Source organism: Chenopodium quinoa, unplaced genomic scaffold (genome assembly GCF_001683475.1).
Source record: "Chenopodium quinoa cultivar QQ74 unplaced genomic scaffold, ASM168347v1, whole genome shotgun sequence".
NCBI lineage: Eukaryota > Viridiplantae > Streptophyta > Magnoliopsida > Caryophyllales > Amaranthaceae > Chenopodium > Chenopodium quinoa.
The window spans coordinates 15,432,090-15,504,178 of record NW_018742204.1 but is presented as its reverse complement, the minus strand read 5'-3'; the positions used below and the strand labels follow the sequence as shown (position 1 = coordinate 15,504,178).

The 72,089-nt window shown below is 38.0% G+C and overlaps 1 protein-coding gene across 1 annotated transcript; it reads left to right on the top strand.

Moving 5' to 3' along the window:
* The first annotated feature begins 47,266 nt into the window (after window positions 1–47,266).
* Window positions 47,267–49,685, top strand: LOC110719673 (L-type lectin-domain containing receptor kinase S.4-like). Its single transcript, XM_021898656.1, has one exon. It carries the CDS (start codon window positions 47,548–47,550, stop codon window positions 49,573–49,575), a length of 2,028 nt encoding a protein of 675 aa, XP_021754348.1. The 5' UTR covers window positions 47,267–47,547; the 3' UTR covers window positions 49,576–49,685.
* The last annotated feature ends 22,404 nt before the right edge of the window (window positions 49,686–72,089 follow it).

The following is a 72,089-nucleotide window of genomic DNA, read 5'->3' as shown; positions in this document are numbered from 1 at the left end:
TTCGCAAGATCTAGGAACACATAGCCATATTCGAAGTTGCCTTCGCTCTAGACATGAAAGGTTTAATTTCTGAGGGTTTGGTCCTAAATCTCTCTTTCAATTATTTAATTTAATTGTTTGTTTATTATTTTCCTTGAAGTTACTAACGTGTGTATTTTGTTATTAGAAAGAGGTACGAGGCATCAAAGTAAGTACTTTAATTGTTTTATTGATATTATGATGTAGAAAGCATGTTTACATTGTTATTATGATATTCCTAGTATCATGTTTAGGGAAAAAGTTATAATATCAAATATGCTTATTAAGATTCCTGCGATGTTTCCTATGTTCTTCCTAATATTTATGATTGCTATTATCATGTTAGGGTTAAAGATTTGATTTTTATTGCTTAGTGACATGCTAGGGTTTGTTATTAATCTTGTTAGTATCATGCCTAGGATCTTGCTATTATTATTATGCTTTAATATTAACATGAACATGATTATGATTATAATTTATGATGATTATGAATATTATTATTATAATTTTATGATGATGATTTTATGATGATTATTTTATTTATGATGATTATTATTATGATTATTATTCTTTATGATGATTATTATTATTATGATTATAATTTTATTGTCATGATCATTATTTTTATAATTGTGTTGCTTGATTTTATTGTTATTGCTTGATCACACCTTTATGCATGTTTAAAGAGAATTTGTACTTGTAATCACGCTTAATAAGATATTTAATAATCTTGTTTAGATTAATGTGATTATAATTTCAAGTGATCGCCAATAATAGATTTATTTGGGCATTATATTCAACCAACATAGATAAACAGGTTTAGGGTTAATTCTATTGATTGTATGTTAATTGAAAAGCGCACATGAATACGATCAGAATAAAGTAGAGGCCTATTATTAGGGCAGGTTCAATCTCTTTTAGGTTGGATTTGTACCTTCACCCCCGAACACTTATTTGGCTCTAGACCTTATGGAGTTGACGATCTCTTGGATCGTTAAGGGGTGTAACCTTCACCCTATGAACGGTTTACAAGTTCCTAAAAACTTGTTGGCGACTCTTTTGCTCTATCTTCTTCCCTTTCGGACGCCACCGTACTTTAGTGTATGATCACAGTGGGGTTCAAACTAGGGGTTTAACGCTTGAAATTTATTCCCTACAATAGGCCTCTACTTTATTCTGATCGTATTCATGTGCGCTTTCTGACTAACATGCAGTCAATAGGATTAACCCTAAATCTGTTTATCTATGTTGGTTGAATTTAATGCACAAATAAAACTATTATTGGCGATCAGTTGAATTATAATCACATTCACCCTAAATAAGATTATTAATTATCTTATTAAGCGTGATTACAAGTACCAATTCCTTTTAAACATGCATAAAAGGCGTGATCAAGCAATAAAAATAAAATATAATCAAGCAACATAATAATAATCACAATAATTATAACAATAATCATAATCATGTTAAAGCATAATAATAGCAAGATCCTAGGCATGATACTAACAAGATTAATAACAAACCCTAGCATGTCACTAAGCAATAAAAATCAAAGCTTTAACCCTAACATGATACTAACATGAATATTAGGAAAGAAAATAGGAAGCATCGCAGGAATCATAATTATCATATTTGATATTATAACCTTTTCCCTAAACATAATACTAGGAATCATTGTTGTCATTCAAAACATCAAGCATCCTAACATGATACTAGGAATCATAATAACAACCTAAACATGATTTCTATATCATAATATCAATAAAATCAATTAAAACACTTACTTGGATGCCTCGTATCTCTTTCTAATAACAAAATACACACGTTAGTAACTTCAAGGAAAATAATAAACAAAACAATTAAATTAAATAATTGAAATAAAGATTTGGGACCAAACCCTCAGAAATTAAAACCTTTCACGTCTAGGGCGAAGGCAACTTCGAACAATGCTAGGTGTATCTAGGTCTTGTAAATGCGGAATTTTGTAAGAAAAAGAGTAGGTTTAGAAAAGAGAGGGAGAATAAAGAATTTCTTGATGAGAGTTTGTGAATTGGTGAATGAAAACGGAGTTTTTAGAAGGCTATTTATAGAGAAAATTAGCCAAAAAGATAAAAAAATCAAAACAGAGTTCTGACGCGTAAAACGAGGTTAGCGCCAAACTCTGACATTAGTGCCAGGCGCTAACGCTAGCGCCAGGCGTCAAGCTTAGCGTCAGGCGCTAATGTTGGCGTTTGGCGCTGACTAAAATATTGACGCGTTTTCTAAAATCAGATAGAAATTGTCGTATAGGAGGATAAAATCGTATTTTCCTCAAAAACATTCTTTTGTTCTGATTAAAACTCTAAAAAGTCAACAAAAGTCAATTTATCAATGCTAATTGAACTAGGAATGAAAAGAACCTTCTAGAAGAACCTAGAAGACTAAAACCATTCCTAATTGCATTAGGAATGATAAATCCATATAAGGCCCTCCTCTAGATCATTGGGCCGCATATAAGGCTCAAACCGGGCCCAGTTTAGTAATTTGTCCATAACTTCCTCAATATTCATCGGAATTGGGCTTATAATATATCGTTGGAAAACTCTTTTCAAGCCCTATCCAACTATACTACTATTGGACCCATATCATGGACCAACCAAACTGGGTTGGCTATTTTCTTAAAATAGGTTTTCAAAAACAGAGAGAAGAGAAAAGAAATTGAAACTATCCGCAACACTAAACTTTCCACACTTTCACTTCATTTGATTATGATTCGACGTTAAAGGTACTCATCACTGGGTTTGGTTTTGGGAGACACAAATGGGTGTCTACACTCTTCTTTTACAAAGACCTCCGGATCATGAACTTGTCCCAAAGTTCATAGACAATATGTCTCCACCATACAACTGCCATTTACAATACCTTGGGAACAATAAAGGGAATTGATAAATGAAACCATGAATCATATAGATGGACTAGATTTTTAGAGAGGATTTCACCTACGTCAGAAACGGACAAAGCTCGAAGACGCAATCTTTAGAAGTTGTCAACAAATCAAGATGTAGCATCCTAGGTCTTGTTTTGTTTCTTTCCTTTGTTTTTTTTATTTTTTTATTTTTATTTTTATGATAAATTAAAAGATTCATGTTGTCGAATCTACTTATTTTGTACTCTCATTAATTAATGAATAAAAAATATATTTTCAAGTACGTCTATCTTGTTCTCTTTTCAATCTTTTTATTGTTATTGGCTCACATAAAATAAAAGGCATACATACAAACATGCAATATGAAAAAGGCATACATACTCAACACTTCATGAATCTTGATAAGCTTTGGCTTACTAGATCTATCGAACGAAAAGAGGCCCATCTTTGGCCCAGAAAGAAAGGATATGATGATTTCACCAACACAGGAGGCAACTTGAAACTCCACAAAGATCCCATGTTCTTAATCTTAGAGGAAATCCATCTTCTTGGCAGCCCTTTTGAGCCTCGTCAGTTAAGCCTTAGTTATTCAACCTACATTATTCCATACCTTGGGATGGGAATGGTGCAAAGAGATATAAATAGAAAATTGGGGGAACGAAACATAAGAGGGTCGGGGGACACAAAGTTAGTCTAAGCCCAAAAAGGAATGATCCAATGCAAAAGAAAGAAAACAATCGTTCTAAACCCGAAACAAAGCTCGTCAGAAAAAAAGGAGAAAGAGAGACGACAAGGAAAAGGCACCTAATGTAGGAAGTTGCCACATAAAGCAGAAAAGGTTTTAATCTGAGAAGTACCAAAAGTAAGAGATTTTGGGAGTATACTTGAGCCTGTCCATTCTTCATAACCCCAAGCTTAGCCACGTTACAACTGATTAGGGGATTTTTATCCACCAATCAGCATCTGACACGTGGGCCAGCCAGGTTTCGCCACGTGTCCTTCATGTAGGCCAATAGGAGCCTGCCACGTGTCATCAAGAGGTTCGTCCTCCTTGGACCAATTGCAATGTGACACGTGTCCACCCATGCCAAATGGGAAAACCGGCCAACAAGGCCCAATCATTGTGGGAGGCCCAGTCAGCCTTAGGTTTAACCTAAACCTAGTACTGGCACGCATCCCAAGGCATATAAATATGCCCATTAATCCTCATTAAGGGGGATTACGCACATTTAACACTCTCACCTAGAGAGACCCAATTACCTTTATTTCCGCATTAATTACTCCTTAATCAAGTACTAACTTGACCGTCGGAGGCGGATCTCCAATCGTCCGGAGCATCCGTTTGTTTTGCAGGTACAGGCGTCCGGTTCCAGTCTCCGAATTGTAACTCTCCCGCAGGACATCAGAAAACCCCGAAACATTTTGGCGCCGTCTGTGGGGAGAGTACTTCTGAGATGGCATCCACGTCTGTACCGACTCCTAACGAGAGGCGTCCCCTAGACGACCCTCAAGTTCAGTCGGACCATGATACTGAGGAAGAATTTGAAGTTGAAGCTCACACAGCTTCAGACGGGACCCTAAGGGCCCGACGCACCCGTCATACCGAAAGGAGGGAACGGGAACATCTTCAAACTGGACTCAGTGATCTAGCCGGCGCACTGCCTGTTCAGCAGCAGCCGGCTGATGGGTCTGCTCCCATTACAAGATACGAACTCATGACCTTCATGAGGGGCTTCAAGGGAGAGATTCAAGAGTTGCTCAACAAGAAGCCGCCTGCTCTGGCCAAGGAGCAGTCGGCTAAGAAACCTTCCTCTTCAGGGAGGAGGAAGCCTGTTCGAGGGCGAGAGGCGACCCCTCATCCTAACTCTAGGAAGTGGGAGCCGCCTGTCCTTGATTTCACAAAGTACCGCTTTCCTACTCCAGGAAAGAGGAAACCTGTTCGTCATATTCAGGCGGACGGGTCGAAGAAAACATACACAGATGCTCGGCTATTGCTAGAGAAGAAGAAGAATGACCGATTGTCAGAGTCGGCCTCTACTTCAGACTTTCAAGACAGTCTACGTAATACCTCGATGAAGTATACTCAGTCGCATCATGAGAGTCAGTCAGGCGGCACCTCCCGTCAGTCCGACTTTCATAGTGACCAGGCGGTACCAAACTTACCATTTGTACCGCAACAACAATATTTTTTGCAGCCACCTCTGTTTGGTGGGCATGCAGCAAAGAATGTCCAACCTATGGACTGACAGCTACGGTTGCTTAGACTTGGGGAACAACCGTCGGCCTTCTCCAAGGAAATTGCTGAAGCCGCTCAGCCGGCCAAAGTGAAAAATGTATTAGTAGGCGCCTATGACGGCACTACTAACCCAGAAGACCATTTGATGGCATTCACCAACCTGATGTACCTTCAAGGGTTGGATGATCCCACTTGGTGCAAGTGTTTTCCAGCGACTCTCAAAGGAATCGCACAACAATGGTTCGGCAACCTGCCGACTGGTTGTGTGAATAACTTCAGGACGCTTGCTTACTTATTCACCTCCAACTTTGCCATGAACATACCTGCGAAGAAGACGACCCTTGACTTAGGAACGATTCAGCAGGGCGAGAAAGAGGGGCTTACATCAGGCGGTTTAACCTGATGAGAATACAGATTCAAGGGTTACCGGATGAGGTAGCCTATACTGACTTTTTCAGAGGCCTCAAAGACGGGTCGACATTCAAATTTGATTTGGTTCGAAAAAGGGTGGCGACTCTTCAAGAGGCCTTGATTGAAGCGGAAGCCTATATATAGGCAACTGATCTTTGTAGTACGGGAAAACAGTCGGATGGGAAAAGGTTCGACAAAAGAGAAGGACGACAGAAACAGTCGTCGAACAAAGATGAGAAGAAGAGAAAAGAGGTTTGGGCGGCTGATTCCTCTAAACAGGCGGCCCAGAAGAAGAGGAAAGAATTCAAACCATACTCCCCAAAGTATGCGTTTAACAAGGATAGCCAAGCTATCCTAAAGGAAATCAAGGGACGGATCTCAATTCAGAAGCCGGCCCCCATGAAGGGTTCTGCAAGCAACCGGAACCAACAAAAATTCTGTGATTATCATGAAGATGTTGGTCATCACACCAACGAATGCATCAGTCTCATGCGGTATCTGGACCGCCTGGCTAAGCAAGGCGATCTTGACTCTTATGTTAAGAAATCTACGGGGAACACTTCCTCGAAAAAGCAGTCGACCAAAAAGAGTCAACAGGCCGACATCTCTGATATAGATGATGCAGTCGTCTACACCATTGCAGGCGGCTTCTCAGGAGGCGGCCCCACTATTAGGGGCAAAAAAGACAATATCAGGCGGCTAGACGTAAATTCCGTTCACCAAGAACGACCCTCCAAATATTCATTTCCTGAGATTGTCATCACTGAAGAAGATCTAGGAGGGGTAAGGGGGCCGCATGACGACCCTATCGTTATTGAATGTAAAGTGGCCAACCAGAGAGTTGGACGAATCCCTATAGATACAGGAAGCTCCTCAGATCTTATCAGTAGCATATGTCTGTCAAAACTTAAATATCAGACTGATTGCATACATCCGGCATCCCACCCTTTAGTAGGGTTTGGAGGAGGAGTCGTCCACCCAGTGGGACGAGTGGATTTACCCATCCGCCTGGGTGAAAAAGGGGAAGGACGACACATGGTAGTCCGGTTCCTGGTAGTAGAAGAACTCTCGGCCTACAACATGATTCTGGGACGACCAACCCTGAATAATTCCAAGGCTGTTATAATCCCATCTCTTATGTTGCTCAAGTTTGAGAGGGATGATGGAACAGTCGGGTCCCTAAGGGGAGATCAGAGGATGGCCCGAGAGTGCTATCTCTCGGATATCAAGCCCACTATTATGGTCGCTGGGTCAAGTGGTGGAAAAACAGACCTTGACAATGTCAAGGAGAGTGCGCCTGTTCAAGAAGCAGGCGACAAGAAGAGAAAGGCAGCCCAGACGGGGGCCGCAAGAAAAGACAGAAAATAGCAATCATTGGCAGAGGGGCGGTCGGATGAATTCCGCCCTCAGCCGGCTGGTGAGCATACGGACCTGATCTTAGAGGACTCATGTCCTGAGCGAACAGTCAAAGTTGGGACGACTGCTCTGAGAGTCCTGGGTGACGACTTTCACAAACTATTGAAAGAATACAAGGACATCTTTGCATTTGAAGTCCACGAAATGCCAGGCATTAGTCCTGACCTGGCGGTACATAAACTGGCTGTGGATCCGAAAAAGAAGCCGGTAAGGCAGAAGAAGCGGAACCATGGCGAAGAAAGAAGTCAGGCGGCAGCCACCGAAGTTAAAAAATTACTTGATGCAGGGTTCATTCGGCAATGTTACTTCCCAGTATGGGTTGCAAATGTGGTGCTTGTTAAAAAGCTGAATGGCACCTGGCGAATGTGTGTAGACTACACAGACTTAAACAAGGCGTGCCCCAAAGATAGTTACCCTCTGCCTAAAATTGATAACCTGGTCGACTCAACAGCCGGCCATGCTTTGATGAGCTTTATGGACGCCTACTCTAGTTTCCATCAAATTCCTTTATGGAAGAAAGATCAGGAGAAGACGACCTTCGTCACTGATCAAGGGTTATACTGTTACACGGTCATGCCGTTTGGTCTTAAGAATGCCCCGGCCACCTTCCAGCGAATGATAAACACTGTGTTTTTTGATCAGATTGGGAGAAACGTCGAGGCATACATTGATGATATGATTGTCAAGTCTAAGCTTCAGATAGATCATCTGTCGGACCTCCGAGAAACTTTCGCCACACTCAGGCGGCCAAAAAGTACTCGTCATAGAGCCATTTGAAGCTCGGGACGCAGTGCAGGGGTACTTGCTCTCGTACCCCTGTAGTAGAGTCGACCCTCGACTCTACTTTAAAGAGTCCTTTATCCAGGATCTCTTTCTTAGCTTTGGGGGGAACAGGCGGCATGCTGCGGCCGCCTACAAGAAGAGGCGGATTCCTGTTCCACCTGTTGAAGCGCTTGTTCAGCTCTGTGTCTGAACTTTCAATGATAAGGAAGGTGCTTCGCCAATCCTTCCACTTGTTTGCTTTACCTCTTGTCATGAGGTAGCCTCTCTGGCTCGTCAATTGATACCAGCCGGTACCGCCTGCCTTAGGGGTCCGGCTGAGGTAGTTCATGTGGGCGAAAGCCTCGAAGTTTGGCTCCACCCCGTGCAGTTCGCACCCGGCCACATAGCCGAGTACGTTGACCCAGGAGTTTGGGGCTAACTGCCATAACCCCAACTCATACCCATCCAAGATCCGCTGAACAGCCGGATGTAGTGGGAAGCGCAGCCCAGCCCTGATGGCCGCCTCATAGCAGCCAAAGCAGGCGCTATCATAACTAGTGCCAGCCGGCCAGACGACTGTGTCTTCTGGATCCGGCACGAAAACTAAAAAGCCGGGGCCCATTGTGTGGTTCGCAATAAAGCTCCCCACTCTCTCTTGCATGGCCGTGATCCGGCCCCGTGGGACAGTGCAGTAGTAAGGGGTATTTTGCTCTCGGTAAGAGGCGGATGGCTCCGCCCAATTGTCCCCCTTCTCAACTGCGTGAGAAAGCCTCGCCTCTTGTAGGCGGCTGTTTTTCTCTTCCGTGTCCAAAGAGGCATGACCAGAAGAACTAGACTCGGATTCGTCCTCTAACGAGTCCTAAGAGGACGACTCCTCCCCTCTCCCAGAGGGGCCCGCCTTCTTTCCTTCAAAAGGAGCAGGAGAGAATGTAGACTTGTCAACTGTAAAATGGGAAGGGGTCACCTTGACCCCTCCCTCAGAACTGTCGGCTGTCAAGCCGCCTTGGTTCACGTCCACATCTGGCGCCTAGTCAGATGTTTCACTAATCGGCACTCTGTGGGAGGAGCCGTCTGAGTTCGAGATCCTAGCAGTTCTTTTTGTTCTGGCCATCATGTTCTGCATAGACACAGAGACAGTCGGACTTTGTATAAAGGGAAAAGATGGGTCCGGAAAAGGGTAGGCGGCACTCCTAGTCCTAGATTCAGCCGTCCCCGGTGACCGGCTGATCACTAACCTAGGTCGTGTCGTGTGCTTCCGTGGTGCCATTTCAAAAAAGAATAAAATAAAGAGAAAATTAAGAGTAAGAGAGCCGACGGTTACCTGAACGAGTGAAGTTGACGGAGTTCTGAAAATCCTGAATAGCCGGCTTGTCAGAGCAGGCGGTAGGCAGAAAGAGTCCGAAATGTCAGAGCAAGTTCAGGGATCCAAATGTTCTCTCTAAAAAGTTCTCTAGTGTGAAAATGACTGAAGTCAACACACCCTTATATAGGCAAAGTGAGAAGGCGAAGGGTCACTTCCCAAATTCAAAATTTGGGCGGGAGAATCTCTCGGCCTTTCGCCGAGTGACACTTGTAGCAGGCCGTCGCCTGTCACGGTACGACACCTGTCACAGGTAACACGTGACCAGTCACGTGCCACCTGTGAGGGGCAAATGATTAGGGGATTTTTATCCACCAATCAGCATCTGACACGTGGGCCAGTCAAGTTTCGCCACGTGTCCTTCATGTAGGCCAATAGGAGCCTGCCACGTGTCATCAAGAGATTCGTCCTCCTTGGACCAATTGCAATGTGACACGTGTCCACCCATGCCAAATGGGAAAACCGGCCAACAAGGCCCAATCATTGTGGGAGGCCCAGTCAGCCTTAGGTTTAACCTAAACCTAGTACTGGCACGCATCCCAAGGCATATAAATATGCCCATTAATCCTCATTAAGGGGGATTACGCACATTTAACACTCTCACCTAGAGAGACCCAATTACCTTTATTTCCGCATTAATTACTCCTTAATCAAGTACTAACTTGACCGTCGGAGGCGGATCTCCAATCGTCCGGAGCATCCGTTTGTTTTGCAGGTACAGGCGTCCGGTTCCAGTCTCCGAATTGTAACTCTCCCGCAGGACATCAGAAAACCCCGAAACAACAACCTTGGAAAGGCCCTCCTTGACGTAGACCATAACCATGTACCAAAATCATCATTCCATGAAAATATGGCCAACCTTAGGCCTTTTGCACATATGGACCTACTATTGAGTAGTCATGCCCATATATAAAATGCATGAAGTGTTGAGTTATGATTACAAAATCATATAAAAAAAATCAAATGATTTGGATGATTTGATAGCCATTGGCTTGATGACACCATTTTCAGTAAAGCAATCGAATCAAATTAAATTCGATGTTTTCAATATTTTTGCCAAAGAAAATTGAGATGACTATCACTCTAAAAAAAACAATCATCTTATTTTCTTTTAATAATAGGGCTATTTATTACCAAGGTAATTCAAGTTCTATATACATTGCTGAAGGGAATATTTCAAGCATTATCCCCAAACTTGAACACCATTGTGATCATACACTAAAGTACGGTGGCGTCCAAAAAGAAAGAAGATAGAGCAAAAGAGTCACCAACAAGTTTTTAGAACTTGTAAACCGTTCACGAGGTGAAGGTTACACCCCTTAACGATCTAGGAGATCGTCAACTCCAATAGGTCTGGAACCATGACTTGTAGTTCGGGGATGAAGGTACAAATCCAACCTAAAAGAGATTGAACCTGCCCTAATAATAGGCCTCTACTTTATTCTGATCGTATCCATGTGCGCTTTCTGACTAACATGCAATCAATAGGATTAACCCCTAAACTTGTTTAATCTATGTTGGTTGAATATTAATGCACAAATAAACTATTATTTGCGATCACTTGAATTATAATCAAATTAACCCTAAACAAGATTATTAATTATCTTATTAAGCGTGATTACAAGTACAAATTCCCTTTAAACATGCATAAAAGGTGTGATCAAGCAATAACATTAAAATATAATCAAGCAACATAATAATAAGTATAACAATTATAAAAATAATCATAATATTCATGTTAAAGCATAATAATAGCAAGATCCTAGGCATGATACTAACAAGATTAATAACAAACCCTAGCATGTCACCAAACATAAAAATCAAATCTTTAACCCTAACATGATACTAACATGAATATTAGGAAAGAAAATAGGAAGCATCATACTTTTAATCATACTTGATATTAAAGTTACCCTAGACATAATACTAGGAATCATTGTTGTCATTCAAAACATCAAGCATCCTAACATGATACTAGGAATCATAATAACAACCTAAGCATGATTTCTATATCATAATAACAATGAAAACCACTAAATCACTTCCTTGGATGCCTTGTACCTATTTCTAATAACAAAATACACGCGTTAGTAACTTCAAGGAAAATAATAAACAATAATTAAATTAAATAATAATTGAAAGAGAGATTTGGGACCAAACCCTCAGAAATTAAAAGCTTTCAAGTCTAGGGCGAAAGCAACTTCGAATAATGCTAGGTGTATCTAGGTCTTGTGAATGCGGAATTTTGTAAAAAGGGTAGGCTTTAGAAAAGAGAAAGAAAAAAGCTTTAGCTTAGAGAGAATTGATGATTGTAGATTGTCGATGAAAACGGAGTTTTTAGGAGGCTATTTATAGAGAAAATCAGCCAAAAAGATAGAAAATCGAACCGGAATTCTGACGCACAAAAACAAGTAGCGCCAGACGCTGACATTAGCGCCAGGCGCTAACGCTAGCGCCAGGCTCTAACGCTAGCGCCAGGCTCTAATGCTAGCGTTTGGTGCTAATTAAATTTCTGACGCGTTTTCTAAAATCAGATAGAAATTAACCGTACAGGAGGATAAAATCGTATTTTCCTCAAAAACATTCTTTTATTCTGATTAAAACTCTAAAAAGTCAACAAAGGTAAATTTATCAATGCTAAAGGAATTAGGAATGAAAAGAACCTTCTAGAAGAATCTAGAAGACTAAAATTATTCCTAATTGCATTAGGAAGGATAAATCCATATTAGGCCCTCTTCTAGATCATTGGGCCGCATATAAGGCTCAAACCGGGCCCAATTTAGTAATTTGGCCATAACTTCCTCAATATTCATTGAAATTGGGCTTATAATATATCGTTGGAAAGCTCTTTTCAAGCCCTATCCAACTATACTACTATTGGACCCATATCATAGACCAACCAAACTGGATTGGCTGTTTTCTTAAAAAAGGCTTTCAAAAACAGAGAGAAGACTAAAGAAATTAAAACTATCCGCAACACTAGACTTTCTACACTTTCACTTCATTCGATTATGATTCGACGTGAAAGGTACTCATCACTGGGTTTGGTTTTGGGGAGACACAAATGGGTGTCTACAATTGCCTAGAAAGAAAAAGAGTTAATACAATTTGATATATCGACAGCCTCGACGTAAACTCTAGATGTCTTTTACAACTCTTTAGAATTGGTTTTCTTGCTTATACGTCCGCCTGCGTGGGATATCTCCATCTTCTCTAAGTGAGGAAAATTGATTGAACATGATCACTACATGAAAAAATGATCGTTATCACTATCACATGTATACCTCACTGCCAAGTCATCACGATGATTCAAATATTAAGTCAATAATCCTTGCTTTTCAAAAAACATTTCTAATTTTCTTTCTTTAATCTTCTATGGGAAAGTTGGATTCCCCTTCCTTTTTATAAAAATCCTTCTTTTTAGTTCATTTATTTTTTAGGGGGTAAGTCGGGATGATCCCTCCCATTTGGCAACTAAAATACTTGAAAAATAGTATAATTTTTTCGGACATCCCCACTTCATTCTATTTACAGATTTGAAAACGCTATTTATGCTGCGAAATCAATGTCATGCAAAGCTTATTATGAACCATCTTAATAACTTTAAAATGAAAAAGGGAAGAATATCACTTCCTATTGTTTGACCAAGATAATTAATTATGTTACTTGATCAGACAATTCATGATAAACATATGCAATATTCCACAAATTAAAAAAAAAAAACCTTGAGGCTTCAAAAAAAAACATGAGAAATATCCCCTAGCATATGTATACATAAACTGCAAAAGCCACCTAAGGTTACACTTGGGGGCTACAAAAATATAGGTCTTACCTCGATTCTCGTTTTGAAATAAGACCATATTTTGGAGAATGATTAGAACGATTTTATGAATTATTCTAACACTCCACCAAACCTAAGTTTGATAAGCATTCATTTTCAAAATACGACACTTTTTAATTGGAAGAACTTCACTTTCAATTATCAAATTATGACAATGATGACAAACACTAAAAAGGGAGAGATGACAAAATTGGATATACAAAAGTTTGCTCACATTTTCATATATTTGTTGAAATAAGTTGCAAATTACAACTTACCTTCATCAATCTTGGACAAAAAAGTCATACTCAATTACGAGCTAGACTTTTCTTTCCATTTTGGGTCCAGTTTTGAAAACAATATGATTATGATTTTTGATACTAGAAAAAGTTGCTTTTCAAAGCAAACTATTGGACCCTTTTCAAATTTTGATTACTAATTCAAAACAACATGTTTTTAATAAAGATAGTATTCAAAATTTCCATTCTAAAATTTTGTTTTCTCAAATAATAAATTTTTAGATTCTCAATACCGTTTGGATAATACGTGTATATACATAAATATTTTCAAAAGGAATGAATCAAGATTCGACTTCTTCTTGACTCGAACTTATTCTCGCTTAGTTCTCCTGCGAATATTGGCTAAGGGATGGTAAACGAACCACCTACAAGACCAAAATCAAAGATTGATTAGAACAAAGAAAATATTTGATGTTCTAAATCAACTTTGAGAATAAAATCACCGCAATGATCTTTACAAACGTTTAAACATTAGGTAAGATTACTAAACCTTAAACACAATTGTTTTTGGTTTGTAAACAAGCAAAGAACTAACTTGCTTTCTTGAACATGACTTTAACTTAAATGCAAAATCCATGTCATTATCCTAAGTATCTAAAAAACAAAAATAGGATACATACATAGGTCCATCCCAATATCATGATTATATGAATGGCCTAAACAATAGCAAGTCATTAGAACTACCCCAAAGTGGGGGCTCCAAGGCTTGTGAAATAGCAAAAATGCGCGTAACCCGACACATGGGGGCTTCAATATAAACAAAAAAATAAAATGAGATATTCATGCCATTCGAGCTACTTTCGAGAATCGCCTAAACTACAAATGGTTTACATAGAACTCAAGCCTTACAATTTTCAAATGCATCACAATGATTTAATAATCAGTTTGTTCCTTTGAAAACTAAGTTTACAATTGAACTTGGCCATGAAACAAGTTACATATTCGAGACATTTTCAAGTTTAAACTTCAAGAACTAATCTTAGTGCATAATTGTTGTTTCAATACCTCAATTTACTCTAGTGATTAGAGAGTATGACTAGTAAAGAGCAAAGAAACAAAATCATGATACATAAAAAATATTTGCTCATACGAAAGTTTAGTACTCAATCATTCATCATGAAAATTGTATCAAGACACATAATTAACATAAGACAAACAATTCATGAGTTAGAATGTAAACAAAAGACTCCTAAATTCTATATTAAGGAGTCTTTATTCTAAATTATTCTCCATTGGAATTTCGCAAGGAGGATAACATCTACTTTCTCAAGCTTCAAAACATTGACAAAATTCGAACTCAAGAGAAAGAATTCAAAAGTAGCAAGAATAGACGAAAAATTTGAACAACATTTCATTTTTCCTCTTACTTGTTCTAATGAATGACCAATATTACTAGACTTGGAAAATTTCTTTGTTAAAATTATAAATGGTCAAAAAACGATTTAAACACACTAGTTTAGTTGTTTCTAAGATCCTAGTCGTTATCATAATAAGAAGAAACACGGGATTTCTAGACCCATTTCAAGCAACATGAAAGGGTCTAATTATTAAAAACAAACAAGCCATCGAAGTCACCCAACATTGGGGGCTACAATATTCGATAACATAAAATGGGGGATCAAAAGCCCAAAGTATAGCCAAACTACTCTAGTTCGATGATGTCTTCAAAAATTTCCTAAACTAACTAGTTTTGCACAAATCTTGAGATCACAGTTTTATAAGTGAATAATAATAACCGTCGGTTATTTTTATCATTGATAAAACCAATTTTGAAACTTATGCATGAAAAAATAAACATGAGTCGCAAAGAACAAATTCATGCTATTATAAAAGTTCAAAATTTCATTTATAATTTTAATGCCTAATTGTTGTTCTAAACACTTCAATTTACATTAAAAATAACAAGTATAGTCTATGTGAGCAAAACAAAAGAGAAATAAAGTTCAAGCACAAAGTCAAAATTAGAAAAAAAAACACATATATGCTTGATATTCTCATATAGGATCAATACTTTACAACTTCGAATGAAATTTGTTGCAATACAAACAAAAAAATTCATGAAAACAAGTCAAATGCCACCTATAGTTGGGGGCTACGATACCTGCAGTTAAACTCAGTAAACGGAGGCTTCTAACACCCACAAGAGCCATCCTATACCAGTTTCAACTAAGCATTCAAGGGATTATATTCTAAAATCTCAAAGAATCAGCTACTCTTAGGCGAATAATAGTAACACCAATACAATTATCGTACCAATCAATTTTGAAGTTTGAACACGGCAAAAAAAAAAAAAAAAAAAAAGAGAAAAAGCTAAGAGTACACTTCGTGCCATTTTCCCAATTTCAAAAATTTCAAACATAATTTATGAAAGTAATATTAGTTCCAATACTATAATTCACTTCATAATAAACAAGTATAACCAAGATGAGCAAGTAAAACAACAGATTCGAAGGGAAAAAGCAAGAACATATTTAAACGAAGAAATGCTCATGCAAGGTTCAATACTTAACTATTTTTCATGAAATTTGTTGCAAAATGCTCCTTAAACATAGCATAATGACATGGAGCGAATAATTTCATGGAAATAAGCCAAATAAAAAAACCACCAAATTCGAAATTTGGGGTTTAATGGTTCGAAAATCGCCCAAAATTCAGCCAAAAGAGAATGAATTTTAGCAAAAACTTACATAGGATTATGGAAAAAATGAATAAGGGAAGAGATCTACTTCCTTTAACTTCGAAAAAACAAGAAAATCCGAGCTCTTTAGAGAAAGAAAGAAGAGAAAATCGTGAAGGAAGGAGAGAGAGAGAACAAAATGAAACATTGCACTCCGCGATTTTCTTTTTGCTGAACTAAGTGTCGCGTGCAACTGAATCAGTTGCGCGTGACAGACCAGCGCAACTCAGAATGATGCGCGCGCCTGGCCAGCGCGACTTACTGAGTTGCGCGCGGATACTGGTCACTAAAATGACCGGTATCCGAATTTTGATCCGTTTGGTCATTTTTTCAACGGTTTTTGCTCGCTATTAGACGTAATGGCGCACAAATTATCAAAATCCTTTTTTAATTACTTTGCATATGTAGTTTATTTTCTTCTTTGATAGTTTTTTGCATCATTTTGCATGCACACCGTGCTTTGTGCCTTCCCCAAGCATACGTTTTGAACGTTTTTCATAAGCGTGCCTTAAGACGTTCCGTGGTGGTGCTTTACGTAAAAGCACCCATAGACAGGTTTGTCATTTTACTGTATAGACGTTATAAGTGTCCAGGTTTTCTTCTTTTTCATGTTCGAAGCAAAAGGAAGGCGTTTTCATGCAGCGTAAAAATGCAAATGGCGTAGCGTACATCGTAAAATTGTACGGCGAAGGTGTTGCGTAAAATTTCACCTCAGCCCAAGCTTTGCGAGATCTACCTCTCGGAACTAAAAGGTAGACTATTATTGTAGGCGTTAGCTCACGAGTCGACAGGCGCGCCAAACCTTCAAGAACAGGCACTTCTTGAATGGAAGCAAATATGGTAGTTAGTGAACTTACTAACTTACTGGATAGTTAGGGTGTCCGTCCACCCCCTTTATAAAGAGAGACGAGACAATGTCGCACCCATGTAGTCACGTGCCCCCAGTCCTGAGACACGTGTACTCATCTTGTGGACAAAACAGCTGAGAGAGTTGCTGAGTTCTTCCCTCTCACTAGATTTGGATATATGCCTCCAGTTCTAAGACATGTATTTCTATCTTGTGGACATCCGGTTCAAATACCAGACCCGACTCTAATGCCGGACCCTTTTCGGTTCGAATATCGAAAACCCCTTTTCATTCTTTTTACTTTGTTAAATTCAGGCTAAAGTTTCAATGACATATCGAGGGACTTTAGACTAACGATGACATGATTGAGAGGAAATCATCCCCTTTTATTCTTTTTAAAAATCGATCTCTTCTCATGACTTGACATCACCCAGAATACATTTACTTGTAAAAGTATTCTACAATTGCAAAGAATCAATCTAGATTCTTTAGCGCATTAAGACTAGAGAAAACTTTCTCTAGCCTTAATAGCTACTTGTTTCAAACACTTAGCAAACCGAGGACTGTTGCGACATCCTTGAAAGATTCTCTAACCTTAGAGAACTTCGCAGAATGAGTCTTGGATTTTTCCTTGACTACTTTGATCATCGTCTATCCTAGACTCGATCAAAGTGGGGGCTAACTGTAGACATCTACTTTTGGCCTCCTGTCCCAACAGGAAGTGCAATGACGATAAATAAAGCCATATTCGTGTTGGATCAAAGTGAAGAATACTTATGGATAACTGGTTAAGCCACAAAACACAAAAGACTAGCCCAAATAAAAGAACAAGGCCAATACAAGGTCCAATTAACTAAACCCGATCATAATTAGGCTTAAGCCCATGCTTAAAACCCAATAATTACGGATTTAGGAGCGCCTAGGTTAAAATTAAAGCTGCCGCAGAAAATGTCGCGCGCATCTCATAAAGTTGCGCTGGGAAGTCGCGCGCAACTTATTCAGTTGCGCGCGAAATTCCGCGCAACTTCTGGAGATGCGCTTGCAAAAGATTCAGAATATCAAAAAATCGGAAAATCAAATCTTACCATAGAGCTGCGCGCAAGACAAATAGTTGCGCGCGTAATCTGCGCGCGACTTATTCACTTGCGCGCGATAGCCGCGCGCAACTCATCCAGTTGCGCGCGACACCTGCTGCGGCAGAATGCTCTTAACCCTAAACCTAATCATTCCCTATAAATAAGACCCTAATCCGAGGCTTAAACACATAGAAAATAACCTAAAATGCTGGCAGAATACTTGTGAACTTGTGCTTCCTAACCCTCTTGTCCTAAACACTCACCCCTTTTGATACTTTGTTACTACGGTGGAGGTTCCCCAACAAGAAGGAATCCATAAGTGTTCTAAACGGAGATCTAGCAAAGAGAAGTGGTAAATTCCCGAGCACTTAGTTAAATCACATTTATTTTCTTGTTTAAAAAAACCTTAATTAATTAATTAATTAGTGATGTTTGATCACCTTTAAAATAATTAATTAATCAATTCCACATAGTATCTTTCGTTAAATAAATATTAGAATTGAATAAAATAATTGTTGGTTGATCACTTAAGCCAAGGCGAATATTGTTTATTTTCTTGTTCTTTTCACGAATTTGATTAAATAAGAATAATGACCTTACGATGTAATTCCTACGTGAATTGATGTGTGTAAATAAAATCAATTAATATAGTTTTAGGTATCACGTTGCATATATTGTTTGGTGATGAAATTGTGCAAAGGAAGAGCTAGTAGAGGCCGCACTAGGGCTAGGATTGCGATTCCCCTCTAAAGGGAGCGTTATCTTGGTACCCTCGCTCCCGAACTCATTTCTGGTTTATGTAGACCAATTTGGGCATGGGTAAACTTATGATTAATGCTAAATATTCCTTGAACTCTACTTGGGAGAAAGGCATGAATGAGGCTTATGGGTTTTCCTAAAACTCATTGGTGACTCCTACTTGTTCCTTACAAAAAAGCGTGTATGATAGAATCATTTCTAATTCAAGGTCTCCCAAACAGTTAGGAATTCAAACCCTAATACACTCTAACAAGTGTAAAGTCCTAGGTTTTTAAAGGGTCATGGGCATTTAAGGAGAGTACCCCTTACGACGGGATCACCCTCCTTACTCCTGTGAGAGAATATACATTCCATTCACCCATTTCCTATTTGTGAATGACCCATGCATTTTACAACAAAAAACAAGTAATAATGCATAAACACGCGATAACTAGTAACTAATCTAGGTGGTTAATCCAATTAGCACGCCTAATTAAAACTAGTGAAAGTTGTTTTAACCGATTATGTAAATAAGCGCAATTAATATCTGAAGCTCCCACTAAATTCCGCATACATATTAAATATTCCAATTAATTAAGCCGTTAAAACCCAATTATTTTCCAAAATAAAATTTTTTCAAATGTCGCTCAAAAACTCGAGGCCTAGGCTCCAAAATTTTAATTAAATAAAACAAAATAATTAAAATAATTAAAACGACAAATTAAGCAAAAATTACGTAGTCCAAAATATCCAAGTGCCTAGCACTAAGACTTGGAGTGCTCACAACTCTCACACAACTCATACGATCTCATTGCACCACATTGCTTTACAAGCAATGTCTACGCATATTACCCTTCATGATGTACCAAGCTATGCACAAAAAATAACCCTCAAGTAAGCTTTAATGCAAGCACCCTAGGCGGCTTACCCACGGCAAGCCACAAGGCTGCCATGGTGCGCCCAGGGCTGCACGAACAATAGCCAACACACACATGTGCACCACTTCGAGGCGCCTAGCAGCCTCGACAGCCCCATGTGGGTTGCATGAGCAACCCGACTAGCCGAGAGCATGCTTTGGGCTCTTAGGCCTCGATTTGGTGCTAATGCCTCGGGAAAAATCCCTAATTTGTGTGACATATTTAATTAATTACTAAATTAATATTAGAATCAATTAATTTTGAGGAAAAATGAAAAATATAACAAGTCCAACTTAAATAAATTCATCCAAGTGCATAAAACCAAAAATTATTCCAAGAACCATTCTTTAATAAAATTGGTTTAACTTGGTGCAACAAAAATAAGAGGACAAGTATTCACTATTAATTTAATTAATTTAAATTAATCTTGTGATTTTTACAAAATAAAAGGGAGTTGGAAAAATGAACATAAGTTCAATAGAGATTCCAACTTTAATACTTGTGAATCCTTGAAAAAAAATTATATCTTCCAATATGAAGATAAACAAATTTCTATCAGAAGTTTCAAACTTTATGATTCCAATCAACTAAAAAATGATTAAATCAACAAAGTTCAACAAAAAATTAATGGAATTTAGTAACTCAAAGTTTCAATCACTTAACATAATTAAAGATTGAATCTTTAGTACTTAGAAGCCTCAAAGAACAACAATTTCACACTTAATGTAATTAATTTGCAATTATTTGAAAAATAAAACCAAGCTTTCAAACACAAATTACCACCAAGTAATCATGCCTAAAGAGGTTTAAAATTACATATAAAATATGTATTGAACCAATTACATAACCACCATAAATATGCAATTAATTTTCAAGGTTAGAAAGACTTAAAATTTTTCGTAAAAACGAAAAACCCCTCGAAAAGTGCATTTCTGGTCTTTTTTGGCTAAAAACTGAGTCCTCAAAAGATAAACCATTTCCAAAACGCCTTTTCCACCCAAAATTCACTATTTTTCGGTCGAAATATGGGTTTGGGAGATGAAGTCAGCTTTAATACGAGGTTAAAATGGATAAAACGAGCTACTAATCTATTAGTAACTTAAAACCAGAAAAATTAAGCCATAAAAACACCTTGAAAAAATTATGATTTTAAAAATAAACGAGCGAGGCTCCGATACCGCTGTTGGGGTTTGGTGAGTCCGACTCACCGTGGAAACAAACCCAAAAACAAGACCGCACTCGCAATAAATAAAACCATAAAAATAATTAACTTAACAACAAGATTAAGATAAAATGATTACCTTTGGAGCGTACTTCGCCCGATTGCTTGGGCTCTTACTTGAAAGCTAGCTTCGAAATTATGAAGCCTCCAACGATGATCCACCCGCAATAACAATCACCGACTAGGTCCAATGTCTTGGGGTTAGCAAGACCCGACCGATAAACACAAGTAATTGAGGTCAAAGACTTTCACAAAATGTGATACCTTTTCCAACTCTTAAGTTCAAAGGTTTTCACTACTAGCTTAGTGATCCCTTTTCTAACTCTTACTCAAGCATCATTTCCAATGCCCTTACTTGGGTATTTATAGGAAATGATGAGAGTATGATTGTCTCTCCCACCAATGTGGGATAGTGAGATTTTCACATTTTATTTTAAAGGTAAAATAAAATTATTTAAGCAAGCTAGTAATAAATCAACAAGTGTCAACTATTCATGAGAGAGCAAGTGAGGACCACTTGGAGAGGGGGGACCAAACTTTCTCCCCACTCTCTCCCTTTCCACGTGCCACATGTCCTCCCCTTCAAGGCTTCCATTTAATCCTCCTTTACACTTGGCCTAGCTACCCGCGCACTCGGCCTAGCTACCCGCACCATGGAGTTGCGGGCTGCTGCTGCTTGCGACTAGCAAGCCGCGCACTCCAAGTGCGGGCTGCTGCTGCTTGCGGCCATCATGCCGCGCATTCCGAGTGCGGGCTGCTGCTACTCTCTGCCCCTAGGTGCCGAGGATGGCCCTTGGCTGCTAGCAATGGTGCGCTAGCACGCACCAGCCGGCCTAGGCTTAACTTGGTGCGCATGCTAGCCACCATGCTATGCATTATGCCCCTAGCACCCGGATTGCTTGGGGCATTCCGATGCTAGAGGTATTTTGGAAATTATGTTGATTTATTACTAATTGCACGTCTCGTCTTTTATTATATTCAACTTGATTCCGACGCTCGGTCTCGACGCTCTAAGCTCAAATTTCTGACGTCGAAATAAATATTACTCGGTCGACTCATTAATTCCTTCCAAATTAATTCGTCTCTTCGGCTTGTTGATTGCTTGGGTATGACCCGAAAGGTTTAGTCAACATTAAGCTGTAATATTAATTATGCATTACTATTACTGATCGGAAGCGACCTCCACCCAGGCATTCCGATCACTTGACCTTAATGAATATATTAGCTTTCTAATAATTTTGAACCCACTATCAGAATAATACACTTGTTCGAAGGACACTATTCCTTTCAAGTGACACTAATTCCTTTCAAGATATCCGCTACTAGAATCTTAGGCAACCACCTTGAAGTGATGTATTATGTTGAACAGAGTATCAAGGAATCAGTGCGCGCGGGAGACATGTTCATATTCACCCCATGTTATGATGAGTACGTTTAACCATGTCTAATTCAATTATTTCCACATTGGAATTATACGTTGACTCCTAATTATTCATTTGTTTATAGATTGTGATTTATGTAGGTTGCATTGGTCCGTCATGGTGATTTGTTCATCCAATAACACAATATATCACCTTGATTCAACTCGATCAACAAAGAAGTTGCTCGTGAGGGCTATACTAAAAACGTAAATATAGCAACCCAGTGTTGATTATCATTACCTAACTCATTTAGTAGTTAGACTAATCAAATTTGAATATACTTTACTATAGTGTTATGAAGAAGCTACATTGTCGTGCTCCTCAGGGTCCTACATGGAAATCACCGATGGCAATGCCACAGGATATTGTGATTATTGTAATAAACATTACGTAAATTATTGCTAATTTTCCATGCATGTTTGATTCATGTGATTTGTTTAATTCCTATGCTAGTGCGCACAACAAGATAATGGATTTGATTGTGGCCTATACGTGATGAGATTCATGCTTGACATAGTGACTAATTGTACGGACACTCTACAGCTTGATGAGGTACGTCCTAAAACTTGGTAAAATGCTCTTTTGATGTGATTTCAAGCCTTAGACACCTAAATCTATGAAACAATGACATGTTATGAGATAAAACTAGTTCATTTGTTAAGAAATGTCAAAAATGGGCAAAGTAGAAGTCATATGGGCCTTATTTAGGCCATTTAGGATGAAAATGCGTCCTAAAACTAATTAGTAAAATGCTCTTTTGATGTGATTTCAAGGGTTAGCCACCTAAAACTATGAAACATTGACATGTTATGAGAAAAAACTAGTTCATTTGTTAAGAAATGTAGAAAATGGGCAAAGTAGAAGTCATATAGGCCTTGTTTAGACCATTTAGGATGAAAATGCATCCTAATACTTATTAAAATGCTTTTTTTTATGAGATTTCAATTAAGGGTTAGCCACCTAAAACTAAGTATAACTATGTTAGTTCTCGTGCCATGCACGGTAATTTTCAATAATCATTATTAAACTATCATTATATTAGTTTTTTTTAAAACAAAATTATCTAAAAATTTAGTTGACAAATTTTGATATAAAAAAAAGTATTACGAAAGATATGTTACATATAAAATGAAGTAGAAAATGACAAAGTTATGTTAAGAATCTTTTTTTTAGAAAAATAGCTATTTAAAAATCTGTGTTAAAAATATATCAAATCTTTTTTTTATTTTAATTTATAATATCATATGTTCCTAAAAAAAATTAATAATATCATATAAGATTAGGGAATTATATTCGGATAACACTTGTTTCTTTAATAAAATTTTATTTAGAAAAAAAAAATCTAACGACACACCAGAAGATGACAAGTGTCATTGCTGGTGTGTCTTTTAGTATATAGTTATTGATTGACATGTTATGAGAAAGAACAAGTTCATTTGTTAAGAAATGTAGAAAATGGGTCAAGTAGAAGTCATATAGGCCTTATTTAGGCCATTTAGAATGAAAATGCGTCCTAAAACTTAGTAAAATGCTCTTTTGATGTGATTTCAAGGCCTAGCCACCACGCACTAAGTATTATTGACGTTTATGAGAAAGAAGTAGTTCATTTTTTAAGAAATGTAGAAATTGGGCAAAGTAGAAGTCATACATGTCTTATTTAATTTTAGGCCATTTTGACCAAAGTGAACTTGTAAATGCATGTCTATGACTATTACTTGCTTATTCTTACAAGTAATAGAAACATTCTATATATGTGAGTCACGTATAATAAATCAAGTTTGGTATTTAATTATTTAAAAATTTAGTTCTACATGTTTAACATAATTTATATGTATTCCAAGTTTTGCAAGGTACAAAAGGAAGGTTCGTTAACAAGCAAGGAACTTAATGAAGTTCGAGACATGTTGACGTCTTTCATCACCTTTAATTTGTAAATGTCACTTCTATTTGAATTTATATTTTATCAACTTTTTAACTGCATTATTAAATAATTAGTGTTGTTTGTATATATGTATATGACACTTATTTTATTTATTGTTGCATTTGGGATTATTAATATCTATATATATATGTATTGTTCTTATTTCAATTTAGAAATTATTCTTATTATTATTAGTAGTAATTATAATTAATTATACAATTAATTATAGTTAATTATAATTAATTATATAATTAATTATAGTTAATTATAATTAATTATATAATTAATTATAGTTAATTATAATTATTAATAATAATTATATAATGGCATAATTAATATCAATATTAATGGCAGAATTAATATTCGATGTATAGAGTTTTTTTATAATTATTATTAGGAAAAAGAAAAGGAAAAAAATATATAAGTAAATGGCACCGTTTAACCGGTGCCATATATATTTAATACCAAAAAAAAACGGGAAGGGGTTATTGGCACCGGTTAATAATCGGTGGCAAAAATAAATATTGCCACCAGTTAATCGGTGCCAATACTTGTTTTTGCCACCGGTTTTGAACCGTTGGCTTTTCAGAGGAGTATTGGTGTAGGCGTCGTTTGAAACGTGCCTACGTTAAATCATGTGTGAATATGTTTGGCACTCATAGGAAGTGAGAATTTTTATAATACGATTAGGGACAAGGAAAGTAGGGAGCGGCCAACAAGTTTTTTCAGGAACTTGTAAACTGTTCACGGATCATTTAAGGCAACCACGAATAAGAGACAACAAAAGGCAACAACGATTGACCAGTGAAGGTTACACCCCATTCATAATCCATGAGATTACTAACTCCATATGGTTCAGAACCACGAAAGGAGGATCGGGGATGATGGTACAAAGTGAGTCATGAAGTCACATTCGCCCGTATTGGCCTCTACTCGATTCTTATTATGAAAAGTATTCATGCGATCTCAAAGGCATGCAAACAAAGTTTCCATTTGCTCCAAACTAATATTTGGCTAAATTGGTTGAATATTAATGCAAATTACAATTCTAAAATATAAGTGGTCACATCGATTTATAACAAGATTGAAAAGGAACCTAAACCGGTCCTCCAAATTATCTTATTAGGCGTGATTTTCAATTACATTTTCCCTTTAAACATGCAATATGGTGATCAATAAATATAATAAAATAAACATCAATATTGGAAGCAATTTAACGATAAAAACGTCAGTCAAATCAAATATAAAATAACCTAATCATGATACTAGCAATATTAAAATACAATAAGTAATTAAATTAATTAATTACTCATATTCCGCGCATTCTTTTAAATTGCTACATCATGAATAAATTGTTAGTAACTTCAATAAAAAATATAAATCAAATGAAAATTAAATTAAATAAATGTAGAATTGATTCGGTCCAAACCCTCAGTTATTTGTACCTTTCACACCTTGGTATAAGGACGGAACCTCGAGTGTCGTATGGACTCCTTGGAGTTCTTAAGGGAAGAATGGTGTAATTAGAAATATAGGTTTAAGGCTTAGAATATGAGAGAGAGGGAGAGAGAAGAGAATGATTTTTGGTGTAAAAGAGATAAAGAAAGAATGATTTCATGCCCCGAACTATAGAAAAGAGGGGGGTATTTATAGGGAAAATGAGCAGGAGGAACACAGGGAACTCTAAAAAGATAAAAACCTTAAAAAACACTGTCGTGACACGACAAAGCATGCCGTGACATGGCAAAATATGTCGTGACACGGGGAAAAATAGTGTGACCCGGGGAAACCTAGAGTGACGCGGGATAGAATTAACCTACGGAAGATAAAAGCGCATTAAGGATTTACGCGAAGGAAACACAGAACAGCCCCGTGTCACGGAATGGGTACCGTGACACGGCACGTTTCTACCGCGACACGGCAAAAAGTGTCGTGACACGACAAAATATGCCGTGACGCGGCAAAATATGTCGTGACGCGGGGAAGTAGCCATCCTAAAAAAGATAAAACCCATGTAGGTTTAACGCGGAGAAAACACGGGACATCCCGTGATGCAGCATGGGTATTGTGACACGGCGGAAGCTGCAGTGGCGCGACACGTGGCGCTGTGTCACGGTGCACTAATTTTCTTGAAATGAGCCCATATTCATAAACGTGTGAAGAAAAATGCGGAAAATACACAAAAGGCATCGTGTCACAGCAATATGCCCCGTGCCACGTCAGCATTTGCCGCATCGCGACATTTTAACTGTTGCGCGGTAATTCCAGTTTTTTACGCGTTTTTAAAACTATGATAAATTTTGATCCGTAACTTAGAATAAGATATATAATATATCATTGGAAATATTATCAAGTTTAATTTCCATCCCAATTAAAATCAAGTGAAAATCATTTGTAGATTTTAAGATATGAGCGTTTTAGTAGAAAGGTGTCGGTTTTGGGCCGAGTTTAGTATTTTGCTCATATCTTCTTCGTTTTAAATTGGAATTGGGCTTATGATATATTGTTGGAAATCTTATTTCAAGGCCTATCCAACCAAATAATAGTTGGATAAAAATTGTTGGGCCACAAAATCAGTTTCTCTTGGTTTTGTGATGTGGACATGAAAAAAGGAAACATGTTATGGTGTGGGGAAATGGGCTAAGAATTAAGTTGGTTTTTGAAATGTATTGAATTTAAACATGGATTTAATCACTCCAAAGATTAAATACTCAACACGACCAATAATGGCGGTGAAAGGTTGTTCATCATCGGGTTTGCTTTTGAGGAGTCATTTTTAGGTGTCTACAGAAGCCCCCACTTTGACTGAGTTTGTAGAAACGTCAGTTTCGAAAACTATAGTTAAAGTAGTCGATACGGACAGAGAATGATTTAAGACATTCTGCGATCCTAAATCACTCTGTATACGCCGATACCTGTATAAAAATGTTAGTTCTACATATAAAAGAATAACAGGATAAAATGCTTATCTGACACCAGTGAATCAGTGACAAATGAGTTTGGTAGCTTCCTATGCTTGAAGGAATCCACCGGATGACGTTTCGTTGAGATACTTTCCATGCTTGAGGAAAGTCGACTGATGACTTTTGTAGCTTTCTATGCTTGAACAAATCTACCGGATGATACTTTCCATGCTTGAGGAAAGTCGACATATGAATTTGGCGATTTTCTATGCTTGAAGAAATCCACTAGATAATACTTTCCATGCTTGAGGAAAGTCGACAGATGATATAATCGCTGAATTCTTCGTTTTGAGAGGTGGCAACGATCGACAATTTTCCATGCTTGAGGAAAAACTTGTCTAATGATGATATTGTAAGTCTTTGTGTATCGAAAACCTTGCACCGTGAATCGTCTTCGCTTGGGAGATGATCACAAAAAATGATGAAAACTGAATTTTTATTTTTGAACTTCTCTCGATGAAAGAATTTTGAAAAAGTTTTGAACTTCCCCAAAATAAAAGACATGAAAAAGGAAAGAAGTTTAGAACTTCCTCGTTGAGCAAGAAAAAATGAATCGTATGGATTGAATTGCTTATCTTGAAAATAATGTATGCATGATGCATGTTCTTAGGCCAGGAGGCTAAGGGCAATTACATCATGTGACACGATAGATGAATGAACTTAGGTCATGGAGCTACGCATCATATATGGTGTAAAGAATCAATCTTGAACGTCACTTAGGTCTAGAAGCTAAGCACGTATATAGATGAAGTGATTATTGCATAATGAATGTTGTTTAGGTCAAGGAGCTAAGCACGATATGCTTTGTATGATTACAAATTATTGATACATAAATGTTGATCAGCATATTACGCGATGCGTGAAACAATGAACATTGCTCAGGTCAGGAAGCTAAGCAAGTATACAATGTTTCTTTTAATAAATGTAGTCTTGAAAGATAATGAAGCATGCGCGGTAAGGAAACAAGATTTCATGATAAAGGGTTCCTAAGGGAAAGATGATATGGATATGTATTTGTGAAAGAAGTGTGTGAGAGTGAAACTAAGGTGAGGCTGAAAAGGATATGGTGATGGAAAGAGATGTGAGAAGAGTCGAAATGGTGACCCTTTAGACTAGGTAGGCTAAACGATGTGGGTTCAAGCATAGGATATTCTTCGACTCGATCATGCATATGAATGTGGCCACACCTTAATGTAAGGTTGCCTACGTATCCGTTAGGAATCAGGCAAAATATAGCTCTAACCGAACTTTGCACAAGTGTATGTACACCTCAAAGAGGTCTTTCAAGGGTTGTCATGGTTAAGCTGATGGTTTAAGGAAGAAAGTGGTAAAAGGCTCAAGACCCGAGAGAAGCCCCCAAGATTGCAATTATGTATTTGAAAATTTGGACTTTGCAAGTTTTATTTTTCATATATTTTTCTTATTTGAATTCTTTTTTTCTTTTAATTTTTTTTTTCATTCTTTTGAGTCAATGTAGGGAATCTCATATCATGCAGTCCACCATTCACTTAGCATTCATGTTTCTCAGGCACGGCACCAAGCACTCGATGAGAGACACAATTTGAGACGTGTTCATATCGAAGACATTGGAACACTTGCCTTTAGACATTGATTTTTTTTTTAAACTTGCTTTCTGAATGTTAAACGAATTGCACACCTTCCCATCCAAGGTTTAAGTGAATGTGGGTTGAATCAATAAGGCCAATCGTTAGACGAGGCTCAAAGTGGTTGATGAAGAAATGGATATGTGATTGAATGGTTAATAGGGAATGATAGGGTTACAAAGGTGCCTCAAGTCAATGGTGTACCTTGTGTTTAGTTTGGTAATTGCTTTTTTGCCTTTTTTTTTTGTGAAAATGATCGAGATGTAAAGAATACTCAATTTATTGATGAAATGGTGAATTATCAAATTATAGAAAGGGAAATCTATGCTAGACTTGAATTAGGGAAAAGGAAACTAATAGAAAGAAGAAATCATGAAATCTTGCGCCAAGGGCTTGTCGTGCGCCTTGTCTTCATTACTGCTTGTCACTTCTTACCACTTGGAGGGACGGGAAGTTTGTTTGCATCTCCCAAGTCTTAAATGAAGTCCTTCAAATTCCAACATTGCTCGGTAGAATGACCCCTTCCTTGATGGTACTTGCAATGGGCATTGGGATTCCATTTGGCTCTCCTTTCTTTAGGTTTTGGCTCTGGAAATGGCCCAATAGGTGTGATCAAGCCTTGACCGTAAAGGCAATCAAAGGCCGCATCATAAGTCATTCCTAAAGGAGTGTAAGTTCTCCTTTTCTTGGGCAATGGAGCATCAAGAACTAACACTTTATTAAGATCAACTTGGCTTATATTGTTGGCAGTAGGGGTGAACACCGGTCTAGATTTGGACCGGACCAGACCTGAACTGGATCAAACCCGGACCGGTTTGTACCGGTTTACGTGGACCGATATTGTACCTGTACCTGGCGGTCCGAGTCCGGTCCAGAGCTGAAAAATCAGGTCCGGTCTAGGTCTAGACCTGCTTGGACCGGTTTGCCTTTTTCCTTTATAAAGGCCTATTTTAGACCTGTTTTAAACATGTTTCTAGACCTGTTTTGAACTTATTTCTGGACCTGTTTCACGACCTGTTTATGGGCCTTCTTTTGGACAAACTATTGACCTTTTTTTTAAGTCCAAAACATAGTTATCTACTTATTATATACATCAAAGTAGAGTATAAAACATATTTAACAAGTTACATAAAAGTCCTCCCCTCAAATAAAGTTACTTAAAGTCCAAACTAGATTATATTAGATTGTATGCTTGATCTTGATCCCTTATCTCCCTTCAATCACACGCTTCAAACGAATCACACCAACGAGTTTACTAATTAGTTAGGACTTGGGATACTAATTGTAGCAATGAGAAATAGACTGGAAATTTACACTTCAATCTATTGCATCATCAACTGGATATGCTTCTGCATAGTTATCAGAGTTTCTGATGCTACAAGGGCTCAAGGAGTTCCCTCTCCCACACCCTACCTTGATTATTTTTTGTTACAGGGAAAAAATACAAGAAATCTAAACATACGTTACACACATGGTGATTACGAATGAGCTTACTTGAGCTAATTCCTACTAGCTATCATTATGTTTTATGCCATACAAAGTTTGCATTTTACTTTGACCTATCTTCAGTCAACTCAAAGTCTATGATTTCAATAATTATCCCAAAGCAGAACACAAATTAAACTCTGTTATCTTTATTGAAAATAAATAAATAACACTTATGAATTCATGACCACAAGACAGGAGGAAAAATGATTGGCAATTTTTATAGCCTCATTGATCGAAGTTAAACTTCTTGATCTACCGATTATTATTAGTGAGCTTTTGTAATACTTCCTTACATTTATAGAGCTATAGATGTCCTTTAGAGTTCAAACTACAAAAACTAAAGGCATTATCAAACCCAACTTTGTGCTTAAAACAACAGAATAACCAAAACCCAAGTTGAAATAAGAGTCAAATCAACAAATAACTTCACAATTACTAACTACCAAATTATTTCAAAGCTTAGTAGCAAATGTTGTAATTTTATCGAACAGGTGGTGGGCATTGAAAAAACAAAAACCCAGAATCAAAGCTATTGAAAAATCATAAACCCACATATTCAAAGAAACCCTAAAACCCATACAAATGCACTCTAAAAATGTAATACAATTCAAAAAATTAACATGCAAAAATCAACCAAGTAAATATTCATCAATAATTGAGAAAAAAAAACCTAACCATGAATGAGGAGTCGCAGAGAGATATTTGATTCCGGTGAAAGAGAATCGCCGGTGAGGAAGAATCGCACTTAGGGTTTTTTAGGTGAGAGAATTGAACTGAACGTTGGTGAGACTTGAGAGTGAGAATGAATTTTTTCTTGATTATACCCAAATATTTAAAATAAAAACCGGGTTTTCGGTCTTCACCGAAAAATTCCGGGTTAAACCCGGACCAGACCGAAAACCGCAATAGACCATTTTTAAGGACCGGGACCGGAACCAGACCTGAATGTTCCGGTCCGGTTCAGATCCGGTTTCCGGACCGGTTAATTTATGTACACACCTAGTTGGTAGTATTTTCGTGCTTAGAACACGAAGAAGAAGGATGATCGTTCTTCTTGTTTTTCCAAGTGTTATTATTGTTACTACCAGTAGTCTTTATTAGCTCATCCTCGATATTGATGTCGATGTCGTGTACAGCTTCAAAAGTGTTTAGTGGAAGAAATTGATGTTCCCTATATTTGTGAGTCAGATTTTGAATAAAGAGGCGAATCATCTCTCTTTCTTTGGGAGGATCTACCAAGAGTGAAGTCGTTTCCCTCCACCTGTTCAGATAGGCGGTGAAGCCTTCATTCTCTTTATGTTTGAGAATGGAGAGTTCATGTTCAGAAGTTTTAGTTTGAATGTTACACTTGTAATGATTCATGAAACTGTCAGTGACATCTTGCCAAGTTGCAGTACGCTTAGCATCTAGGGAATAAAACCATTGTTGGCAAGCATGATCTAAGGAGAGAGGGAACACCGTAGGGAAGAGTGTTACGTCCAATCCCTTAAGAGCCATGGTTGCAGAGAACACCTTCAAATGGAATATTGGATTTTCAGTAGGCTTAAACTTTGGAATATCAGTAGTGGAGAACTTTTTAGGGAGCATGTCTTTCACATCCAAAGGAGTGGGAGGTTGTTCCACTTAAGTGAAATCTTCAGAAATCTTACTCATTTGTTCCTTCAATTTGTCAAAGGTAGAAACAGTGACCTTGTTTTGTTCCATGGTAGTGACCCTAGTGGTAAGGGTTTGCATCATTGCAGATAGTGCCTTGATGGATTTGTTGGCGTTCTCAATATTTTCTTTAGTAGCCATTAAAAGGTGATATGTAATGTGGAGATGGCGAAGTTCTCTTTGAACGCCTCTTGGATTTAAGAGATTGTTGCGCTAATGACTCGAACCGTATTAATCTACCCCTGCTCCTTGACCAAGTACTGTGAAATAAAAAAATTTGCTTAATTGTTTGACTCATTGCTCAAGATAGGAAAGGAAGGGAAAAATACACATTTGAAAACAGGTGAGAAACACTCCATTCATTTTTTTATTATGAAGAAAAAAAGGGTGCATGAACCTAGTATACGATCATAAAAGACCTGGTGCACAACTCGAGTTGGAACATAAAGAAAGTGTGTGGACTATACTTGACTCGTGAGTGATTAAGTGATGTTATAAGACTCGTGGTATGATCGTATGGCTAGACATGTGAACGGTAACCAAAATGACTGACACGCGGGCCAAATTAGTACGGAAGACCAATTTAGGGGATGACTAGACTTAGACTTGGGCACCGTGTCGTGGCGCAACTATCATGTCACAACAAAACTGCACCGTGGCGTGGTACAGGACATCGTGACACGGTACATTTGTTGCCGTGGCACGGTAATCAGTTCCAAGTTTTTAAGTGATTTTACCAATTTTTTTGTCAATTTTAGAGTTTGCGCTAATTACTAAGTGAGTACGGTACATTGGTAGTTGTTAGTCATAAAATAATCCACCATAGACAAAGAAATATCGTTAAGGTTAGGATCAAATCGATCAAATATACACACATAGGACACGTAGGCACAATGATGCAATGAATAATTCGCAACGTAAGGTCCAGTTCTATGTTCATCTATGGTCAGGTTTTAATTGGTGTCAAAAGGGTACCATGGTTAAGAGTTTGGACGCGTTAGCAAGGCAGCCTCCCTTCAGGGTGTATGCCAAGGGGCGGCTCCGCGAGTTTGTGATGAAATCGAACTCGACTCCATGATTTGGGTGGATTTAAAAAACACGAATGAACCCTTATTGCCATGAGCGTTTTTGGGTTGATAGAGTTTAAATTCCCCGGGGCAAAGAAGTATGTAGAACACACACGTTTTTTCAGAAAAATCGAAGGAAGATGACTGTGAGAAGAGAAATAAAGCCACTGGAAGGATTTCAGGACTGGCGCAACACAACAAAATATACCGTGTCACAGTGCCAAACATCGCATGAAGGTGCCCAACGCCGTGACACGACAAGCTCTGCCGGGGCGCGGCAGTCAGGATATCTGACTGGTGCCTCTGTTTTTTTCGCTCACGACCAGGTTATCCAATTTTTCCTATGGGACATGCCTGAGATACGACGTTAAAATGTCTATGCATATGCAAAAATGCCAAATTCATCACAAGAATACTTTTCAAGAATCTTTCAAGTCTCATCCACTCATCTCAATTAAATACCGATCACTCAAATCGATAAATAATTAAGAATCCTCCCAAGTGGAGTCGCCAAATTGTAGGCGTTGTTTGAAGTGCGCCTATGTTAAGCATGTTGTGAATATACTTGACACTCATAGGAAGTGGGAATTGACATAATAAGATTAGGGACAAGAAAAGTAGGGAGCCGCCAACAATTATTTTAGGAACTTGTAGACCGTTCACGGATCAATTAAGGCAACCACGAATAAGGGACAACGAAAGGCAACAACGATTGACCCGTGAAGGTTACGTACACCCCATTCATAATTCATGACTCCATATGGTTCGGAACCACGAAAAGGAGGATCAGGGTTGATGGTACGAAGTGAGTCATGGAGTCACATTTGCCCGTATTGGCATCTACTTGTAGGGAATATTTCAAACATTACCCCTAGCTTGAACCCCGACCCACTGTGATCATACACTAAAGTACGGTGGCGTCCAAAGGGAAAGAAGATAGAGCAAAAGAGTCGCCAACAAGTTTTAGGAACTTGTAAACCGTTCACAAGGTGAAGGTTACACCCCTTAACGATCAAGGAGATCGTGAACTCCAATAGGTCTGGAACCATGACTGGTAGTTCGAGGATGAAGGTACAAATCCAACCTAAAAGAGATTGAACCTGCCCTAATAATAGGCCTCTACTTTATTATGATCGTATTCATGTGCGCTTTCTGACTAACATGCAATCAATAGGTTTACCCTAAACCTGTTTATCTATGTTGGTTGAATATTAATGCACAAATAAACTATTATTGGCGATCACTTGAACTATAATCACATTAACCCTAAAAAAGATTATTAATTATCTTATTAAGCGGGATTACAAGTACAAATTCCCTTTAAACATGCATAAAAGGCGTGATCAAGCAATAACAAAATATATATCAAGCAACATAATAATAATCATAATCATAATAATTAAAATAATAACCATCATCAAAACTATAATCATGTTAAAGCATAATAATCATAGTAAGATCCTAGGCATGGTACTAACAAGATTAATAACAAACCCTAGCATGTCACTAAACATCAAAGATCAAAGCTTTAACCCTAATATGATACTAACAAAAATATTAGGAAGAGAATAGGAAGCATCATAATAATCATAATTGTCATATTTGATATTAGAAATTATAGTTATTACCCTAAACATGATACTAGGAAGATCAAAACGCCCTAACATGACACTAGGAATCAAAATAACAGCCTAGCATGATTTCTATATCATAATATCAATAAATCAATTAAAGCACTTACTTGGATGCCCCACTCGTACCTCTTTCTAATAACAAAATACACACGTTAGTAACTTCAAAGAAAATAATAATCAAACAATTAAATTAAATAATTGAAAGAGAAATGGTGGACCAAACCCTTAGAAATTAAACCTTTCACGTCTAGGGCGAAGGCAACTTCGAACTTGGCTAGGTGTGTCTAGATCTTGTGAATGCGGAATTTTGTAGAGAAAACAAGAGAGAGAAGAATCATTAAAAGCTAGAGAGAGAATAAGAGAGTTGATGATATTTGATGAGAATTGATGATTTAAAACGGAGGTTTTAGGAGGCTATTTATAGAAAAAATCAGTCGGATGAATAAAAAAAGAGTCAGAGTTTCAACAAGAATAAAAGACGATTAGCGCCAGATGCTGGTCATTAGCGCCAGGCGCTGAAGGTTAGCGTCAGGCGCTAATGCTTGTCGTCAGGCGCTAATAATCAGTTTCACGCGTTTTTGTTTTTATCATATCTTTTTATCTGGAATTTCAAATAAGGCATATAATATGTCGTTAGAAATCTCTTGGATTCTACTTTCCAACCCAATTGGAATCAGATTAAAATATTTTGTAGATAAAAAGAGATGGCCGAAATAGTAGAAGGGTGTTAGTTTTGGATAGAGTTTCATATCTCATTCATATCTTTTTCGTTATAACTCGGATTTGATATTATAATATATCATTAAAAAGATAATTTCAAGATCTATCCAGCCATATAAAATTTGGATAAATATTATGAGGCACGAAAATAAAATCTGAATATATTCTACTTCGTACAAAACAAGGATTCTAAAAAGGAGTAGTTTTATTCAATTTCAAACTCTTTGAAACATAATTATCAATCCTAATTCCATTAGGATTTAAAAGAACCTTCTAGAGTATTATAGAATACTATAATCAATCCTAATAGCTTTAGGAATGATAATTAATAATAGGCCCTCCTCTAGATCATTGGGCCGTATATAAAAACCAAACACCCAGTTTAATATTTTGGCCATAATTTCCTCATTATTCATCGGAATTGGGCTTATAATATATCGTTGGAAAGGTCTTTTCAAGCCCCATCCAAATACAATATTATTGGACCCTTATCATGGACCAAAATAAATTGTAATGCACATTTTTCATAAATAAGGTAAGAAAAGAAATATTTTAATTAAAAAACAGAAAGAAGAGATATTCTAATACAAACATCCTCATCACTAGACTTTTCACACTTTTTCTTTGTTCGATAATCAATGACATGAAAGGTATTTATCACTAGGTTTGGTTTTGGGGAGACACATTTAGGTGTCTATAGAAGCCCCCACTTTGAATGAGTTTGGAGAAACGCAAGTTTTGAAAATAATCGTCCTTCTCAAATCTTGGTGACAACCTCCACAATCTTAGCGAATGCCGTCGAAGACCGCCCATCTCGTGCTATCTTCTCAAATCTTGGTGACAACCTCCACAATCTTAGCGAATGCCGTCGAAGACCGCCCATCTCGTGCTATCTTCTCAAATCTTGGTGACAACCTCCACAATCTTAGTGAATGTTGTCGAAGACCGCCCATCTCGTGCTATCTTCTCAAATATTTTCTCAAATCTTGGTGACAACCTCCACAATCTTAGCGAATGTCGTCGAAGACCGCCCATCTCGTGCTATCTTCTCAAATATTTTCTCAAATCTTGGTGACAAACTCCACAATCTTAGCGAATGTCGTCGAAAATAACTTTTTCTTGAATTCATCCTCAGTTGTTGAGATAATATTCCGAAGAAAATCACCGAAGACCAACGCTTGTCGATCTTTTAAGCTCGCTTGAACTTGCTTTAGCCAGTCCGTCGGCGCTTCTGCTGCTTGTAAATCAATACGTCGGTGCTGTTAACCATTACGTCGGTGCTTCTGAACCAGTATGTCGGTGCCTTTGTGATGAGCCAATGCTTAGGCGCCTCAAGCTAAGTGACACGATCTTTCGTCAGGTTGATCACTTATTTGCGGTTGTAATCAAATCGACTACTCAATCATGTCAAATTGTTTATAGGGGCTAACTAGCGTACCAAGGAACCCGAAATTGTCTTACGAGGTTGAAATAACTATTCTGAGAGGCTTCGAGCTCTTTCGCCGCTGAAATATGGCTGGCGCCAAGAATTAGCTCTATCGCCAGACGCTGGGATCTAGCTCCAGGCGCTGAAATCTGTTGCTAGACGACAGATGTTGTCGGCAGGCGACATCCTTTTTGTCTGGCTCTGGAGTCGGGTCTTCCCTATTCTACTTTTGCTGCCGCTGTTCATTGCTCGGTTTCGCCTCGAACTTTGAACTTGGTCGTTTCCTTTCAACCAAATCTGCTCAAATCTTTTCGTAAATTAAAGCTCTTCATCTCCAATTTACCAATCCATGTAATTTTGATCAAGTTCCTCTCATCTTGGAAGAATCTCATGCGGTCATATTCACGGTTTTTTGAAGAAAAAAAAAAGATCTGGGAATGTCCTCGCTTGCTGGGATGTACCTGCATTTATATCTTTGACTATAGGACTTTGCTTATCTTTCTTTAGGGTTGACCTAAGACTTAGCGTTGCTTGACTCGCTGACTTGACATGACTCAAGGTATAAACTTGGCTTAATGATTGACTCGAGGTTGACTCGACTCGAAGTGAAATGACATGTGTGACTCAAGGCATTGTATTGTGATCGTGCGACTCGAAAATGCAAAAAAAGCAAAAAATTTCCGTCATTTTTGTGGAGGGTACCGACTTTCTCCCGAAAAAGAAAGACACGAAAAAGAATCGAAGTGAAGTTTTTTTAAGATGAATGTTGAATGAGCTTAATCAAATGTTGTCTCTCACAGTTTAAGGATTGTAACATCTTAGACACTTCATACTTCGTGATGCAATGATGATTGATGAGCGATTTTGACATGACAAGGCATGCTTCAGCGTTATGTTAAGATCTCATGACAGAGGGTTCCTAAGGGAAAGTATATTTGGTCATGTGCAGTGTATGAAAGTGACACTAAGGTTAGGCTGCAAGGGCTAAGTGTGTGGAAAATATATTGAAAAGAGTCAAATAATGGTGACTCTTAGGCTGGGTAAGCTAATTATATAAGGATCAAGCCCCTAAGTCTAGCTCTAAGTAAATAGGAATGAGAATAGGGGATCCCTTGATATGATCATGATGTGTGAGTGTGAATATGAATGCATGTTTATTACGGCCGCACCTCGATGTGAGGTTGCCTACGTATCCGTTAGGAATCAGGTCGAACGTAGCTCTAGCCGAACCTTGCACAAGTGTGTGTATACCTCAAAAAGGTCTTTTTAAGGGTTGTAACGTGGTTAGGCTAAAGGTTGAAGAAGAAGGAGATAAAAGGCTCAAGACCCTAGATAAGCCCCCAAGGTGTGCAACTTTGCTTTTGAATATTTGTATTTTTATGCTTGAGGCTTTCTACTCTTTTTTTTCTTTTTTTTTTGCTCTTTTTTTTTAATTTTTTTTAATTTTTTTATTTTGAACCTTTTTGGTAAGTGTGGGTAATCCCGATCATGCGGTCTATCACTCACTTAGCATTCATGTTTCTCAAACATGGTACCGAGCACTCGATAAGAGACGCAATCTGAGACGTGTTCATATCAAAGACATTGTAACACTTGCCTTTTTGTACAATTTTATTTTTATTATTTTTTATTTTTTGCTATTTTAATCTTTTGAAGTAACTCAAGCTTTTTTATGAAATTGAAAATTGCATAAGTTGCACACCATCCCATCCCAAGGTTAGGTAGATGTAGGTTGAAAACTGAAAGGTCTATCGTTAGACGAGGCTCGAAGTGGTTTATAAAGAAAGGATTGTAAATTTGAAGGGTGAAAGGTGATATGATGTGGCTACAAGGGGTGCCTCAAATCATCGATATACCTTGCGCTAAGTTCAGCATGGATTTTTTTTTAATGCAATATAATGAAATGATCATATATAAGAAAATAAATGCTCATTTTATTAAAAGGGAAAAAAGAAAAAACCTACAAAATAAATCTAAGGAGAATAAAACGACGCCTATGCTGGACTTAATAGGGAAAGGGTAGGTAAAAAATAGAAAAAATACCATGGAATCTTGTTGTTGAAGCTTGCTTCTTGTCCCTTGGCTTATCATCACTTGGTGTTCTTGCCGACTGAAGGTATTGGAAGCCTGTTATTGTCGATCAAATATTGGATTGCTTCCTTTAGCTTCCAACAGCTCTCAGTATTATGACCCCTTCCTTGGTGATATTTGCAATGTGCATCTAGATTCCAACTCGGCAATCTTTTTTCGGGTGCAGGATCTTGAATATGTCCAATGGGAGTAATGAGTCCCTTGGCGTGGAGTCGATCGAAGGCAGTATCGTAGCTCATCCCAATGGGGGTGAAGTCTTTCCTTAGTTGCTTCTTAGGTCCTTGGTTATCCATGGCTAAAACTTCACTGAGATCATAGGTACTAACATTGTTACTAGAGTGGGAGTTTTCGGTAGAAGAAGGATTGTCATTCTTCTTTCCTTTCCAGCCACCGTGGTTACTATTTTTAGTAGCTTTTTGCTTTGCGAGGTCGTCTTCGATCTCGATTCCGATGTCATAAACAGCCTTGAAAGTATTCAAATTATGTTGATATTTTAAATGCTTCGAATAATTTTCTTGGAGATTTTTGACAAACATCCTTACGGATTCTTTTTCGCTGGGCACCTCAATCATCTTAGCGGAAGTTTCCCTCCACTTATTGAAGAAAGAAGTAAAACCTTCATTCTCTTTTTGTCTTAGTATCTCGAGTTGTCTATAATCGGTTTTGACTTGAATGTTACACTTGTATCTATCAATGAAAGCGTTTACTATCGATTCCCTGGTAGAGGTTTTCTATTTGTCAAGGGAGAAGAACCATTGTTGGAAAACAGTTTCAAGAGACAAGGAAAACAAGGAATGAAAGACTTTCTTATCAATCCTTTTAACGTTCATTATAGTTTCAAAGGCTCTTAAGTGAAAATAAGGATTATCTATTGCCTTGAATTTTGGGATGTCGTTGGCATTGAACTTCTGCGGAAGAAGCTCCTTGTCCACCAAGACCCCTTGCGAACTAATGCCATGAAACTTGTAATCACTAGATATCTTGCTCAAGCTTTCTTGCATAAGGTCCATTTGTTGTTGCTTCACAGGGTCATTAATTTTGAGGGCTAAAGCCTTCAACGCCTCAGTCACGGTAGTCAATTGATTCCTAAGTTTGTTGACTTCTTCTTGAGTTGCCATTATCCTCTTAGCTTTCCTCTTTTGGCGAGTCGGTTTATTAAAAAGTAAGATCTGAACAAAGGTGTTGTCCTTGATTAATCGCCCTTCTCTCCTTGACCAAGTACTGTGGAAAGGGAAATTAGGGATATTCATTGTTAATTATTTGACTCAACTTTATTCAACATGCATAGATGGAAGAAGGTATGAATAATGAAGGTTGTGATGTGAAGATAGATGATGTAGATGGAGGGATATGAAGAAATTAGGAGTAGACTGTACCCCCAACTTAAATGACGGAAAGAACCGACTCATGCATGAACTTAAGACATGGTCATTGTGTATACATATTAGTGCGTGCTTTATTGTGAGTGCAAGTGACATGTTAAGACTCGTGTCATGACCATGTGGCTAGACTATGTGACTAGACTCGAACAAAGACTAAGTTAAGACCTCACGTATATGCATTAAACTGGATAGGATGTGGTATTTTATTCATAACTTTTGATCTGTGACTCTGATTGGGATGAAACAAACGCCAAATTAAAGATAAAAATCGGAGCTACAGATCCATAGGTTTTAAGACTCGTAGTTATTCATAGAACTCCGGCTATGACCAAAACAAGTTGACGCTTGTGCAGTATACCGGAATAAAAATTCGGGTTGACTTAAAGGGACTATGACTTGATTTTAGACATATTCATTAGCTAGAATTAATTAATTAATTAATTAATCAAAGTCCTTTAGTCAATAATTAGTTTATTAAGACTTATTTACAAACACAAGTCAAACCAAACGGTTAGTTTAGTCACATAATAAGTATGCACAAGTAAGACATGCACAAGTAGTCAAGTAGTCACAACATGATGCAATGAGTTTGCAACCTAAACATGGCTCTAGTTCTCTAAAGTTCATGATAAGGGTTATTGAAAGAGGTTACATGGTTAATTGTCCGGATGCACCGGGCGGAAGCCTAACCGTGAAGGGTTGGCGCGAGTGGATGGGACACCGCGAGTTAAAAACTCGCTTCCATGGTTTGGTGAATTCAACATTCTCAGATGTACCCTTTGTTGCATAGAGCGTTCAGTCAGGTAGATGGAGCATGAATTCCCAGAGGGTTATGTCCATATGTAGAACACATATGGGTTTCAGAAAAGTGAGAAAAATTCAATCAGGAAGTAGGATCGAGCAAACAGTGCTAAAAACTTGTCAAAATTAGAACGCATATTTCTGGCTCGGTATTGGAAGAACTTGGCGCCAGCAAACAGAGGTCGGCGCCAATAATTTGGCTTTGGCGCCTAACGCCAAAAACTGTCGCCTGACGCCAAAGTTAAATTAGTGGCACTTAACTCTGTTTTCTGACGCTAGTTCCTACATGCCTCAGCATCTTTCTGTGTTCGATAAAATTTTCCAGTTTCGCGCAGCATTATTTCAGTCCTAGTTGTGAAAGATATTTCTCAAATTTCCTATGTGTAAAAATCCTATGTTTTAACTCATTACGGATGGTCTTTCCAATGAGATCTTTTTTATGCATATGATAATAATGTTAATCAAAATAACGCACATGAAATACTTAGAACTTTTCGAGTCTCATCCACTCATTCTAAATCATTGCCAAAATAAATTTCAGGAATTAAAATAGAAATCCTCCCCAGTGGAGTCGCCAACAAGTTTTAGGAACTTGTAAACCGTTCACGAGGTGAAGGTTACACCCCTTAACGATCCAGGAGATCGTTAACTCCAATAGGTCTGGGACCATGACTGGTAGTCCGGGGATGAAGGTACAAATCCAACCTAAAAGAGATTGAACCTGCCCTAATAATAGGCCTCTACTTTATTATGATCGTATTTATGTGCGCTTTCTGACTAACATGCAATCAATAGGTTTACCCTAAACCTGTTTATCTATGTTGGTTGAATATTAATGCACAAAAAAAAACTATTATTGGCGATCACTTGAATTATAATCACATTAACCCAAACAAGATTATTAATTATCTTATTAAGCGTGATTACAAGTACCAATTCCCTTTAAACATGCATAAAAGGCGTGATCAAGCAATAACAAAATATATATCAAGCAACATAATAATAATCATAATCATAATAATTAAAATAATAACCATCATCAAAACTATAATCATGTTAAAGCATAATAATAATAGCAAGATACTAGGCATGATACTAACAAGATTAATAACAAACCCTAGCATGTCACTAAACATCAAAGATCAAAGCTTTAACCCTAACATGATACTAACAAAAATATTAGGAAGAGAATAGGAAGCATCATAATAATCATAATTGTCATATTTGATATTAGAAATTATAGTCATTACCCTAAACATGATACTAGGAAGATCAAAACGCCCTAACATGACACTAGGAATCATAATAACAGCCTAGCATGATTTCTATATCATAATATCAATAAATCAATTAAAGCACTTACTTGGATGCCTCGTACCTCTTTCTAATAACAAAATACACACGTTAGTAACTTCAAGGAAAATAATAATCAAACAATTAAATTAAATAATTGAAAGAGAAATTTAGGACCAAACCCTCAGAAATTAAACCTTTCACGTCTAGGGCGAAGGCAACTTCGAACTTGGCTAGGTGTGTCTAGATCTTGTGAATGCGGAATTTTGTAGAGAAAGCTAGAGAGAGAAGAATTCTTAAAAACTAGAGAGAGAATAAGAGAGTTGATGATATTTGATGAGAATTATATTGATGATTGAAAAAGAAGGTTTTAAGAGGCTATTTATAGAGAAAATCAGTCGGATGAATAAAAAAACGAATCAGAGTTTCAACGAGAATAAAACGATTAGCGTTAGACGCTGGTCATTAGCGCCAAACGCTGAAGATTAGCGCCAGGCGCTAATAATCAGTTTCACGTGTATTTGTTTTTATAATATCTTTTTATCCGGAAGTCCAAATAAGGCATATAATATGTCGTTGGAAAGCTATTGAAGTCTAATTTCCAACCCAATTAGAATCAGATTAAAATATTTTATAGATAAAAATATATAGCCGAAATAGTGGAAGGGTGTCAGTGTTGGATAGAGTTTCAAATCTCATTCATATCTTTTTCATTATAGCTTGGTTTTAATATTATAATATATCATTAGAAAGATAATTTCAAGATCTATCCAACCATATAAAATTTGGATAAAGATTATGAGGCACAAAAAATTAAATCTGAATATATTCCACTTCGTACAAAACAAGGATTCTAAAAAGGAGTAGTTTTATTCAATTTCAAACTCTTTGAAACATAATTATCAATCCTAACTCCATTAATCAGGATTTAAAAGAACCTTCTAGAGTATTATAGAATACTATAATCAATCCTAATAGCTTTAGAAATGATAATTAATAATAGGCTCTCCTCTAGATCATTGGGCCGCATATAAAAACCAAACCGGGTCGAGTTTAGTATTTTGGCCATAACTTCCTCATTATTCATCGGAATTGGGCTTATAATATATCGTTGGAAAGATCTTTTCAACCCCCATCCAAATACACTATTATTGGACCCTTATCATGGACCAAACTAAACCGGAATGCATGTTTTTCAAAATAAGGTAAGAAAAGAAATATTTTCAAAAATAGAAAGAAGAGATATTTTAATAAAAACATCCTCATCACTAGACTTTTCACACTTTTGCTTTGTTCGATAATCAAATGACATGAAAGGTATTCATCACTGGGTTTGGTTTTGGGGAGACACATTTGGGTTTCTACACTACTCGATTCTTATTATGAAAAGTATTCCTGCGATCTCAAAGGCATGCAAACAAAGATTCAATTTGTTCCAAACTAACATTAGGCTAAATTAGTTGAATATTAATACCTCATACTTTCTCCGTTAAGATTAGTGCATAATTAAATTAATTGTTGTTATCTTTATGGGCACATTTGAAATAAATGTTGTCTTATGTTTAAAAACAGGGCAACATTTTATATACTGTTGTCTTACATATTCTAGAGCAACACTTTTAAACGCTGCATTGTAAAGTAGTATAGATTGTTTAAGATCAAGATATCAAACAAGTATTGTCGTCTTTTATTACTAAACGCAACTTTTGACATATTGTTGCAATTTTGTGCTTTGCCTATATTCTTTTTTTTTTTTGGTAGTGACAATGTTTTGTACTCCATATTTTGTTATTTTTTTTTACGGGTTGTTACTTGATTTTAAGTGTATAGTTTCATTGTAATTTGGTATTTTATACTTTGATCATTTCAAAGAATAGTAAAAAAAAAAATCAAATTTTATTTTACATACTCGATAATCAGGGCCCCAATTTGTCATTCCTCTCATAGGCCACCAAAAAGCTAAGAACGGGCCTGAGCTGCTCAGCTGACAGAGAAAGGGCGAACAACCCTTTTGCCTTATTCTCAAAGGGTGGTGTAGGTGGTCCTCCCACCTACCCACTCTTGTAAGACGACAATTGGCGCTTGACTATTTGTTTGTGCTATTTAATCACTACGTGAAAAAACGTAATTGGCACCGATTCAAAACCCCTCAATGCCACCGGTTTTGAACCGGTGCCAATGTGGGGGGTGCCAATTATGAGCATGAAAATCCACCGGTTCAAACCGGTGGCAAAAATGGTTTTTGGCACCGGTTAACCGGTGCCAAAAATGGCCCAAAATTTTTTTCCATTGTTTTTGGCACCGGTTAACCAGTGTCAAAAATGCCCATTATATATATAATTTTTTTTTTTGTAATTTTTCACTTAACAATTAAATCAAAAAATTAAAAAAATTTAAGAACATCACAATTAAATATGACGAATTTCAATCAATATAATCCAAATTTTACAATATATAATAAAAAAATTACAATCAATTACAACATATAAATAAATAAAAAAAATTACAATATACTCGTAAATAAAAAAAATTACAATATAAATAAAAAAAAAAACCTACACATCTAAATCAATATTCTTGAATCTTGATTCTTCAATTTAAGATCTAAATTGATGTACCTGCACCAATTAAAACAAAAAAAAAAGATTAATATAAATAAGCTTCGCAAAAAAAATAAAAAAACCAGAAATTCAATCCAAAAAATTCAAACCCAGAAAAAAAAAACACAAAAAAAACCAGAAATTCAAATGTATGACAATTGAATTGAAACCCAGGAAAAAAATAATAAACTAGAAATCGGAAAAAAAAAAAAATCAAAATGAAATCCACAAAAAAAAATCAAAATGAAACTCAGAAAAAAAAAAATCAACCCAGAAAAAAATTCAACCCCGAAATCGAAATTGAAAAAAAAAAATTAGCCCAGAAAAAATATAACCCCAGACATCGAAAAAAAATGAAAATCGAAAAAAAAAAATAAACCCAGAAAAATCGAAAAATTAAACCGAATTAAAATCCAAAATCAAACACATGCAAGAACCCATAAAATCTATTTAATTCCAGAAAATCGAAAAAAAAAAACATGCAATAAACCCAGAAAATCGAAATCAGAAATCGAAATCTAGAAATCGAAATCGAAAAAAAAAACACATGCATTAAACCCAGAAAATCGAAATTCGAAAATTGATTCAAATCAATTAATGAAACCCAGAGAAAATTCGAATTAAAATCCAAAATCAAACCCAAAAAAACACCCAATAAACACAAACCCAGAAAAATCGAAAAATTAAACCCAAAAAATCAAACCCATCTTGATTAGATTCGTTGTTGTTCGTGGTCTTGGGTGTTGGACTTGGTGGTGGTGTTGGTGGTCGTCTTCGGTGGTGTTTAGGTGAACAAGGGGGTTTTTTTAGGGAGAGAAGAGAGAGAGGAGAGGAGAGGAGAGAGAAGTGAGGAGAGGAGATCAGGAGAGAGAGAGGAGGAGGGAGGCCGAGTATGAGGTAGGGTAGGGTTTAAGGAAATATAAGGGTTTTTTTTTTTAAAAAAAAAAAGGTTTTTGGCACCGGTTCGGTTCAAACCGGTGGAAAAAACCATTTTTCCCACCGGTTTGAACCAAACCAGTGCCAAAAACCTCTTCTAAAAAACCCGCCTACTTTAACCCATGTTTTTGCCACCGGTTTTGAAGAACCGGTGCCATTCTACTTTTTTCACCTAGTGAATTTATTTTAGAATTAAATTAAATGCCTTGGGTTTAGATGGTGATCCTCCTCATGGCATTTGGGGATTTCCCTACCTTATAAAAAGTGGTAGAATACTCTTATGAATAGGGCATGGACATTTATATCCTTAAAAATGTTATTTTACATTGAATTCAAAAACCTTAAAATTGTCTCTTGAATCACCAAAATTGATTAATTGATTGTGTTTATTTCAATGTTTAAAGCATTTTTTAGACTCTCCATTTTTTTACATTCTCCATATTTTACAAAGTATATAATTATTACTATGCAAATAATAGATATAATAAAATATCATGCAAATATGCATAAGTTATGCTAATTATATCCTTCAAAATGTGCATTTACATGTTTACCCTTATTAATATGTACAAGTTTTTATTTTGCCTCCATTAATGTTAATTTTTTTTTAATTTGGCTTTTATTAATGTTAATTGTTTCTATAAAAAAAAATATTTAGAAAAATATGCGAATAGTTTTGCTTCTATTGCAGACATTTTTGCCTCTAAAAAAATTTTGTTAACATATATTATGTTATTTATGTAACCAAAAACAAAAAAAAATTCCGAACAAGACTAGGTATGGCGCGCATCACGCGCGTTAGCCACCCTAGTTTCAAGAAATTTGGATTATAGGGATCTCCGTCTATTCGTGAGGAAACCGAGAGGCTAAATCTCAAATCATATCGTAACGCGCTCTACGCTAGCTTGTAACGACCAAGGTTGGCCGTGCGAGTAGACTTCGTTAGAGGGGCCACATTTGGGATTCTTGGCTAGGGTTCGAGGTCAAGCTCAAAGGTATACGTGTAACCTTATACGTGTTTCATGTGTTAATCGTATGAATTATTACATGGGTCCAAGGCGGGTTTTGGTTTCCGCATGATGATTAGATCATCGTAAAACCTTACAGTTTGTAATTTTTTGGACAGATTAAGGGTAAATCTGTACTTCATGGTGATTAAGAGTGATGAGTTAGATTATGAAGGAGTAATTGTGCCATTTGAGCTTGTATTGGGATTCTAACATAATGTAGGCCCAAATAGTTGGGATTATTAAAATTAATTTTTCCATAAAATATAAGGAGTAAATAAAAATAAAACAAATGAAGCAGCCAATACTTTCTGCAAGGGAAAAAAAAAACAATAAAGAAAACTGAGTTTTGAATGAGGTATGCCTTTAGCCCTTTTCCATGCCATATCTTCTATTCAGGGGTGTCGACTTATTTATATTCTCCAGTTTCAAACTCATAAAGTAGATTATTTTGACTAAATTACAGCTCACTAATCCAAAGTCAATTATTCCAACATCTGATCAAACTTACAAAAGTACAAAACCAATAATGCTTCTAGTAATACCGACCTAAATAATATCAAAATGCACCAAGTCCCCACTATTTCTTATTTATTTTAGACTTCAACTTTGGTATGCCTTATCAGACAGCTTTAGCCACCTAATATCATTCACTCATATCTTTTTTTCTCCCTCCCTCAAATTGAAAAACTTTCTATCCTTTATTTTCAATCACATTTACTTGTATTTGCAATATTAACACTTCAATTAACCAATATTATTATTAGACAACAATGTCCTCCTAATCCATTCTATCCCCACTAAAACCTTAATTACCTGAAATATCATTTGAAAATATGTTCAAAAATTTCAATCTTTTGGGTATTTTTTCCCTGTTATTGATCATCTCAACTGCATTCGCGCAACAAACAGAATTCTTATATGAAGATTTCAGCAAAGCAGGCAGCACCATAATCTTAAAAGATGCAGCTAAACTAGTCAAACATGACAGTATCATACAGCTAACCAACACAACAAGCCGTATGATCGGGCACGCCTTCTACTCTACTCCAATTAAGTTCAAAAATACTCAAAACGACTCCGTTTTATCATTTTCATCTGTCTTTACAATAGGAACTGTACCCGAATTCAAGACCCTTGGAGGTCATGGCATGGCCTTCATTGTTTCCCCTTCAAACAACCTCCCTAAGGCCCTCCCTAGTCAATACCTCGGCCTTTTCAATGCAGCCGATATTGGAAACATCACCAACCATATCTTTGCGGTCGAATTCGACACGGTACAAGATTTCGAGTTTGGTGATATTAATGACAATCATGTTGGTATTGATCTTAACGGCTTGGTGTCCAACTTCTCTGTTCCAGCTACATATATTATGGAAAATTCTACCAAACAAAATGTGTCCATGAAAAATGGACATACCATTCAAGCTTGGATTGATTATGATGCTACAAATCATCTTATTAATGTGACCATTTCACCTTTTTCTACAAAACCAAGTTTCCCTTTAATTTCATACAAATATGATCTTACTCAGATTTTAGAAGAAGAAATGTATGTTGGATTTGCTGCTGCAACTGGTTTACTAGCAAGCTCACATTACGTTCTTGGTTGGAGTTTTAATATGAGTGGTCCTGCCAAATCTCTTCCAATGCCTCCCCTCCCACACCCTTCTAGTACCTCTAATAGTAAACACAAGGAAACTATGGCCATTTCTTTGTCGATTTCGGTATCGATTTTTATCTTTCTCTTTATTATATGTGTCATCTATGTGATTATCAGAATTAGAGACCGCGAAATAATAGAAGAATGGGAGCTAACAGTCGGGCCTCATCGGTTTCGATACCACGAGTTGAAGGAAGCAACAAGAGGGTTTAAAGAGAAGGAGCTACTTGGGAGAGGTGGATTTGGAAGGGTGTATAAGGGGAGTCTTAAAAAATGCAATACCCAGATTGCAGTAAAGCGAATAAACCACGAATCGAAACAGGGGTTACCTGAATTTGTTGCTGAAATTGCAAGCATTGGTCGCCTATGCCACCGGAATTTAGTCCAGCTTTTAGGTTGGGGTCGACGTAGAGGCGACCTTTTGCTTGTGTATGATTATATGCCTAATGGAAGCTTGGATAAGTACTTATTTGATCAAGGACAACAAGGTTTTTTACTTAGTTGGGAACAGAGGTTTAGAATAATTAAAGGTGTTGCTTCAGGGCTATTGTATTTACATGAAGGGTGGGAAAAAGTGGTTATTCATAGGGATATCAAGGCGAGTAATGTATTACTTGATGGTGACTTTAATGGTCGACTTGGTGATTTTGGGCTAGCACGATTGCACGACCATGGGGCGGACCTAGGCACGACTAGGGTCGTAGGCACATTGGGCTACCTAGCACCGGAATTGTCACGAACGGGTCATGTAACAACTTGCTCTGATGTGTTCGCGTTTGGGGCACTTTTACTTGAAGTAGTATGCGGGAGAAGGCCTATAGAACCAAGGTTTAAAACTGAGGAGCTAGTACTAGTTGATTGGGTCTGGTCAAAGTGGAATGAAGGGAAAATAATGGAAGTAATTGATGCTAAATTGAGCAGAACATTTAACCGTGAAGAAGCTTTAATGGTATTAAAGCTAGGATTGATGTGTTCCTGTGATGATCCTCGATTTCGACCGAGTATGAGGGTCGTAGTGAGGTACTTGGATGGAGAGATGGCATTGCCAGAGGTTTTGAGAGCACCTAATTCAGATGATGAGTTGAGGGTTTCAAGTAGAGAACCTAGACATGAAGATTTTGTTTACTCATTTGCAACGTCTTCTTCTGAGGTGAGTGTGCAATCACATAGTACTGGAGATAGAACTAGGGTGCTAATATAGAACTAGGGGTACTATGCTAGTGTTAGTCCAAACACTGTGTGATAACTGATAAGTACATCAATGTGATATATACTTTATTGGGAAAAACTAAGTCCCCCAATTTTGCGAAATTAAACTCGAGGTATTAAATTTGTAATTGTTGATTGTTAGAGCGATAGTTCATATAAAAGTATTACGAATGGGGCTAAAAGAAAGAACAATATAGATAATAAAATGGCTAAAAGAAAAGTAGATGAATAATATAAAAGTATCTCGAATATACACAAAAAATAGGGAACAGTCTATATTAATACTGCTTATATAATGACACTTAGATTGTACAAGCTATGATCTGATTGACTGAGGCAATTAGACCGTCTTGCTCCACTGATGCTGCACAATATAAACAAACATTCGGAAAAGGTTATGAATTACAAATAGAGCTGTCAGTTTCTGACCTGAACCGTTAAACCCGACTGTTTCGAACCGATCCGAAAAGGAACTGAACTGTTTAAAACCCGTTTTTTGGAAATCGAAAAATGACCCGACCCAATTTTTTCCAAACCGAAACTGAACTAAACCGAATTTGTGCAAACCGTTACTAACCCGACCCGTTATCAAGCCAAACCGTTACAACCCGAAACTGAAAGCAACCCAAACCGATTACGTTTAAACCCGATAGTAACCCGACCCGTTTTAAACCGAAAACCGTTAAAACCCGATAAAAATCCGATAAACCTAAATCGTTCCAACCCGTAACCCGTTGTGACCGAACCGGTTATAATCCGTAACCCGTTGTGACCGAACCGTTTACGACCCGTAGCCTGTTATGACCAAACCGTTTAAAACCCGTAACCCGTTATGACTGAGTCATTTACAACCTGTTACCCAATATGTTTATGATCTAATCTGTTTCAACCCACTACTCGATAAACCCAATTTATTTATGACTTAACTTCATTATAACATGACTCGTTCCTACCCATTATCTGACTAATTCGACTCGATAATCATCCGACTCAATTTTAACCCGATATGATTTTGATTAGAAACCCGTTTCAAATTGGGTAAACTCGTTTTCAAACCAACCAAGTTCAATCTAAACCGATTATAACCGAAACAATAATGGTTGGACCCGATTTCACCCGATCTATTTTGAACCGAAACCCATTTTCGAACCGACCCAGTTAAACCCAAACTGATTATGACCCGAACCAATTACGACCCGTCCTGATTAAGACCCGAACTGTTTTTAACCGAAACCCACATTAAATGGGCTAAACCCGTTTTCAAACCGACCCAGTTCAACCCAAATTGATTATGACCCGAACCGACTAGAACCCGACCCGATAAGGACCCGATCCGAATAGAAACTGCAATTAAAAAAACCAAACCGAACTGGCCCGATAATTTTCAAAACCGACCCAAACCGACCCGCTTATTATTTCAATCCGTTATAAACCGACCCGTTATAACCCGAAACTGATAAACCCAACCCAAACCCGAACTGTTTAACCGAATTGACACCCCTAATTACAAACTATAAGCTATTGGAAAATATAATAAGCTTAATAATTTCATGATTATGTTAAACTTTTATGAAGAAAATTTATTGTTATTACACCTTGGGGAGCAAGGAGATTAGCAGCCTCAGAAGATGGCTCATTAAACATATATTCCAGACCACATCCTGTATGAGCAGTCAAGCATAACCCAAGCAATAAACCCATTCCCTTCAACCCAAACATTTTCAGCTGAAGTGGCAAATGCAACAGTTTTACGAGAAACAATTTCTAAGAAGCCAACACAATCAATTGAAACATGTTTCCTTGTACATTAGGTCCAGGGCAACCCTCTTTTCTTTTATACGCTCTATGCACTTATGCCTAGCTTTCAACAAAGCTGATACATTTTAAGCCTATCAGAGGTAAGATCAGCCACATGAACTCTGTTTAGGCGCAACTGTGCTTAGCCAAGCCTACCAGTACATAAGTGGGTCTTGGTAGATAAAGTCAGTCAGTTATCTAATTTAGAAGAGCCTGTAAAGCAATGCAAACTTAGCTCGGTTCTGAAGCCATAACCTGTAACCGGCAAAAAATGCTTTCATAACTAAGCAAAGGAGAGGTAAATCGGTAGGGAAGAAAAGACTTTCTAAAGGAAAATGCAGGAACATTTTCTGCACAGAACACACTAAATACCTAAGCCATGGGTAACAAAAGAAACTAACAATAGAGAAATACCTAAGCGGGTAACAAAAGAAACTAACAATAGAGAAACAAGAATTCAGCGAAGTGCATGCGTTCACCAAAGCACCTTACCCCAAAAAAACTGCTGCATACAAAGGTCAAAAATTACAAGCGCATCCAATTAACGCAACAAATTCATCAAAATGAAACATTGTTAAATCAACACTAAAAAGAACCCAATCCAAACACTTGAAATCTTTCTCGTTAGCTCTAAAAAACACAGAAGAAAAGCGAGCGTACTCCTCAGGCCAGCAAACATACGAAGTTAAAACAATACACCACCAACTCCTATTTTTGCTTTTGGTAGAGAAATAAAATTGTTGCACTGGAAAGGATTCATGGTTAACTTTAAAGTGAAAGACAAACAAGAGGTAGAGGTCGCATTGTGGTAACGATGTATATCTCTGAGCTTGTAAATCTTATAACATTAGAAACACCAGGATACAGTCTATAGATAACATACAAATTCAGAAAAATTAAGGACTGCAAGCAAAATTCCAGTTAATATTACTGTGTCAATCACTTGCATAACATTCTCGGAGTGTCAAGATTTTCCATAAGTGCATTAGGTAGTAACAAAAGATTATGATGTGATAAAATTCTAACAAAAACATCAACTTTTGTCACCACTAAACCTTTTCTAAGCTTCCTAGTTGAACCTGTATATAGGATACATGCATTGTGCTTAAGAAACCATTATATTCAAATATGCATACCCTATTGAATGTAGGTAAAATAGAAATCTCCCTATGAAGGTCAAATTGATAAAGCACAAGTAAAAGTAAAATAAGTAGATTTACGGTCAGCAAAGAATAATTGAGGTATAGTAGAATGAAAAAGATCTCTATAAGACTACAACTCTCTTTATTGATTTAACAGTGTTTCATTTTGAAAAAGATCTCTATAATCCTATGCAAAATAGCCCTTTCATATCTCTTGAGTGAGCATGTATTAAAAGCATTAATTACTAATTACCTTTTGCAAAACGATATCATCCGCAAACAACATGCACCATGGAACCTCATCTTGGGTTGGTTGAGTTACTTCATCTAGAACCGATGTAAAAAGAAAAGGGCTTAATGAGACTCTTGATGCAATCCGATTGTAATAGGGAAATCTTGGGTTTTGGGCACACGTTTTCCGGGCCGAAGCTTGGCCCGACCCGACCCGAGAATTGGGCAAATTTTTTGACCTCGGCCCGGCCCGGCCCCTCCCATTAATCACCTCTACTTATATTACAACAACGACAATAATAATAATAATAATAATAATAATAATAATAATAATAAAGACTATTATGCGGTTATACCATATTTCACTTAATGACTATTATATCATATTTCATTATTTGACGAGCTAGGAGTAAAAATAGAATCAAGTTAGTTTTTAAATAAGACCGGACCAACTCTTTGTTTTTTTTATTATTTTTTTATTTTTTTCATTTTGAGAATTTTTTAAAAAGTGTTTTGTGTTCTTTTGTCATTTTAATATTTTATTTTGTAATTATATAGTATATATTTTTCAAATGTTTTGTGGTTCTATTTTTTAATATATTTTTCATAAATATTTAAGTTATATAGTATATTTTTCTTAAATATTTTAATAAGTATATTTTTATATACACCTATATATAATAATAAATAATCAAAGATCATTAATCCGTAGTTAAAAATCACTAATTAATAATTTTAGTTCAATTCAGCTCTAATCAGTTCAGTTCAGTTTAGTTCACCTCATTTCAGTCAATGAGAACAGACCCTATGTTATTCATTACAAATTTTGTAAAGCACCGTACAACAATTAAGTTTTATATTAATGAATTGAATTTACTACTAGTACATATATTTATATATTAATAGAATAGAGGAAGTGTGAATTATTGTTAGGTTAATAATGAATAAAGTTTTAGCAATAATTGTATGTGACGATTCCAAATCATATCCACTTATGTACTCCGTATTATTTTACTGTTCCACCTAAAATTCCACACACGCCGTTATGAGGACACTTGAAAAAAATGGAGGGAATATGTTCATGATATTAATAGTAGTAGTATCAAAGATTTTTATCATGGGTGTACACAAAATCTAATGACGTATGTCGTCCAAAAAAGAAAAATCTAATGATGCATATTACCATAGCGATAATGTGTCATTGATAAGAAGGAAATGCACTTACCATATAAATGTATCATTGACACATTTGACAGGCATCCGAGGCATGAGAAAGAGCTAGAGAATAAAACCAAAAAAAAAAAAAAAAAAAAAAACATGAGCAAGCGCACTTAGTCATTTACCATATATACATATATATAGACAGGCATGACAGCTAAGCATGCAAGCACTTACCAAGTCACCAATTATACTTAGAGCAAGTTTAGCCCCAAGTCTTAAAACTTAGATGTGACAAATCATTTTTGGTTGTCTTCATTGAAAATGATATCATTAAATTCTTGTTATATACAAATTTATCACTTTTGCCCTAAAACATTTCACATATTATGGCCATGTTTGGTAATTGGCTTTTTAATGGTTTTTTGATTAACTTTTGGCTTTTGGCTTTTTTATGTGGTCAAAGAGCCAAAAAAATGTGTTTGGTAATTAGCTTTTTAGTCAGCGAAAAAGCTAACTTTTAAGCCAAAATGAAAAAGCTGCTTTTAGTAGCTTTTTTGTTGGCTTTTGGCTTGTTGACCCACAAATTATCTAATAAATAGCCAACAACCAACAATTAGTTTACCAAACACTTTTATAAACAGCCAGCTTAAACAACCAATTTCAAAAGTCATTATAAACAGCCAAACATTCCAGCTGGTCAAACAAGCCAAGTGAACCAGCCAACAGCCAACCGCCAACAGCCATTTGCCAAACAAGGTCTATATGTAGAAAAGTGTAAAAAAAAATAAATACATAAAAATAAAAGTGAAGTGGGTGAAGTGGGTCTCAATCTCAAGTCTGAAGTAGAGTATTGAAATTTCAAGACTCAACTTGAAACTTGCTTGAGATTTTTGAAAAAAAATGGGAAAAGTCTTAAGTATAAATCTTAAGACTCAAAATAATGATGTTACCCCAAGTATTATTAAGTAAAAAAAAAATATGTGCAGAATTATTTATTAACATATGAGCATAAATATGAGTATATGACTAAAACTGTCTTAAGCACAATTAAAGATAATAATTTAAATTCTCCAAAAAAATTTAAAAATATCTTTTTTCCAAAATAATAAGATAATATATATTTGAATAAATCTTGCAGTGACATGTTAAGCGTAAAATAATACTTCGTAAAACATAATCTAATAGTTTGTGTTTTGGCAGTGTCCAAAATTACATATGGCCGTAATAAGCAATAAAACAATATACTTTTTTTTTTTTTGAATAGCATAAAACAATATACTTATATACTCCAATATTAGGTGATTCCCGGTTAGCATATGAGAGTGTTTTTTTTTTTTTTGACAAGAGCAAAAGAACAAACAAAACTAAGGTAGATTAAGAGTAGAAAAGCGGCAGTTTCTAGCGATATCATGTGCCCTTTGACTTGTTCTCTCAAGACCTTCAGGATGGCACATCTCTTGATGGATGTACCCACTTTCCTTATCTCCTTTACCGTCCACGAGATCTCAATTTCCTTACCTATGTTGCCTTGGAGGTTGTTGAGTATGGCGGTCGAATCTGAAAGGATTAGGAGGCCCTGTTTATCCTTTGCACGAGCTCATTTTATAGCTTCCAGACAAGCCCAAGCTTCACATTATAGAGCTGAATTTGTCGTTCCATGCCTTCCTCCTTCGCAATTTCTTGTTTCTGCCTCACAATCCAAGACTGACCATCCAATTCCTGCCCTCTTAGTCATTTTATCCTAGGAGCCATCTACTCCTACCAAGAAGTTTTCAAAGCCCTCTTTTTCTTGCCCCAGCTAGACATGATTAAAACCCGGAGGCAGAATGGGCCTACCCTTTCCTCACCGTCATTATTGTAGTAACTTTCTTCGTTCAGAGTGAAGGTTTCATGGTTCTGCATTTCTTGGTTGATGAGTTGCGTTACCAAGCTTGTTCCTCCATTATTACCATTGTAGCTCCTTTCATTCCTCGTTCTCCATAGTCCCCATAGAGTTGCAATAAATAAAACAATACGAGTACTATGTTTCCCATCCTCGCTATTAAATAGCAGGATAAATGATTGGATCCAATTCATCAAAGAATTGTACCCTGTAGAGTCAGAGCGAATTGCCAGGGGGCTATTTTCCCAGGCCTCTTTCGCTAGATTATAGAATCTGAATAGGTGTTGGTTGTCTTCCGAATCTATCCCACAATAGCCACAGGTTTCATCTAGTTGTATGCCCCTTGTGGCTAGATTTACCTTGACTGCAATCCCTTTATGGTAGAGTTTCCATAAAAATATCTTCCATTTCGGTTGGATGTTCAACCTCCAAATGAGCTTTACAAACTCCTGATCCTTACCATTAGATGTGGTATCCCGAGCTAGTTCCTCTCCTTTCATAAGGTAATAGTAGCCCGTCTTTACAGTATACCTCCCCGAGGGGTGGAATTTCCAGTAAATAAAATCATCCTCATTTGTGGAAGGTAGTTCCATTGCTAATACAGACTTTGCACTTTCCCATTCAAAGCATTCTCTTACCTTCCCCGCTTTCCAAGTGCATGTATCCCTGTCAATAAAGTCACTTACCATCCAGTTCAACGTTGTCCCAAGAGATTGACCTGAATTAACAATTGGGGTCTCCCCATTGACCCATGGCATGCTAATTGCTTTTATGTTAACACCGTTACCAGCTTTCCAAGCAAACCCCTTCTTGAATTTATCTATGACTTTTTGAATGCCCGTTCTCCCCATTGAAGGATTCCCTTTCCGGACATAAGGCCTAGACATTGTGCACATGCCACAGGACTGCATGCCATTATGCACCCTTGACAACAACAACTGTGGATTGAGGTGCATCCTTGTTGGTTGTTTGAAGAGGAGAGCATCATTTAGATTTGAAGCCCCCCTGATTCCTAGACCTCCCATGCTTTTTGGGAGTTGGGTGACAGTTTTGTTTACCTAGTGCATGCCTTTGTTTCCGTTATTGGACCACCAAAACCTTGTAATTAGAGAATCAGTTTTGTTGGCAACGCTCTGTGGGATTTTGAGGCATATCATAACATGAGCTGTGATATTAACCAGAACCGTGTTGATAAGGATCAACTTTGCCGCTTGTGATAGGCGCAGAGAAGCCCACGAAACAATTCTTTCAGAAACTTTATCTACTAAAAACTAAAAAGAGTGTCGCTTTATTCCTTGGATATCAATTGGGGCTCCCAGATGAATTCCCATATTATGTGTTTCGTCCATAGCTTGGATTCTTCTCAGTTCTAGCTTTTTACTATTATTCACCCCCGGAGAAAATTTGACGAAAGATTTTTGTAGATTCAGCTGTTGGTCAGAGGCTTTCCCAAATCTGTGGAGAATGTCTCTCAAACACATACAAGCCCCTTCATTAGCTTTAAAGAAAAGCATCGTGTCATTTGCGAAGAAGAGGTGAGAGATGGAGGGGGATCTTCTCGATACCTTTAGACCCTTGAGCTGGTTGATATCCTCTGCTAGTAGTAACATTCTAGAGAGAATATCCATACAGAATATAAAGAGGTAGGGGGATAGGGGGTCCCCTTTCCTTAAGCCACACTCTGGCAGAAAATGATCTATGACTTTCCTGTTGATGATCGCTTTGTAACTAACAGTTGAGATACATTGTGAGATCATTCGGATCCAATGCTCTGAGAAGCCATAGGCTTGCAGTAACTTAAGTAGAAAAAGCCAATCTACCCTGTCATATGCTTTAGACATATCTATTTTGGGTGTTTTTGGTCCCTCAAGAGAGTTACAGCTCGAAGATTGGTCCGGTTCGGCATGTACCTGCAAAACAACGGAGACTCATGTTGGTTGGAGTTCCGCCTCCGACAATCAAGTTAGAACGTGTAGGAGTGAGTAAAAAGTGCGAAAAAAGATAAAGATGAGATCTTTACAGATCCCGAGATCAGGTGCTTTCTCTGATGTGAGAGAAATGCAGGTGATGTAATAAAAATGATTCCAATTCTCCCTCATAATGGGGAATCTCTCCCTATTTATAGGGTCATGGGAAAATGTGTCCTTATTCTAGGTCATGTGACCTAGATTTGGTGGGCTATGACAAGTTATGGGGAATCGAGCCTGAAAGCCGCCATTCCATGACATGACAGTGGGGTCCATGTGTCAGTATTCGGTTGGTTTTGTTTAGACCAATGCTAGGCGGACAAGTGTCCTAATGCTGGGCGGACACGTGTCGTATTCTCAGGCTGCCACGTGGTAGGGTAATTTTACCCAAAACATTTGCCCCTGTCACAGAGGTGACGTGGCGCGCCACGGGGCGTCTGTGACACATGTCAGCGCCTCATTTGGTGAATTAAAAATGTTACTGTTCTCCCTCTAGGGATTACCGAGAAGCCCCGGAATTACCCATCTATAAAAGTAATTTTTTGACCCTCATTTCAAACATCTTTGCGTGAAATTTGAGAGAGTTTCTAGAGAATTTTCACAAAAAATTGTGTACTATGCCGCTTGTTACTGTCCGTCTGCACCAACCGGCTCATTTCAAGTCAACCGTACCTTTCTCAAGGTAACCTCCTGGCTCTCTTCTGTTTAAACTTTTAAAATTTTCGCCTGTGTTTGTTTTTCCTTTGTTTTCATAAAATGGTTTCACAAACACATTCGGCACGGCCTAGGATAGCTGTCAGCCGGTCACCTGGGCCGGCTGAATCTAGGACTAGGGGTGCCGTTTTCCCCACTCTTCATCCGTCCTCCAATCCAACCGTCTCTGTGTCTGTGCAGGACACCATGGCTAGAACCAAACGAACAGCTAGAACTGAAGAGGGGGATGGCTCCATTAGGGTGCCTCGGAGCGAGGTGTATTATGACAAACCAGGCACCCCAAGCACTCCGGAAGACTCAATTCTGTACATGCAGGTTGGTAAGCAAGAAACTGAATTTGACCAGGGGTCTTCCCACTCTTTCTCCCTCACAACCTCAACCTCTAACTCAGGCGGCTCCAAAACTGAACAGGAGCCGTCTGAAAAACCTAATGAGGAGCCCGCTTCCCCTACAAAGGGTCAAGGTGAGGCGTCCTCTTCCCTTCAAGACGAATACACCCCTTACTTCACACACATTTCCCTTTCCACCCAGAAATTATTGCTGAAGGGGTTGAATGACTTTAGGGACTCTTATGTCATGGGGGACGGATATGAAGTCGAAGTGCCAGCTTTGACGGATGCTGTAGTTTGGCCCCTTAACCAAAGCTATAGGAACACTGCATTCGGCTGCTATGCCGCAGTGATACAGGCGGGCCTGAGGTTTCCCTTGGATCCGGCCATTGAGGCGATCCTAGACGGGTACCGCCTGGGGGTGTGGCAACTCACCCCAAATTCATGGGTGAACATCCTGGGGTATGTAGCCGCCTGCAGGATACAGAACATTGAACCTGGCTTTGAGGTGTTTGCTTCTATGCACTACTTGAGCAAAGCCCCTCAGTCAGCTGGCCCCGGCTGGTATACCCTTACTAGTAATAAGGGGTACATGATGACACTTGGGAAGGAGTCCAAGTGGAAGGACTGGAGGAACAAATTCTACATAACCACTTCCCCAGACACTAGCTGGAATGCCAAGTTCAATTCTTGGAACCAGAACCCTTACCTCTTAGGCCAAAAAGCCCTTCTACCGCCTATTTCTGAAGAAGGTTAGGATCACATCCTTGACCCTGGGTTGTTCAAGGTGGAAGTGTAGGCGGTAGAGGGGGGTTCTGAGAAGGAAATCAGGTTCAACAGCTACATCCCCCAATATGAATGGCTCAAGGACCCGACCTATTTGGCCGCCTGTGGCCTGAGCTTAGAAAAAGGAAGAGGTGGGTAGACGGATGGGGGTTATATCATGCATGCTTTACTTATAGCAAAAGAATTTTATTGTTGTTTTCTAACCACCCATCCGGGCTTTTTGCAGAAGAAGCAATGTCTCAGCTTACCCCAACCAAGAAGCCAAGCGGCACCGCTTCCGCCTACCGCCAGATGATGAACAAGAAAAATCAGATCTTCAAGCGGGAGCAGCTTGAACATGTAAGCCCTTCTTTCATCCGGCCTTTTCTCATTACCTTAGCCTTAATTTTACTAACTTGTGAATCGTTGTACAGGAGGGCTCAGTGAAGCCTCCAGTCGTCCCTGGGGTGAACCTCAAGCCCCCCAAGCGGACTGTGGAAGAGGCGGCTCCGACTCCCCCCAAGCGCTCCCGGAAGACTGTGGCTCACAAGCCATCCGCCAGCAACTCCGAGTCTCACCCCTCCACCGGCGGTAAATCACCGGCTGCTCTCTCTGCTCTAAAGCAGGCGTCCGAATCCAAAGCTTCCAAGGATTCGCCGTCTGCTGGAGCAGGCTCACCTGACAAGCGCCGCAGCAAACAGGTCCAGGACCTGGTTGTCATTTCAGGTACTTGAGTTTTCACTTTTTTTTTTTTTTTTTTTTTTTTTTTGCTAAGTATAGTTTATCATGCGGCCTTTTTCCTATGCCGGATGTATGTGTAGTAACACCCAAATTTATTCTATCTTTTGCCGGATGCATGCATACAATCCCCCAGTCTTGTTTTCTCTTTTCATGCCGGATGTATATGCTCTTAACACCCAACTTGATTCTTTTTATGCAGAAGCCCCCTCCCAAGCTCCAGACCTTAGAGAAATTGCTAAGGAAATGCTCCGAAAAGGAGTCACTACTGAGCAGCGAGACTCCATCCGGGGAGTTGGCAGCATGAGCCTAGAGGCTATCCTTGCTATTCTCGCTGAGGTGAGAACTTAGTATATTTCAACTTAAAATCTCACTCGGACCGCTTGTTTTGCTAACGGCCCTTTTCTCTTTTCCGGATGCAGGCTATGATGCGAGTGAATGGGCTCAAAAAGCCATTCAACGAGAAGACCAAGGAGGTAAGAGCTGCCAACCTTAGGGCCGCCTCCAATCTTAACAGAGCACAATATGATGTAAACAAGAAGAGTTGCTAACTCGGGATATCCTGTATTCTCAGGCGGCTGCCAACTTGCAGGTTAAGAAGGATTTGGAGGCGGCTCAGCAAAAGGTGGTGGAGCTCAAGGGGGAGCTGAAGACAACCAAGGTGGAGCTTGACAAGTTACAGGACATCGACAGAGACACAACCAGTCTCCGTCGTCAGGTCGAGAACTTAAAGAAAAAACTTGCCAACCAGGAGGAGCAGCTCAGATCCAAGTTTGAGAAGCGCACTGAAGAGGAGAAGTGCAAGCTCATAGAGGAGAATGAGGCAGACTGTGCTACTCGAATGGAGATGGCATGGAAGGCTCTCTTTCCTAATGACGATTACTCCATCTGGGAGTATCGTTATGAGCAGGCGACTGACGCCTTGGATCAAGAGCAGCAGGAGCAGGCGGAGGCTCTGGCGGAGGAGCAGGCGGAGGATGGAGCCTTGGATGGGGAGCACCGGGATCAAGCTGAGGATCAAACTGTCGATCATCCCGCCAATGATCAGGAAGGGGCAGATGATAATGAATAGCAGTCGGGTCCCGGGGCTAATTAAGTTGTTTCTGAGTTTTTTCTACGGCCGTATGGCCATAATGAATGCATTTCCGGCCTGCGTGCCGAGTATCTCCTTGTTTCTTTATCAACCGTGGGGTCGGGTCACTTAACAATTTTTTTTATGTCTCCGGCTGTTTAGCCGTTTAACAATATTTTGGCTGACCATGGGGTCAGCTTTTTAATTAATGATGAATCATCCGGCCGATAGGTTGGTTGCTTTTTATACTTTACGTTGCGTTTAAATTTTGCATTTGAATTTGGGCTTGATAGGTATGGCATACCGGATGCTTTGCCCCTGGACGGCTGTGCGCTTGGGTTTACCAGTTGGTTGATTGACTGAAAATTGGTGATACAAAAGAAGGGTATGACTGATTTCTAGGTCAATCAATCACTAAGGTGATTGCCCCAAGCCAAGCACACATCCGGCTATATGATCACACGATGCTGAATGCAGGCGGTCTTTCGACCTTGATGTCATGGTTGGATGATTAGTCATGCTACAAATATTACAGGTGCATGAATTAGAATATAAAATTTGCTTATTCCGCCTGCTATTCTTTTATTACGATAGCAGACGGACTGGTATTTTCCAGGCAGCCTTAGGTGCCTTCAAAGGTTTAAGCTATCCTACTAGGACCAATTTTAGAATCGGTCCATCTTTGTAGGTTGATAATCAAAAAATTTTCTAATTATACTTAGCCTGTTTTCCCCATTTAGGGAGACTGTATAATTTCTGGGAGTAACCTGAGTTAAAACTTGGGTCAATAGCCGGGTGAGATAATGACCATCTGGTTTCATAAGACCGATTCGTTCTTCAAGTTACTAAGGGTAGGCGGCTACGAGTTGGTCGATCAGACCGTTCAATCTTTGCCGTCTGTATGTGTTGGTAGAGCAAACAATAGAATGCTCTCTGCGACGATAACACCCGGAGGGGCGTCGCCGGATGCCATGTTTCGCATTGGAGCAGGCGAATTTATAAAATGTCCAACCATCCGGCTTAGAGCCTCATGCCCCGTTTGAAGGGCGGTTGTATAGCCACTAAGCCTTTTTATGCCTAGTTTGATCTCTGGCCATTGGCCTCTTATTCAGATCTGTACTGATCAAACGGTTCTAGCTGCTACTCAAGCGGATAGCTAACATAGTAGGGCGCATGTATGTTAAGTAAACAACATGGTAAATAACTTAAAAACATAATTTGAAAACAGGAAGCAAATTTTTCATTCATAGACTTACTATTTACAAAAAATTTACAATGCTTAGAAGTAGTACTTTTTAAGATTGTCTACATTCCAAGTTCTGGGCAGCCGCCTACCGTCTAGTGTCTCCAGGCGGTAGGTGTCGTCTCTTACTTCTTCATAGATCCGGTAGGGACCTTCCCAATTGGGAGTTAACTTTCCAAGTTCATTCGCCCTACCGATTGCCTCCATTTTTCGCAACACAAGATCGTCCACTTTAAAGGGACGCTTGTACACTTCCTTGTTGTAGGCTCTGGTCATTCTCAAACGGTATATCTCATGGCGCAGGGCAGCATTGCCCTTGCGTTCCGGGAGGGAGTCCAATGCAAGCCGCATGGCCTCCCAATTTGCCTCTTCATTATATAGCATGACTCTTAGAGTAGGCTCATAGCGCTCAATGGGCAAGACGGCCTCAGCACCATAAACCATGAGGAATGGGGTTTCGCCGGTTGCCCCCTTTGTAGTAGTCTGGATGGCCCATAGGACATGGATTAATTCTTCTGCCCATAGACCACCGGCTCTTTCAATTTTCTTCTTTATGCCGTCTGAGATGAGCTTGTTAAAGGCTTTAACTTAGCCGTTTTCTTGGGGTCGGCCAACTGAAGCAAAGTAGCTGGAGATTACCTGATCTCCTAACCAAGTTGTGAGTTGAGGTGTCTCAAACTGAGGGCCATTATCAAACACCATAGACATAGGTACCCAAAACCGGGTGATGATGTTCTTCCAAATGAAAGAGATGACATCCTTTATCTTGATGTTCTTGACTGCCTCTGCCTCCACCCACTTGGTGAAGTAATCCACAGCCATCAGAATGTAGCGTTTTCCGCCTGGAGCAGGCGTATAAGGACCAAGGATGTCCATGCCCCATTTAGCAAATGGGACCGGGCAGTGAATTGCCATCAGATTAGTAGCCGGACGGTGGATCATTTTGCCAAACTGTAGACACCCATTTGTGTCTCCCCAAAACCAAACCCAGTGATGAGTACCTTTCACGTCGAATCATAATCGAATGAAACGAAAGTGTGGAAAGGTCTAGTGTTGCGGAAAGTTTTAATTTCTTTTCTCTTCTCTCTGTTTTAGAAAACTTTATTTTAAGAAAACAGCCAATACAGTTTGGTTGGTCCATGATATGGGTCCAATAGTAGTGTAGTTGGATGGGGATTGCAAAGACCTTTCCAACGATATATTATAAGCCCAATTCCGATGAATATTAAGGAAGTTATGGCCAATTTACCAAACTGGGCCCGGTTTGAGCTTTATGTACGGCCCAATGATCTAGGGGAGGGCCTAATATGATTTATCATTCCTAATGCAATTAGGAATGGTTTTAGTCTTCTAGAATCTTCTAGAAGGTTCTTTTCATTCCTAATTCAATTAGCATTGATAAATTGACTTTTGTTGACTTTTCAGAGTTTTAATCAAAATCAAATAGCATTTTCGAAGAAATTATATTATTTTATCCTCCAGTACGGTAAACTTATCGAATTTTCAAAAACGCGTTGGTATCAGGCTTGGCGCCTAACCCCAGGCCTTGGCGCCTGGCGCTAGCCATTGGCGCCTTGCGCTAAGGCTGTTGCCTGGCGCCAGCTAGCCAGGGTTGGCGCCAGCTCTGTTTCCTGAGCGTCAGACTCTGTTTTGTTAAATTATCTTTTTTGGATGATTTTCTTTATAAATATCGTATTTAAAACTCCGTTTTCATTCATCATCTAAATCTATCATTCACCAATTCTCACCTTTAATCATCTACATCCATCATTCATCAACAATCATTAATTCTTTAGCATTCTCTAAATCATTCATCTCTCTTAAAACATTCGATTCTATCTTTTAAAACTTTGCTTTTTCATACAAAATTCCGCATTCACAAGATCTAGAAACACCTAGCCATATTCGAAGTTGCCTTCGCCCTAGACGTGAAAGGTTTTAATTTCTGAGGGTTTGGTCCCAAATCTCTATTTCAATTATTTAATTTAATTGTTTGTTTATTATTTTCCTTGAAGTTACTAACGTGTGTATTTTGTTATTAGAAAGAGGTACGAGGCATCAAAGTAAGTACTTTAATGGTTTTAATTGATATTATGATGTAGACATCATGTTTATATTGTTATTATGATATTCCTAGTATCATGTCTAGGGTAATTTTAATATTAAATATGATTCCTGCGATGCCTTTTATTTTCTTCCTAATATTTATGATTATTAGTATCATGTTAGGGTTAAAGATTTGATTCTTATTGCTTAGTGACATGCTAGGGTTTGTTATTAATCTTGTTAGTATCATGCCTAGGATCTTGCTATTTTTATTATGCTTTAATATTAACATGATTATTATTATGGTTAATATGATTGTTATTATGATGATTATTTCATTTTTATAATTTTATGATCATGATTATATTTTATACTTTGATTATTATGTTGCTTGATTTATATTGTTATTGCTTGATCCCCTTTTATGCATGTTTAAAGGGAATCTATACTTGTAATCACGCTTAATAAGATATTAAATAATCTTGTTTAGGGTTAATTGTGATTATAATTCAAGTGATCGCCAATAATAGATTTATTTGTGCATTAATATTCAACCAACATAGATAAACAGGTTTAGGGTTAATCCTATTGATTGCATGTTAATTAAAAAGCGCACATGAATACGATCAGAATAAAGTAGAGGCCTATTATTAGGGCAGGTTCAATCTCTTTTAGGTTGGATTTGTACCTTCATCCCCGAACCCTTATTTGGTTCTAGACCTTATGGAGTTGACAATCTCTTGGATCGTTAAGGGGTGTAACCTTCATCCTATGAACGGTTTACAAGTTCCTTAAAAAACTTGTTGGCGAATCTTTTGCTCTATCTTCTTTATTTTTGGACGCCACCGTAATTTAGTGTATGATCACAGTGGGGTTCGAGCTAGTGGGATTTTAAAGGCTTGAAATTATTCCCTACAGTTTTTGGCGACTCCACTGGGGAGGATTTCTATTTTAATTCCTGAATTTGTTTCGGCAATGATTTAGAATGAGTGGATGAGACTCGAAAAGTTCTAAGTATTTCATGTGCGTAATTTTGGTTAACATTATTGTCATATGCATAAAAAAGATCTCATTGAAAAGACCATCCGTAATGAGTTAAAAACACAGGATTTTACATGTAGGAAATTTGAGAAATATCTTTCACAACTAGGACTGAAATAACACCACGCAAAACTGGAAAATTTTATCGAGCGCAGAAAGCTGCTGAGGCATGTGGGAAGTAGCGTCAAGGGCCAGAGCTTGGCGCCAGTATTTTAGATGTAGCGCCAGACGCCAGTATTGGCGCCAGGCGCTACAATTAAAAGCTGGCGCCAGTCTCTGATTGCTGGCGCCAATTTCCCCCAATACCGAGCCAGAAATATGCGTTCTAATTTCGACCGGTTTTTCGTATTGTTTGATCGATCCTACTTCCTGATTGAATTTTTTCTCACTTTTCTGAAACCCATATGTGTTCTACATATGGACATAACCCTCTGGGAATTCATGCTCCATCTACCCGATTGAACGCTCCGTGCAACAAAGGGTACATCCGAGATGTTGAATTCACCAAACCATGGAAGCGAGTTTTTTCTAAAATTCGCGGTGTCCCATCTACTCGCGCCAACCCTTCACGGTTAGGCTTCCGCGCGGTGCATCCGGATAATTAACCATGGACCCTCTATTGACTAAACCATATCTCGAACTTTAGAGAACTAGAGCCATGGTTAGGTTGCGAACTCATTGCATCATATTGTGCCTACTTGACTAATTGTGCATTATTTGTTGTGCATATATATTCTATGTTTCTCTTAACCGTTTGTTGACTTGTGTTGAGACTAAATCAATTAATAACTTAAATAACTTTGCCTAATTAATTAATTAATTAATTTGAGTCAATAAACTCTAATATTTTAATCGGAATTGACCTAGTACGACTTTAGGCATACCCTAGTTAACTAATAACACCGAAAACAGTCCCATACCGAAGCTCCACTATTAGCGCCAAAGTCTGAGCTGTAGCGCCACAATATGGAGTGTAGCGCCTGATGACAGCTATGTTGTCTGGCGCCAAGCTCCACAGTGTGACGCCAGTCCTGTCGCTTGTCCGACAGTTCGGATTATTGGTCGAGTCATCACTTAGGGTCTAATTAATCAGTTTTCTGTTTAATTCGGTTAATTTTCGCTGTCAATAACACCTTGTCAAGTCATTAATCGAGTCTTGGTCACATAGTCTAGCCACATGGTCATGACACGAGTCTTAACGCACCATCTACGCTCACTAGCCTTAGCACACACTTTGAGTACATCACCATGACCATGTCTTAGGTCCATGCATGAGTCGGTCTTTCCGTCATTTGAGTTGGGGGTACATTCTGTTCCTAATACTTCATATCCCTCCATCTAAATCTTCTTCACATTCTATTCCAATCTTTTTTCACTTCCTCCATCCATTGCATGTTGAATAAAGTTTGAGTCAAATAATTAACAATAAGTATCCCCAAATTCCTTTCCCACAGTACTTGGTCGAGGAGAGAAGGGCGATTAATAAAGGACAACCTCTTTATTCAAGTCTCGCTTTTTGATAAACCGATTCGTCAAAAGAGGTAGGCTAAGAAGATAATGGCAACTCAAGAAGAAGTCAATGATCTTAAGAACCAATTGGCTACCGTGACTGAAACACTGAAGCTTCTCGCACTCAAAGTTGATGATCCCGTGAAACAACAACAAATGAACCTCATGCAAGAAAGTTTGAGGAAGCTATCTAATGACTATAAATTTCAGGGCATGAGTTCACAAGGGGTCTCGCTGGACAAGGAACTTCTTCCGCATAAGTTCAACGCCACTGACATCCCAAAATTCAAGGCAACAGATAACCCTTACTTCCATTTAAGATCTTTCGAAACCATAATGAACATTAAGGGCATCGATAAGAAGGTCTTCCCTTCTCTGTTCTCACTATCTCTTGAAACCGTTTGCCAACAATGGTACTTCTCCCTCGCCAAGGAGAAAACCTCTACCTGGGAATTGATAGTAAACGCTTTCGTTGATAGGTACAAGTGCAATATTCAAGTTGAAACCGATCATAGAAAACTTGAGATGCTAAGACAAAAAGAGAATGAGGCTGTACTTCTTTCTTTAATAAATGGAGGGAAACTTCCGCCATGATGATTGAGGTCCCCACCGAAAAGAAGTCTGTGAGAATGTTTGTCAAGAACCTCCAAGAAAAGTATTCAAAGCACTTAAAATATCAACACAACTTGAATACCTTCAAAGCCGTCTATGACATAGGTATTGAAATCGAAGATGACCTCGCAAAGCAAAAAGCTACTAACAATAGCAACCACGGTGGCTGGAAAGGAAAGAAGAACGACAATCCTTCTTCTTCCAAAAACGCCCACTCTAGTAATAATGTTAGTACCTTCAACCACAATGATGTCTTAGCCATGGACAATCAAGGATCTAAAAGGAAACCCAGGCGAGAGTTTACACCCATTGGAATGACCTACGATGCTGCTTTCGATCGTCTCTATGATCGAGGATCCAACACAAGAAAATTGATCTTCGAGATGGAATCCAAACTCCTATTTCAAGTACCATCGAGGGCGCGGTCATATTACTGATGAATGCTATAGGTTTCAAAACCTCATTCAAGATCTCATAGAAGCAAACAAGGTCCCATTGCCTCTAGCTAGCGAGAAGACTGGGTGATGATGAAGCGAACAACACAAGACAAGAGGCGAGCTTCAACGACAAGATTTCGTGACCTCTTTTTTCTATTTTTTCATTTTTTCCTTTCCCAATAAGTCTAGCATAGGCACCTTTTCCTTTCCTTAGATTTATTTTGTAGGATCATTATATTTGTTCCTTTAATAAAATGAGCATTTATTTCCTTGCATATGATCATTTCATTATATTGCATAAAAAAAATTAAAAATAAAAATCCATGTCGAATTAAGCACAAGGTATACCAATGATTTGAGGCAACCCTTGTAGCCACATCATATCTCCTTTCACCTTTCAAATTTACAATCCTTTCTTCATAAACCACTTTGAGCCTCGTCTAACAATAGACCCTTCTTTTTTCAACCTACATCTACCTAACCTTGGGATGGGATGGTGTGCAACTTTTGCAATTCTAAAGAAAGCTTGAGCAAATTCAAAAGATTAAAATAGCAAAAATAGCAAAAAAAAATAAAAGTGTACAAAAGGGCAAGTGTTCCAATGTCTTTGATATGAAAATATCTTCGATAAGAACACGTCTCAGATTGCGTCTCTTATCGAGTGCTCGGTACCGTGCCTGAGAAACATGAATGCCAAGTGAGTGATAGACCGCATGATCGGGATTGCCCACACTTATAAAAATTAAATAAATGCTAAAACAAAAGAGCTAAAAAAGAGTAGAAACTTAAGCATAAAAATATAAAGATTCAAAAGCAAGGTTGCACACCTTGGGGGCTTATCTAGGGTCTTGAGCCTTTATCCCCTTCTTCTTCAAACCTTTAGCCTAACCACGTTACAACCCTTAAAAGACCTTTTTGAGGTATACACACACTTGTGCGAGGTTTGGCTAGAGCTACGTTCGACCTGATTCCTAACGGATACGTAGGCAACCTCACATTGAGGTGCGGCTGTAATAAACATGCATATTTCATATTCACATTCACACACTTGCACCATGATCATATCAAGGGATCTCCAATGCTCATCCCTATTTACTTAGAGCTAGACTTGAGGGCTTGATCCCTACATTATTAGCTTACCTAGCCTAAGAGTCACCATTATTTGACTCTTCAAATAATAATCTTTTTTCACACACTTAGCTCTTGCGGCCTAAATTTAGTATCACTTTCACACACATCACAGATACATGACCAAATATACTTCCCTTAGGAACCCTTTGTCATGGAATCTTAACACAACGCTGAAGCATGCCTTGTCATATCAACATCACTCATCAATCATAATCGTCATTGCATCACGAAGTATGAAGTGCTTAGCCTCCGTGCCTAAGTTACCTAAATACTTTCATCATTGAGTCAACCATTGAGATAGCCTAAGATGAATTAATCCTTGCACCTTGAGAGATAGTATCAAATGAAATTTTACTAAGCTCATTCAACATGCATCTTCAAAACTTCGCTTCTTCTTTTTCAAGTCTTTCTTTTTCGGGAGAAAGTCGGTACCCTCCACAAAAATGGCGGAAAATTTTCGAGTCGCACAATCATAATACAATGCATACACGAGTCATGTACACATTGAGTCATGTCGTGTCATATCACTTTGATTTGAGTCTAACACATGTGTCAAACAGTTTGATTCGAGTCAACCTCGAGTCATTCAGTCACAGCGAGTCAAGTGTATACCTTGAGTCGTGTCAAGTCGATGAGTCAAGCGATGCTAAACCTTAGGTCAACTCTAAGATAATTAAAGGGATTGGCAAAGTTCTATAGTCAAAATAAATACAGGTACAGTAGAATAGGGAAGACCCTACTCCAATTCTTGACACCAGAAATGTTTCAACAACGACAGAGCTCGAAGCCTCTCAGAAAGGTGATTTCGACCTCATACAGCAATTTCAGGTTCCTTGGTACGCCAGTTAGCCCCTGTAAGCAATTTGACATGATTAGTAGTCGGCTCGATTACAATCGTAGTAAGTGATTGACCTGACAAAAAATCGTCTCACTTAGCTTAAGCGCCTAAAACACTGGCTCATTACAATCGGTTCAAAAGCAAGCACTTAAACGACAATATTTCCAAATATGGATTGTCGCACATGCTTCTTAAATGACAATATTTCCTAAAATGGATTTTCGTGCAACGACAATTTTTCCAAAATTGGATTGTCATCCCTGGCAAGGTTTCTAAGCGTGGATTGTCGTGCTCCTTCTTTATTGGCAAGTTTTTCCAACTTCGGATTGTCATACATTCATAGACCGCTGGCAAGTTTTCCGAGATTGGATTGTCATACACCCAGTTCCCTATAGCAAAATTTCCTAATGGATTGTCGTAGGTTTCTATTCATCATAAATTTCGGCAAAAGTTCCTCAACGTGGATTGTCATTCATTTCAGGAAGTGGCAAATTTTCCCGAAGTGGATTGTCGGTCGACTCTTTTTTGCAAATGTTCAAAGACGCGGATTGTCAATTGTGGCAATATTTCCCCAAAAGGATTATCGCATAGCGTTTGGCAAATTTCCAAGGTGGATTGCTTTCAAGAGTTATATTCCAAGATGTGGATTGTCGATCGTAGCAAAGTTCTTATGAAAGATTGTTACGAAGCATTGGCAACTTTTCCAAAGATTGGATTTTGACAAATTTTCCGAGATACGGATTGTCGCTTCATCGTGGCAACATTTCCAAGGATGGATTGTTACGAAGCATTGACAACTTTCCCTAAATCGGATTGTCATACATCATACAAGAGTTGTGTTGGAAACTATTTCCAAAGAAAAGAGGATTGTCATCACGGCAAAAGCACCAACATACTGGTTCAAAGCAACAGAAACGCCGACGTACAGGCATAGCGGGAGTAAAGTTCAGGCGAACTTTTAAAGATCGACAGGCGTGGATCTTCGGTAATTTCCTTTGGAAAATTATCGCATCAAACGAGGATAACTTCAAGAGAAGATGTCTTCGACAGCATTCCCTAGCTTGCGGAGCGTTGTCACGAACAACTGGAGGTAATTTCGAGCGAAGTTATCTTCGATGGTATTTCCTAGGATGTGGAATATTATCAATGCGGATGAGGATTGTTTCAAGAGAAATAATCTTCGATGGTATTCCCTAGGATGTGGAATATTATCAATGCGGATGAGGATTGTTTCAAGAGAAATAATCTTCGATGGTATTCCCTAGGATGTGGAATATTATCAATGTGGATGAGGATCGTTTCAGGCGAAGCAATCTTCTAATTTGGAAGCAGTTACAGGCGTAGCGGTTTTCAAGCGGGATGGCATTCTCTAGCTTACAGGAGGTCATCAAAACAATCGGTTACTTTCAGAGACGTGTGCTCAACGGTGCAAGATACGCATTTCTTAACTCTTTTATCTGTTTAACTAACGCTAGTTTGAAGGTATCGGCGTTACAAGATTGATTTAGGATCGCAGAACGTTCTGAATCATTCTCCGTCCCTATCGCTACTTTGACTTTTGTTTTCGAAACTTGCGTTTCTCCAAACTCAGTCAAATTGGGGGCTTCTGTAGACACCCATTTGTGTCTCCCCAAAACCAAACCCAGTGATGAGTACCTTTCACGTCGAATCATAATTGAATGAAACGAAAGTGTGGAAAGGTCTAGTGTTGCGGAAAGTTTTAATTTCTTTTCTCTTCTCTCTGTTTTTGAAAACTTTATTTTAAGAAAAAAGCCAATCCAGTTTGGTTGGTCCATGATATGGGTCCAATAGTAGTGTAGTTGGATGGGGCTTGCAAAGACCTTTCCAACG

Bases quoted from the DNA above. Each gene is read 5' to 3' on its own strand.
- LOC110719673 (XM_021898656.1), top strand. From the start codon at position 47,548: ATGTTCAAAAATTTCAATCTTTTGGGTATTTTTTCCCTGTTATTGATC.